Source organism: Numida meleagris, unplaced genomic scaffold (assembly GCF_002078875.1).
Source record: "Numida meleagris isolate 19003 breed g44 Domestic line unplaced genomic scaffold, NumMel1.0 unplaced_Scaffold165, whole genome shotgun sequence".
NCBI classification, from domain to species: domain Eukaryota; kingdom Metazoa; phylum Chordata; class Aves; order Galliformes; family Numididae; genus Numida; species Numida meleagris.
In genome coordinates this window covers 851694-923782 of record NW_018363448.1, presented here as the reverse complement: position 1 = coordinate 923782, position 72089 = coordinate 851694, and the positions used below count along the sequence as shown (strand labels likewise).

The 72089-nt window shown below is 38.6% G+C and overlaps 2 long non-coding RNA genes across 2 annotated transcripts; both read right to left on the bottom strand.

The window, feature by feature from the left end:
- Positions 1 to 24627: 24627 nt before the first annotated feature.
- LOC110390662 lies at positions 24628 to 35223 on the bottom strand. Its single transcript, XR_002433818.1, has 3 exons — positions 35100 to 35223; positions 27269 to 27472; positions 24628 to 26035 (listed from the first exon to the last, which is right to left on the bottom strand). It is a non-coding gene; the product is annotated as an uncharacterized LOC110390662 (long non-coding RNA).
- Positions 35224 to 43677: 8454 nt separating this feature from the next.
- LOC110390664 lies at positions 43678 to 66879 on the bottom strand. Its single transcript, XR_002433824.1, has 3 exons — positions 66655 to 66879; positions 65446 to 65613; positions 43678 to 43984 (listed from the first exon to the last, which is right to left on the bottom strand). It is a non-coding gene; the product is annotated as an uncharacterized LOC110390664 (long non-coding RNA).
- Between the last annotated feature and the right edge of the window lie 5210 nt (positions 66880 to 72089).

The following is a 72089-nucleotide window of genomic DNA, read 5'->3' as shown; positions in this document are numbered from 1 at the left end:
CTGCCATGCTACTTGCTGGGGCACAAACACAGGTGTTATCAACACTGTTTTTTGCTGCCAACATAAAACAGAGCTCTATATGAACTGCTAAGAGGAAATCAGCTCCATACCAATCACAGTACAGATTTCTAAAAATATGCACAGAAATCACTGGAGTGACCCTAACTGTCTGGCAAACTTACTATATGGCTGTTCTGGTTTCAGCTATGCTAGAGTTAATTTTCTTATTTAGGATGAGAATAATGTTAACGTTTTAGTTATTGCAGAGCAGTGCTTACATAGAGTTCAGTATGTTTCAGCTTCTCACACTGACTGCTCTGCCAGTGAGGAGCTGGGAGGAAGTAGAACCAGGAGCACTGACCCAGACTGGCCAAAGGGATATCCCTTATCATATGGTGTCACACTGAACAGTAGAACTGGGGGAGTTGGCTGGGGGGACTGCAGTTGCTTAGGGGTTGATTGAACATTTGTTGTCTGATGGTGAGAGATTACACTGTGCATCACTTGTCTTATTTATTATTTTTCTTGTAGTGTTTTCTGTTGAATTGGTGTTGGGTTGGTGTTTTTCTTCATTTTCTTTCCTTCCCCACCCCCACCCCCCCTTCTTATTAAACTGTCCTCATCTCAATCCACAAGTTTTGCATCTTTCAGTTTTTTCCCCTCTCCCTGAGCAGGGCAGGAGTGAGCGAGCAAATGGCTATGTTGTGGTTATCCGCCTGCTTAAACCACAATCGTGGCTTATGCTCACTGGACTTTCAACATAAAGAACTTTCTAAAAAAGGGATTTATCTCAAAAATTTGGACATTATCTTCTTGCTTCAGCCAGGAAATTCAGAGATACCATAGTAATATGGAATCTGATTTTTAAGCTAAGTTTCAGGCCTACACTTTTCTTAACAAAACTACTTTACTCTAAACAAATAAACTACATTACTCTGAATAAAATAAGGTAGATTTATTTTACCCAGATGCAAAAGCAGCAGTGTCTCTGTAACCTCTTCCCTTTCAGTCTTCAGGGCACATAACTCATTTTAAAAAGTTAGTATGCCACAGCAGCTGCAGGAAAAGCAGAGAATTCTCCAATGCAATGCACTGGCTTTATTGTAGGAAAGGAAAACTAAATTAAAACTCCTTTGTAGTAAATCTACTTGAGTCATAAAGATAATACCTTTTTAATATAGTGGAATTTTTGAGTCTTTTGCCTAATTTTTACTCAGCGTGCCCTGTTCCATTTGTTACTGTCCTAGAATTGTCCATGAGGAGCAATATTCCAGGAGCAAAGTTAAGGAGAATCTCAGTGTTTGATTTCATCTTGAGGGAGGAAGGGGTAAAATACGGTTTAAAACAAACAATAAAAGATGGATGTGGGTTAATGGGGCAAGGAAACCTAGATGTTGCTGATTGGTTGATGGAACTGAACTGGAGACTACATCCTAAAGAAAAACCAGCTGAAGCTGGGTCACTCTCCTGAACCATGCCAAGGTCAAGAGTACACAGTGAGAAAGAGATATGGCCTTCATCCCCACGGTCCCCAAAGATGACCACCAGGAGGCACTACACATGCTCAAGGGGTGTGACTCTGAGGTGGAGCATATTATAATAATTTCTTGGAATTAATTGCAATAGTCCCTCCCTCCCTCAGGAATGCTATGAATATGAATGACTTTGATCGTCAAATATGGAAGTTTTCTGCCTTTTCATGTGCAAGATAGGCAGGGGCTACCCCCCTCACACCCGGCGTACGTGTGCAGTGCCATAATAAACATACCTGCCTTATACCCTTTGCCAGTTGTAAAGTTTGTTTCCGCAAGTCAATCTGAGCCAAGATTGTACTTAGTTTTTCCTCCCTAGGCTTATTTTTAAAAATATTGCATTGAATATGATTTTCTGACTGTTTTTTGCATCTTTTCTCCCTAGATTCCATTCTTAATGAGACTTAGGCTTGAAAACAGGTGGTCAGGTCATACTTCCAATTTTCAAATTCAAACTCTCTGTTTCTGACAGCTATGATTTAATTCCTTTTCTCTCAGGAAATTCTTTTCCACTTCCATTCATCCATTTCTGTCTGAAAAACAGCCAGAGGGATCCCAGTTGTCCTCACTCTTGGCATTCCACTGTTAAAAATTGATTCTGTTTCTTAAGACCAGTTATACTGAAAATGGAAGCAGAGGAGGTAGAGAAGGATGGTTCCAGGAATAATCCATGTCTCTAACATATAAGTAAAACTGTGAGGCTACATGCTGTCTGTAGATGATAGTCAGATTCCTAGGAGATCATAGAATCATAGAATGGTTTGGGTTGGAAGGGACCTTTAAGATCACATACTTCCAACTCCCCTGCTATAGGCAGGGACACCTCCCACTAGACCGGATTGGTCAAAGCCTCATCCAGCCTGACTTTGAATGCTTCCAGGGAGGAGGCATCCACAACCTCACTGAGCAACCTTTTCCAGTGTCTCACCAACCTCACAGTTAAGAATTTCTTCCTAATAGCTAGTCTAAATCTACCTTTTTTCCGGTTTAAAACCATTTCCCCTTGCTACATGCCCTTGTAAAGAGTCCCTCCCCAGCTTTCCTGTAGATCGTTAGATATTCCAAAATGCACACGTAAAGGCTTGACTTTGGTTCTCTAAGCATCCACTTCAAAATAAAAGAGCGTTTGGAAGAAATAGGTGCCAATCCCACCAGGGTTGTGTCAACATTTCATCTTTTAAACAATGAGAGTGAAAAAGAAATAATCCGTTCACTTCACCACACTGTCTGAGTTTACTTTTTTGAAGAAGTATGGAGAGCAAACATACTATCTATACAAGGATTAAAAAATCTTTGCACACTGACAATTTTGCCATTGTGTCTGTAACAAAAATCTTACCAATTAGTAGAGGTAATTCACTATGTCATTACAGAAAGCAATTGAACTTTGGGTGTCCCACTGCTTTTCCATACTCTAATGTATTTCAGTATCTACTGTAAAATCTTATCTTTTTATTTCCTAGGTCTGTAATGCTGATTTTGAGGATGACAGCAGCAGCCATGACTTCTAAGGTCAGAGCAAAGAGGAATGGGATAGAAGGAAATGATTTTTTCACATGCTCTCTAGGCAATCTGCCATACTTGGGACCAGCAGCTAGATACAAGGTAAAGGAAAAGGAAGGTAGAACTGGAAGATGTGGTGCAGGGAAAAAGCAGAACCAGGCTGATGGGCACATAGAGCAAAGGAAGACACTGAGCAGTAGGATGATTAAGGTGTTTTTACCAATCAAAAGAAATTACAACTTCTTTTTTCTCAATGAATACCTTTACTACATAATTCATGTTACAATCTAGAATGTTGATTTCTGGTTCCAGAAACAATTCACTACCTCCAAGTCCTTCCAAGATGAAGGTAAAGATCTTTGATGTCTACTGTGAGTAAGTCAGAGCTCCTCTCTTATAAACTCTGTACACTGGCCTGATTAAAACTTCTGTGATTTGATAACTAAAGCTTAGTTAAAAAGTAAGCTTCCTCTGAAGTTAGCTAAGATTGCCTTCTATTTTCTTCCCTTTTCTTCCACTCCAAAATAAAATTTGAAAAATACCTGTTTGTTAAAAAGTAAAACAAAAGATCTTTTAATAATTAGGAAAGGAACACTGAAGGAACCCAATTTCTTGGTGCTGTGTAAACTATTTCCTTTATCACCCCACAGCATTCAGACTTGTCTTGACATCTTGAAATTCACATCTATTAAAGAAAATATGAAAATAGCCAGTTTCTAAGATATTTCAGAACTCATGACCTTAATGAAAAGTCCATTCCCACTGCCATTTCACCAACAACACTGCAAATTAGGAATGAATTTTATGAATACATTTCTACTTAATGTTAGTAGTCAGTAGTCTACTAAACAAACTGCTAGAGGAGTAGAGTAGCTTGGTCTCATTCCTACCTTCCTTTCTACGTTATTCTGATTTTGCCAAGAAAACCCTCATTTTTATTTTATTAGTTTTCTCGTGCTACTAAACTCATTAGGTGGCCGTTGAAACAGCATGTTGCCAAATAAAAAATTTTCAGGTCTCAAACTGTTTTTAAAAGTACATCAGGCAGTAGCACACAAGCATGCTGAGGAAGAACTACCATCTTTGCAAATGGGCTTTTTCTGTAACCATGACTTGTGAGATGATAAGGCTAAGCAGGAGAGTTGGAAGTTCATATCAGATGTCCAGACTGATACAAAACCATAGTTCTTAAAAAGCTTTGTCATCTGGCTCTCAATATATTGGCAGTATGGCTCCCCTTGCAAAAAGCTGTGTGACTGAAAGCTCAAACTGCACATCAGATGCTGTTGGTAGCTCAGTGAGAGAAAACACACAGCTCCACAGGCAGATGGGTTCAGATAGCTCCACAGAACATCTGGAGGAATCTCCCAGGAGTAGTCCAGTCTTCCACAGTTGCAAACCACTGGTAACCAATTGCTAGAAAGTCCCTCTATCTCCATCTTATAGGGGCTTACATTGACATTTATTTAGCCAAATGACTCAGTAATTTCTATTGTCCCTCCAGGTACATTCTGAAGAAAATAGATTGACTCTATGCACCTACTTGCTTCCACATGAAATGTCATAGTATTAGTACACATATGCCCCCTTTCTTTCATTTTCTCATGATTATCTAGCTCTAGGTATAGAATAAGAGGTACAGATTCCATTTAGGTGCCAGTGGCATTTTAGCAGCCTCTGGAAAGATGGAGTGTTTCATCCCAATGAAACATAATTTTCTATGACAAAATCCAAACATTAATTTGTATTTTTGGTATGGCCAGATCCAAATGTCTGAAAAATCAGAAATCTGTCTTCATAGAGTCATTGAACATAGTTATGAATCACAGAATTTTATATATGTATATAAGTATGTATGTATGTATGCATATATGTATGTATGTATGTATCTACATATGTCAGCATTCTAGGACCCGTTTTAACATCTTTATCAGTGACACTGACAGTGGGATTGAGTGCACCCTCAGAATGTCTACAGAAAACAGCAAGCTAGGTGGTGTGGTCAACATACTGCAAGGAAGGAATGCCAACCAGAGGGACCTGAACAAGCTGGAGAAGCAAGTCCATGCAAATCTCATAAATCATAGAATCATAGAATCACAGAACTGTAGAATCATAGAATGGCTGGGATTGGAAGGGACCCCAAGGATCATCAATTCCAACCCTCCTGCCATAGATCTGGTACTAGACCAGGTTGCCCAGGGCTCCATCCAATCTGGTGTGGAGCACCTCCAGGGACGGGGCATCCACAGCTTCTCTGGGCAGCCTGTACCAGCACCTCACCACTCACTCTGTGAAGAACTTCCACCTGACATCCAATCTAAACCTTCCCCCTTGAGCTTAAAACCATTCCCCCTTGTCCTAACACTATCTACCCTTGTAAAAAGTTGATTCCCTCCTGTTTATAATCCCCTTTTAAATACTGGAAGGCTGCAATGAGGTCTCCTTGCAGCCTTCTCTTCTCCCAGCTGAACAAGCCCAGTTCCCTCAGCCTGTCTTTGTAGGGGTGGTGCTCCAGACATCTGATCATCTTCGTGGCCCTCCTCTGGACCCTCTCAAACAGCTCCACATCTTTCCTGTATTGGGCCCCAGACCTGGATGCAGTACTCCAGATGAGGCCTCATGAAGGCAAAGTAGAAAGGGACAATCACCTCCCTGTCCCTTCTGTCCACCCCTCTTCTGATGGAGCCCAGAATACCATTGGCCATCTGAGCTCCAAGAGTACACTGCTGGCTCATATTCAGTTTTTCATCCACCAGGACCCCCACGTCCTTCTCTGCAGGACTACTCTCAAGGATTTCTTCTCCCAGTCCGTGTATGTATCTGGGATTACTCTGACCCAAGTGCAGAACCTTGCACTTTGCTATGCTGAACCTCATTAGGTTCACATGGGCCCACCTTTTGAGTTTGTTGAGGCCCCTCTGGATGGTTTCACTTCCTTCTAATGTGTCAACCGCACCACTCAGCTTGTTGTCTTCGGCAAACTTGCTGAGGGTGCACTCAAGCCCATCACTGATGTCATTGATGAAAACTTTGAAGAGCACCTGTCCCAAGACAGCTCCCTGTGGGACACTGCTCGTCACCAGCCTCCACCTGGACATAGTGCCATTCAACACAACCCTCTGTCTACAGCCTTCCAACCAATACCTTATCAACCAAATAGTCTACCCGTCAAATCCATCTCTCTCCAATTTAGAGATAAGGATGTGGTGGTGGCCCATGTCAAAGGCCTTGTACAAGTCCGGATAGATTACATTGGTCACCTTCCCTTTGTCCACCAGTGTCGTCACTCCATTGTAGAAGGCCACCAGATTAGTCAGACATGACCTTCCTTTGATAACGCCATGCTGGCTGTCTTGGATCACCTGTTCATCCCTCATTTGCCTTAACATGTCTTCTAGAAGGATCTGTTCCATGATCCTCCCAGGCACAGAGGTAAGGCTCACCAGCCTCTAGTTCCCCGGGTCCTTTTTCCTCCCTTTCTTGTAAATGAGTGTGATATTTCCTTTGTTCCAGTCCCCGGGGACTTCTCCCAGCAGCCATGACGTTTCGGATATGATGCAGAGCAGCTCAACAACCACTTCAGCCAGCTCCTTTAGGACCCTCAGATGCACATCATCCAGCCCCATAGACTTGTATACATTCAGTCTCATGAGGAGGACTCAGACTTGCTCTGCCCTTACAGCGGGGGGAGATTTACTCTCCCAGTTCCCACCTAGAGGCCCAGGGATGTGAGCTTCAGGGACATGAGAAATACAAGAATCCTGGCTGCCAGTGAAGACCAAGGCAAAAAAACTCATTTAGTACCTCAGCCTTCTCCATATTTGTTGTAGCCAGTTCTCCTTTCTCATTTACCAAAGGAGGTACACTCTTTATGGCCTGCCTCTTCTGGCCAGTGTACCTACAGAATCCCTTCTTGTTATTTTTTAACATCTCTCACCAAGTTCAGTTCCATCTGTGCCTTGGCTTTTTTAATCCCCTCTGTACAAATCCAGACAGCATGTCTGTTCTCTCCCCAAGTGGCACGCCCTTGTTTCCACAACTGGTACAATCTCTTCTTTTCCCTCAGACTGACCTGCAGGTCCTTCCCAAGCCATGTTGGTTTCCTGCCTCCCCTGCTCGCTTTCTTATTCTGAGGGACAGAGAGCTCTTGTGCTCTCAGAAAGGCATCCCTGAAGAGGAGCCGGCTTTCTTCCACTTCTTTGTCTCTAAGGACAGCTTCCCAGGAGATCTCATCCAACAATTCCTTAAACAGCCTGAAGCTTACACTCCCAAAGTTCAGGGTCCTGACCCAACTCTTTGCCAGGCCCACGTTCCTCGAGATCACAAACTCAGTCAGGGCATAGTCACTGCAGCCTATGTTGCCTCCAGTCTTAATGCCTTTAACGATCTTCTCTGCATTGGTGAGCGCCAGATCCAACAGCACTTCACCTCTGGTTGGTTTATCCAATACTTGAACCAGAAAGTTATCATCCACGCATTCCAGGAGGTTCCTGGATCTCTTGTGGCTTGCTGTGTGGTTTTCCCAGCAGATATCCAGGTGAAGTTCAACAAATGCAAAGTTCTGCACCTGGACTGGAGCAATCCCAAGCATGAATTCAGGCTGGATGATAAAGGGATTGAGAGAAGCCCTGAGAAGAAGGACTTGGGGATTCTGGTGGACAAAGAATTAAACATGATCCCAGAGACATGCACTTGCATTTCAGAAAGCCAACTATATCCTGTACTGCATAAAAAGAGGTATAACCTTCAGGTCAAGGGAGGTGATATTCCCCCTCTGATCTGCCCTCATGAGATCTCATCTGGAGCACTGCACTCAGCTCTGAGGCCCCAGCACAAGAAAGACATGGACCTGTTAGAGCAGATCTGTAAGACATCCATAAAGTTGATTGTGAGCCAACATAATAAAATAGAAGACATTAGTTTTGGAGCAGCCCTTGTAGATTTGTTGTACTGCTAGTTGTTTTTTTTGTTTGTTTGTTTTTTTCCCTCCCTCTTAATCTTGTAATTAAAAACTATTCAGCTATTTTGGAAAGAAGGAAGAAAATAAGAGAAAAGAGAGGAAATACTGTATGTATTCTTAAAAGAGGGAAAAACAATAGCAGATGCAAGGTAGATGCAAACACTACAGATGTTTCTGTTTGCTTTGTTGTTTGCTGATTTTTACAAGGGAGTGATTTGCAAAGAAAGAAAACTCCAAAACAGAAGCACATTTCATACACTTCCTTGTAAAATTCACAGCTCCTCACCAGATATGACAAGACTCTATGAGGCCTGCCACCAACCAGGATACCTAAGACTTTTGAGCACTGCTGTTATTTACTTGGAATCTCATAGATTCAGTTTGTGATTTCCATCACTTCACAGTGCCCCAGAGGCAGACGGTGGTGGTATGACAGTAGAGGTTGAACCATCATGCCAATGTTCTGTTACATTTTGTTGCTGTGCAACAGATGGCAGCAGAGGGGCCATCTGACAAAATGGTGTCTGACATGGAAGTGTGTATGAAACAAAGGTGTGTTGTAGAATTCCTCCATGCAGTAAAAATTCTACCCATTGGCATTCATTGACACTTAATGTTTATAGAGACCAAACAGTGGATGTGAGCACCATGAGGCGATGGGTGCTGGATTTTAGCAGTGGCAACAACAACAGTAAGTCACCTCCTCAGATATGGATTTTTAGGAGCACAGCATGCAGGCTTTTGTTCATTGCTGGTGAATATGTATAGCTAATGGTGGTGACCATGTTGAAAAATAGTGTTTTGTAGCTAAGAATTTGTTCTGTTGAATAGTGTCATTGTTCTCTTTGTAACTGTTGTAGTTTTCATGGAAATAAATAGGAGACTTTATTTTCACTGCAACCTATATATAACACTGTTGACATCAGAAATGTTATGTATATAAATTGGGACCATCACTAGAAAAATGACTTAACCTTGAACTGATTCTTATTTCCTTCCTCAAAGAAAACATCTCTGTTTCCCTGAGGCTTCCTATTAGGTTAGACTACTAAATTATAAATAATCAGCAAACATTTTAATGCATAGAATATATGAGGCTACTGAACCAACTGAATAGTGATTTATAGCATTGAGTAACAATATTAAGCAATTTTAAAAGGGATGCGATTTAAACCATAAGAATCAAGAGGCTATGATAGAAATAAGAATTATCTCATATCATTTTATTTTATATTTCAGAAATGAAAGCAAAAGAGGATAAAGTAGTCAGTGCGTTAAAATTCTGTGCTGTACCTGCTATATAATTGAGACTTCTGGGTTTTAAAAAATGAGGCTGAAATGTTTGGGACCTAAACCCTGCAGGCAACATCAAGAAAAATAATTAGGCAGAATATAAATGTAAACTACTATAGAAATTAAGAGTCCGTATAATGCTTGTTTTTCTTATTCACATTGACAGAAAAATTTTATTTAACCATCACTTTTGTTAAGAAGATTCATCAAAGCTCTGTTGAGATCATAGAAGCAGACATTTTTAATGTAGGGAATTGGTCTAAAATGTAAGTGAAATGTATCTTTGACCTTGCTGAGTTATTACATTTAAAGTCGCACTGTGGATGCTGTACATGTTTCAGGTAGTATGCAGTTCTTTTCTTTTTTCCTAGAGAAATCATCTGCCTTTCTGAAAAATATGGTAAATAAAGATGAATAAGAGAATAAAGACTTCTTTCTAGAATACAATTTTCAAAAGCACAGTTTCTTTTTTTCCAGTAGTTTTCTATATACATGTTCAGCATTTTCTATAGAAAATAAAAAACTTTAGCAAGCTCTTGAAATACTGAACTAAAAGGAAGCTTGTCTATGTGGTCAATACTCTGATTTCTATTGTTTTCATTTTAGCACCTTCCATGTTACGGTCACATTAATATGGCTCCAAAAGGCTTGTGTTTCTTAAAGTATGACAAGGCACACATTAATCTCCTTGCCTCATTAACTACAGTAGTTAGACACTATGTAATCAATTATGTAGATAATATTTTCTTTTGATGACGAATATTAAATATAGTCTATAGAGTGTCTACTTCTTGTCATTCAACACTGACTGCAGCAATAATCTCTTTATTTATTTCATATGCATACTGGACCAGTTTGCAAGGATAGTGGAAAGTGCATAACGAACCCGGAATCCTTGAGTGCCTACAAATGAGGAATATTCTTTGTATGTTATGGTACTTGAGATATCAGTCAATCCTTCAAAGAAACAGAGATACAAGTCCCATATAGAATCTTAACAATATTTGCTGCCAAAGATGAGCACAGGTTTTGGTTACAAGCAGGCTAAATACTTCAAGCTGTTGTTTTGATCTTTAATTGAAAAGCTGAGCCTCCAGCAGTCAAAATATATGCTGAAATACTAAAGACACTGGGGCTTTGGCAACTTCAGGATCCTGGCAGTGGTTACTCTGGCCATTACTTTTTTTTTTTTCAGAAAGTCTGCTTTGATTTATTTCCAGAATGAAGAGCATTCACAATGATATGAGTTTTGTTTCTAGCTAGCAGGCCTCTGATGGCTTTATAAATAACAAATTTTAAAGAAATTGAACCTGTCTGACAAGGATAGCCAGCGTGACTCTGGTAGGTGGTAGAAAATATTCTTCTAATCACCTCCAGGAGAGAAAAAGATCCATTACACCTCTCCCACTCTAGAACTATAACACTGCAACTTTTAAATCATACCTGCTCTTCTCTGTGCTTTTACAGAAAAGTATGTGAATACCATGACTTTTCCTCTGGTAACATCCAAGCAGAGCATCTTGGCTGGCTGAAGACAGCTCTACAGGATGCTGAGAGGAAGAGAGAGAATATGGGGGGATTAACTGCCCTCCCAAGAAGCAACCAATCTAATGAATAATTATGACAGACTCTACTGGCTGGAACATAAATGCTTAGAAATACCCAACAGAAAATCAACACTCTCTTACTCCCAAGAGCAGTAATATCTAATTCCCAGGCTTGAGGTCATGCCAGCTCAGAGTTCAGCTTCATAAATTTATCTAAAATGCACATTTTTTTACACCTTTGTTCAGTTCCTCAGAATGAGTTGTACCTCTCAAAAATAAATTTAACTAACATATGGGGGGGTTCATGTATTACTGTGTGTCAGCACAAATGAGCACTGAATCAAGCAAATGCAAGGCAGCTGAAGTCTACCTTGGCCCTAATCTTCCATGGGAAGAATGTCACCTAAATGAGGTCTCTCCTACACTTTGCACTATTCATGGGTACATTGTAGTTCTGATTCATAAGCATGAATTTGTTTTCCCCCATTACATTCCCAGTGCTCTTTTAATTTCACTATGAAATGTGCTGAGGATAGACAGAGTCTAGCAGTAGATGCAAACAGAACTCCTCGCTTTTCAAACACCAAGGAATTCAACCACGACACAAGGCTGCAGGAAACAGGGCTTCTTTTGTTTCGCTCTGCACAGAACTACTTTTTTTCTTAAACAACATCTTGCTGTAAACTGTTTTATTATTCTTTTGTGAACAATGTCTCATAAACTAGTTTGTTCTCTCTTAATGTTTATGGTACATCCATGAGAAACTCTGAATGTTGTTTCATTCATTTGATGTTCAGTTAGCCTATAAAGCCACAACCATAAATGGTTAGATAGTTACTCCCTGATAAAACACAGTCTATGTTGTTCAGTTTTATCTGGGTGCATATGCTACATGACATTATCTAGCCTAGAGAAGTTCTACGTCAAATGAAAAATTTGAATTCATCCTGAATTCATTTGGCGTGCCTAAATTAAGAGTTTGCTTCTTATGAATACTCTCTTACAGTTTCTTAAAGTTTATTGAGAACATTCCTAGCAGCAAGTTGTGTTCACAGTGATATTCATGTGAAAGAAACAAAAATGGGCAACACCACTCCCAACATAAATCATTTTATCTGCATAAATATTACTTATTTCAGATCCAGATTACCACTCTTTTATTCTGATCTGAATGCCTGTGTTCCCTGCTACTGTACAACATTGAATGATTACAAAGTTCTTACCCTAGAGAGGTTTCAGTTCAGAGATTTTTGTCAGTCTGTTTTGTTGCTTTTAGACCATTCAGACTCAGACTTCACAGTCACACAATTATAACACAACAAGGAATCAGTCCAAGTCTGAAATAACGATCTTTGACTATACTGCATACTATGGGCATTGTTCTTTCTTATGGAAGTTCTTATCTTCATTGGACATAGGCTGGAATAACAATAGCAGAAAAAAGTGTTGTTTTTTTTCTGAGCTACTCTGGCTTAGAGGTCTTTCTCTCAAATAATTATTCTATTTCTGGGATGTAGTGTATTTCATTTCAGAATGATGTCCATTTTAAGATATTATGGTGTCATACAATAATTTATGTCACAGTAACTGACTATATTTCTTCTGTAAATGAGATTGCTTTGTCTATGTCAAAACATAGGCTTAAGACTTTAAAACACACATTTTTTCCTCTTCCTGTAAATAATCTATAATTGTAGATTATCACTGAAAATATTCCTTGAAAAGCTGTATTCTGTATTGAAGCATTGAGAGTTTGGGGAGCAAGGAGGTAGAAGACCCAAATAAGGGTCAGATTCTGAAGACTCTATAGACTCATACTCTAACCCCAAATGTTTTGGTAGAAAAAGCCTGTGAGAAATGGCTAAAAACACTAAATTCTAGAGACTTAGTGACCTTTCCTCAAATAAAACACACGGAAGTGGTAGACTACAATACTGTGTGCTACCTTCCCAAGAAAGATCAAAATGAAAATAGTGTGAGCATCGCTTTACTGTTTGTTTCCTGGATGCATTTCAGGGTTTTTCACCATTATTTATTATTTCTCAATTTTGCCTAATTCTACAAGCAACACAAGTTAATTTCAGTGCAAGCATAGACAAAAGTAAGATATATAAGATATATTCAATATTTATGCCAGAGTACAGTCAAAAATATGCTTTGTTCTTACCAACATTTTTACTTATAAAGCAGGTTGCTGTCAACTGTATTCATTTAGAATCGAACAGTGAGTAACAGATGGAACTTCTCTGTTATAGACAAGGCTTGTACTAGTATTTTTCTCACACTCTTAATTTCCCATATTCCAATTTGATTTCAAACCTTGAGGCCTTTTTAACAAGAGTTTACCATAAAGCCATAAAACCTGCAGTGTGTAAATAATGCAACTTCTAATACAAAGCCCGAAGTAAGTCCATTTCTGAGATTTACCATATTCTTTACAAATCCATCAGAACTCTCTCAGGAGTTTGTTGAAATGCTTGAAAAGATTGATAGACTCTTGAAGACAAGACTGATCCTGCTCTTATTAAGACATAGATCAATTTTGTTATTTTGCAGGCAAGAATGTCACAACTGACAATTTTACCATGGCCATCAGAAGGAATAAGTTATCTTGGCACTCACCAGGAGGGGCTCAGAACTGCTTATGTGGCAAAAAATGCAAATAGTCATAGTAAGTGTCCTTAGACAGAGAGGTGTGTGTGACCTAGAGTGTAATAACCTCAGATCAAACTACAGAATACATCGGAAAGTACAGTCTCAATTGCTGCTCAGAACTCTTTAGAAAGCAGTGAAAAACAAAAACTGAGACCTACTAAATCTAAAATCAGTAGGTGCTCTGTCCTTTGTCTGAAGTCAAAAGTATCAGGAATGAGACCTGAATCCCAAGCTTGCGCTTTCTATTTCTGGACCCTCCACTCTAAAGAAAAGGAAGAAAACAAAGTACTGAAGAAGTACCTTAAATGCTTTTATCTTAAATCTCTTTATTTCACATAGTAGTTATGTTATAATTCTGAATAAACCAAAAAAAAAATTGGGATAAAGAGTGACATGCCAGCATTTGAAACGAAACATTATGCAACAGGGAGAAAAAGGAAAAGAAAATAATGAGATCTTCAGGCAGTTGCATTAGGCAAATTGTTGGACTAAGCTGGGAATTTGGTGGCTTTTTTTGTTCTTGTGTCACTATCCCACTATTACTTAAATATAAAATAGTTTTTTTTTTTCATATTGAAGAAAGAAGGATTTTGATTGTCAGGCTTTTCATGTCAGTACTCAGAACTTGGAAAAATTGTTTTCCTTCTCATTCTGCCAGCCTAGTTAAGAAGACAAATTAGGTTATGAATACTGTATATTTGTTGAGAAAATATATAAAGAATATTAAATGAAGCTACCACTAATTGAGTATTTTGCCTCAGCACATAGAGCTCAGTTTGTCCAGATGCAGGATTATTAGAAGACGGGATGTTAGACTGAGCACAGCTGCTAAAATGCAATCAAGCTACACAATCAAATTACTGTATCAACTCTACTAGTGAAAAATGTTTTGCGATCAAATCACACAGCCCAATGTGAGCAAAACTGTCAATCTTACGCACTGCAGGCATTATAGGTAACATAGTATTTTAACAGTACATCAGGGTTATTAAGGTTAATTATCTGCAAGTACAGCAGTACTATTGGCACAACAATCTGCTTCCATGACAACCTGAAATACATTTGATCTTCCTATGTTTTGAAAACATGAGTAATTTAGTTTTTCTCATGCCCAGACCTAGTGGTGTAAAAGATTTTACAGATTTTAATTTAAAAAAAAACTGTGAATACCTGTTGAATTTCCATCAGAAATCTTGCATTTGGACTACCATGGCTCTAAAAGCTTTCTCAAATGGTGAAATTATTACTGTTTATAATTGTAAGAAATTTTGTTGATTTCCTGTTATTCTGCAGAACTAGTAATTAACTCTATTCCACTTGAGGGAGAAATAACAGTGTCTTTCAGCTTTGACCTGGCATTTAGCAGAAGTACAAAACCGAACCAGATGCAGCAATTGACAATGAAAGAGGGCAAATCATCTTTGGTCATCATGTCTGGAAAGATCAAATCAATACAGGTCATATCAAAATATCCCAGTTTCAAAACAAAGTGGGAAAAAATAATGAAAGGAGTAAATGTAAGTGCTAAGTAGAAAGTGGTATTCCTGTCCTGGAAATACGCGTGAGATTTCCTAAGTATTCCCAAGAGGGACAAAACCAGTTTTTTTTTTTCTTTACATGTAAGAGCACAAAAACATAGGTATCAAGGGGATAAAGTAATCTACCAGAAAGTAGATTTCAGATGAAATACTGATTCCACTCTAAAAGCTTCTGCATGGCAGATGTCTTGGTCATCATAATCTCAGATATCCTGAATGGAGAGGATCTTTCTCAGTCTGCTTGTTTGAGGATAACAAGTTAATTCCCCATCAGAGAACAAACCTAGAGTTAGTCTGACCATGTGTCATCTGTCTAAACAAAGACGTACTATGCTATAGCATGAGGTTAGTCTTGCCTAAAAATTTTACCATTAATCTGAGAAATCTTCTCTTCCTAAACTTTGTATGAAAAGGTTCATTTTTTGACAAATCAACAGCATACAGAACACTTAAAATTATTATCAATTTGGGGAAGAGGAGAAAAATGATAAATGCTCCTTTGATTTCAGACTATAGTGTACTTGAATGACAGAAAAAGTAAAATTTATTTATCCTAGTCCCGAGTATTGCCTCACCTACTCTCCCCTTCTTACCTAGGTTAGAGAAACTGACCAAGCAAATTAGTTTAGTACACTTATTCCTTAATGTTTTCTGATTAAGTTTGTCTGCATTGCAGGGTGACTCTGGCAGATAGAAAGCTTCACCTAGGCTTCAGCTGAATTTGGAGGTTTTCAAGTGTCTTCAAACATTTGGATCATGAAATGCTACGAAGCCACTGCTGTACACAGATAAATACAAAAGGCAAGCATCTGACTCATGTAAGACTAAATGAGGAGTCCTAACATCAAGACAGTTAGCTCTGACCGTCAGGATGACAAAAACATTTTTCTATTTTCTTCATGTTTTTTTTTGTTTGTTTTGTTTTGATTTGATTTGATTTTTTGTATCTCCATATTCTGCTTCCTTCTTAAATTTATTTTTAAGTTGTATCTCCTGCACTTTTGTTCCCTCTATCTCTTCTTTGGATTCAACATTTTCCGTAAGTCATCTTTTTTTTGTTTGTCACTATGTAAACTCCATTCATCTCTGGTTGTTACTCTCCAAATCCAGTTTACCTGCTTCTTTTCTCACTGAAAGTTTACAATATTCGAAATAATTTTACTTTGATCCTATCGAAGGGATGATTATGTCCATCTTCAGGTATAAAGAACCACATATGCAACTGGCTGAAGTGCTAAATTGCTGTAACTCATACGTCTCTAATAACGCATTGTCTTTTTTCTGTAGTTGGTTGTAATACAGTGTAAAAAACAAAAGTGTTGTTATTTCTATTATTTTCCCCTATTGTTTTCACTCTATATGACTTCTTTATTGAATCAAAATTGAATTTGTGTGAGTAGGCCTATTCCAAGGGGCAAAATACCCTTTTCCCTTCAGTTAGACTTATTTGAAGGAAATGTACCTGTCTTACCTCAAGGGAAACAGAATAGTGAAAGTCATAGCTTGATGGTGGGGTAGACATATCCATTAGTTTTTCCTTGGGAAACAGCCACAGCTGTGCTTATGAGTACTGCCATAGGCACATCAGTGGTAGATGACTATCGGACAAGAGACGTCCTGTGTGGAACAGATTCTTCAATCTGATTTACTTTAGTTTCAAAATGATAAATAAAACTTTGTTTGAAATGACACCAGATGTGACAATTCAATATAAAAAATAAATCAACTCAGTAGTTATATTAATGGACAAAACATCACTGTCATTGTTTTTCCCACATCAGTATGGAGAACAGAAGAGATATGCCAAATCACCTCAGACTTATATAAATGCCTGTTACATAGAATCACAAGCTGGATGTCTAAACATTAGCTTGGAATAAAAGATTTCTAAACTGGAGCAATAATTTGGGCAGGGTCCAGGCACTGGTGTTTCAGCTTAAAAGCATCTTCCATGGGAAAAGAATGGACTCTGCTGTTTGCCAGCAAGGCTGTATGGGAACTGCTTCCACGTTCCACCTGGAGAAGGAGTCCACCCTTAGCTGTGTTGTCAGCAGTTCAGCCCTGAATTCAAGCAGCCTACCCTCTGGCAGGGTAGAACTTGGAACTTTACATCTTTCTGTCCTGGACAGAAGCAGCAGAGTTCCTCTTGTAGCAGAACTGTTGGACAAGGAATGATTCTGAAAAATTAGTTGTTCTTTTGGCATTTGATTTAAGTTCATACTGGAAGACACTGAAAATCTTTTTATTTATTTTATATTATTATACATTTTTTATTTTATTACTTGGTGATACCTAAGCAAATATAGAAATTAGTATATCTGAGAGGAGCACTCTGTAGCCTGCTAGAGAGAATTACTTCACACCAGTCACAGGAGAGCTCAGTTGGTTCCCTACTCACTTTTAATTTGGAGAATCTTGATTGACATTGAAAAGCTGGCATTAAGTCCTTGCCTGAAAATAAGACCTGAATTTGGACTTGTGTCTCCTAAATACGGGCTGGTTTTGCTCACTGACTTATTTTGGATATAAATTCTATTACATAGTCTGTGAAAATCTTCAACAAAGCTGACATGACTTCAATACATGGCTATTCATCAATAGAAAAGACATTTTGTAATCAAGTTCCTTGCTCCCTCTTTTCAGGTGTCTCTGAGAGGAGATTTTGGAAGCCTGTCTCTTTCCAAGAGCAGCAATTTGTCATTTTCTTTGTAGTCATGAGATAAAAGTAACATGTTATGTGATGGCTACAGTATGATGCCCCATATGATGCAGTCACTTGCTGGCAAACTCTGATTCATTCCAGCAAAATAAAACATAGTTCCTTCTGCTGAGTTTGCATTTCCACTCAACCTAAAACAAATACTGCAGGGGCATTTCACACGATGGCAGTTCTTCTGCTGCATAGGTCTGAATTCATGTCCTTAGATAGTGTGTCCTGGTTCCAGGAGCTAGAAATGGAAGAAAAACAGCTATTCTTGAGCAAGAATCTTCCAGATTTGTTTATTACACAATAGACTCTTGAAGGCAGTATGCATCCTTTCATTCAGCTTTTCTGAGTTATTCTTTGAATAATTTTTTCAATATTATATAGCAATAATGGCTAAGACAGTACTTCTCTCCCACTCCTCTGGGGGAGTACTCTGTTAGAGCTGCAGGTTTCCTTTCCTCCAACAGCATGCTCCAAATTCATTTGTATCTTGCTTGGAATCAATAAAGTCTGTCTGCCCCATGACTCAGCAGTAAGCACTGAGCCTGTACAATTTTGTGAGCAGCTGGGTGGAGGCTGGCATTCCACAAGCCCTCTCTATGCGTAGGGTCCCAGAAAATGCCTTGTTCTTGGAGCTTCAGTTAATTCTCAACACTATCTGGAATTGGTTATTGCTGCTTTTCATTTATTGTGTGCTTCTGGGTTGAGAAATTGCCAAAAAAACACACGTGGCAATCCTCCTAGCTCTTTTCTCATGAGATTTTTCTTCGCTGATTTCATGCAATTCCCCACCCAGCTTTTCCATGCCCAAGTGTTCCTGATAATTTGGACAAGTACTGACAGTTCTGAACACTTACCCACAATCTCAAGCCAGTATTTTTCATATTTATCTATTATTATAAAGGATTTATTTAGGTTTATAGAGCTAAGTGAATAATACAGTTATCTTTCAGCTATTCATTTCAGTCCGTGTGTTTCAGTTCACTCGTATACTTTTACTGAACATTAGAGCTTTCTTAGAAGAATACTTGTAGAAAATGCTTTCTTCTTACTATAATTTGTATTTTGAACTACCTTCCAAAAATCTTCAGATGCATAGACAAAATCAATATGACTTCTTAATTTTTGATACAAAGGTGCAGTTTGTAGTGTGCACTGCTGCTAATTAGATATGTAAGGATACATGCATTTCATATAGTACTCAACTTCAGTAGTAGGTTATTGAGTGCACTCACAGATGTTTTGAATTACAACAGAGATGAAGATTTTGTAAACTGTCCTCAGGCATCTTGAAATATGGAAATAGAGAAATGGATTGTTTAATGAGTTTATTGCAATTTGCATAGTAAGCTCAAATATATATATTTACTTCTGTGGCCAAAGAGTAATATTTCCTATCTTCTTAAGAAAATGAGGATCCATAGCTTTCTTTTCTGAAAAACAGCACCTGAATTTGCAAATATTGAAGCATTCAGTGATGTTTAGGCTCTTGTATCACAATTGTATGGGTGTTTTTCTCGGTGATAATATCAGTTTAAGATATTCCTTCCCTCTGAAAGTAGTCACTAATATCCACTCCCTGACTGCTCTCACAGTTGTTCTAGCACAGTTACTAGTGGAGTTTCTTCATTAATCCTTTATAGTCAACTCTTTTTACCATGATGGATTATTTTCTATCTGCAGCTTTTCCCTGATTTGATTCCTCTGTGCCTTTATGACATTTCAGTAGCGGGAAGTCTGAGGGAAGCAGAGCTGATCAGGAGTCTGGATCTGCTGCTGTGAAGTTTGATGTAGCCATGCTTTAAAACAACAGAACTAGGCACTGGTCATTCCTAGACAGTGAACAGTGAAATAGTGGGTACAATTTTAACATTCATCTATTTAAAATCATTGCGGAACTTGTATTCTAGATTTGGATATCACATACAACAAGAAAGAGGACAGTGAAAAGTCATGTTGCATGATGTCAGCTTTTTGTAGAAGGACATAACTTAAATATAAGTGCTTTGGATCTGATCAGACACTGAGTGCTTCTGACCCACAGTAAGTCCAACTCATGTTTGCTGCAAATGGCTCGTGGTACTCAGTCCTGCACCTGGAGTCAAAATGTTAAATGACTAAGCTGTTAAATGACAGGCAAGGATCAGTTAAGAATTGTCAACAAGAGCATACTTTTACACTCAGTAGTTCTCAGTCAAGTCTATGTCAAAATTCCTTTTGGCTCTGATATTAAGGGAATAAAATTAGTATTTCTTATTGTTTTCTTTTTGCTGTGTTATATTTTTATTTCTTAACAGATTTCTTTCCTTCATTGACCTTGAGACAGAGCTCATCCAGTATTTCCTCATGTGACCCAGCCTTAAGAGTCTTAAACTATCTACTCAGCACAATAGTGTCTCCATCATGGCTCTGAAGGACAAGTGTAACACTTCAAGCTCACCTTGTAGAGGAAGGGGATAGGTGGGAGTAATTCCTTTGGGGAGAGGATGTGAAGGCATTCATCTGGTGGATTGCTAGTCTGTGAATTTTAATTACTGAACTTCTGTAATACTCGTTTATTAAAGGTCACAGAATCCCACAGACTTTCATAGCAGTATTTTATAACCATGTGACCAAAGCATGAAGTGATGCCAGGCCTCAGGGAGAAGCAAGGACAGACTTTTCTGTAAGGGAAGGTGACCTAGGAGCCAACAATCATGATAAGTCATTGATACCACTGTTTAGGGAGCTGCAGTACCACACTAATGTGGTCCAGCTTTGATAATCACAGGCAGAAAACAGTCCTCATCAACAAGGACATAGTGATGGGGCAGGTCTGGGATCGCATCAGAAAGTCAAGTCAGTGGGCTGGGTTCGAGGCCAGAATCAGGGAGGTATTAGACTGGACACAGGCATACCAACAACATAACTCAGATTAACACAAAGGGAAATGGTATGAGCATAAAAGCAGCCCCCAAACAATGGAGAATTGGGTCCCAGCGAGGCTCCAAGAGACCAGGCACTCTTTCTCCAAAACTGTTCTTTCATAACAGGGTGAACAAGTTGATTACATGGCTTTAACTTATATCATACATATATCAGACAGCTGGCTGTCAACCCAGGCAGTGAAATTCTTGGAACAGGGAGATGCACTCAAGGTTCTGACACAAAGTTTTTAAGTATCTGCAACTATCTTTTATCAAACCAAATGATGGCACAAAGAGAAAATATGCACAGGCTTTCAGGTTAATCAGCTCTTCTGCTGTCACCTCACCTCACTTCACCTTGACTCAAGTCTTCCTACTTGCATGATTAAGAACAGTAAAGCAAAATACTGTTTCCCACAGTCATAGAAGTGAGAGCTAGCAGATACTGAACATATAAACCCCATGTTGTTGTTATATTGCTTCTTGCAATCATTGAAACATTTCAGATCCTTAAAGGTGAATGAGGATAAAATTATTATAAGATTATTATGAATGATGAGTGAGAACAGTAATAAGATAATATGAAGTCTCACAATATTTTGTGTTGGAGTCTATGTTTAGATTAAGTACCAAGAGGTTGATAATCCTGTAGAGGTTCTTTCATCAGAAAAGAATAAAGGAAATCATTCATCTCTCCTTTTTTTTCAATACAAGGGCATAATCAGTGGGGAACCTTCCAGTTGCCCAGCTGAAAGATATAACATTGCTGTTTGTGACAGCTGGAAAAACGTAAAAATCTTCACAGTCCTTGGCGTATTTTCCATGTGGATCTTGGCACCCAAAGCAATGCCATTTCACCGAGAAAACTGCCCTCTATTTTGGTGTGGTAACCATGCACACTAGCCAGTGATAATTTTGGAATAGATCTTTAGTTCTTCCTCTTTTAAAATAAAAACATTAATAATAAAAAGCATAATCTTTTAAAAAGAGAGAGGCTTTTGTTTTTTTTTAATAAAAAATAAAGGATATGTACTTATTCACAGTGCAAATTTTTTGAGAAGCATGAAGTTCTAGTTGTTGGACTGGAAAAAACTACTGTTTAAGAAATGTAAAAACACAATTTTATTTGAAGTTTGAAACATAGTGACTCCCTGAGCCAGGACACACAGATTTTAGCTTTACCTTCTAGGGTTTGGCATCTCATGTATCCTGGCAATTAGTTTGGCCTGTACAGTAAAATTCTGGGCCTAAGCTTGATTAAAAGAACATTTATGAATAACATCCTCAGAAGATCTAAGACCATGGCCAGGACCAGGCCACAGCAGCAATGAAGTAGGTATGCTCTATGGCTAAGCTTTTTCATAAAACAGAAGAACCAGGCAGCACATAACTCTCTAAATTGACAGCAGTCATCACTCTTCTTTCACAGTTTGCTAAGTCCAATTGGAAATTCCTGAAATTTTCATTTCGCTTTTTTCTAAGTTCTTCTGTCAATTTCATTGGAAAACACCAGGCACGGTGGTATATTTATGAATATAATGCTATTGACATGACAGATGAATCATGGTTTTGCACAAGGAGGGAAAGACAATTTTTTTTCTTTCTCTTAAAACAAAATGGAAATTAAAAAGTCTGTTACCCAAGGAGGGCAGATCCTCCAGATCTTAGTCCCACTGATATGACTGAATAGAAGAAGAGACCACCAGCCTGGTAAGTATCTGGATCTTTTCCAATTCTGATAGTCATTTGCTACAAATGCTTTTTTTCAGTTACAATTATTCTCTTTAATCCTTCACAGATATGTGCTGGGATCAGGCTGGCTACTGAGTTGATTCTTTGACAGCAGGCAATTTGAATTGACATTGAGGGTGCTGGGGTTGTTTAGCCAGGAGTAGAGAAGGATCCAGAGAAATCTCTCTGAGACCTTCCAGTACTTTGAGTTTTTAAACAGGAGGGAAATGGACTTTTTACACAGTCTGACAGTGATAGGAAAGTGGGGAATGGTTTTACATTAAAAGAGGGGAGATTTAGGTTAGATATTTGGCACAAATTTATCACTCATTGAGTGATCAGGCACTGGAACAGGCTGCCTGGAGAAGTCATGGATGTCTCATCCCTGGAGGCATTCAAAGCCAGATTTGATGGGGCCCTGGGCAGCCTGATCTAGTGGTTGGCAACCTTGTCCATGGCAGGGGGGTTGGAACTAGATGCTCTTTAAAGTCCCTTCCAACCCATTCCATGACCCTATGATTCTATGAGGTGTGAGATCAAAGTACATCAGTTGTTGCTATCTAAAAAAAGGTATGTTTTAAAGCAATTATGTTGTTTTAAATGAAATGGAATATTTGATCTTACTCATAAGACCAATTATATATATTGTTTCACACACAAGTTGTATTTACCAAGATTTCCTTTGAACTTGCATTGATTATGACTCTTCATCAACATAAAACTTGCTGATAAACCTAGTGTTCAAATCACAACAAAACTGTATTATAAAAAATCATAGAATTACACAGAATTTACCAGTTTTCAGGGAAGGTTGTTAATGTTCATTTATTACTTATTTTGAAAAAGTTTAATTGAAAAGTGTTTTAACACATAAATATCATTTTCAATGGAAAAAGTGTTTTGAAGTAGTACAAAATTCAGTTAAAATGGGAGTATCATGAGAAATAAGGAATTTGCCTTGCTTATTTAATGCAGTCTTTGATGAGTATGAAGAGTTTCAGTCTCTTAATACAGTGCACTGTCTTTCTGAGTGTCAGACACTTGTAGTCTCTGTTTTAGGTGAAGTAGGCAAGAATACTACTTTCCATCATTATCCGTTCTATTTTTTGCATATGAATATATTAATATGTATTTAATTTTCATCAAGCAAACGTAGATTAAAAAAATTAATTCAGAAAAATCAATTAGAAAAAACTATCCTTGATCCCCAAGCATAATACTGAAAGAATTCCTGAATGTCAACTGTTCCTCAGCCAAGACTGGAATTTAGGAGTCTAGCTCATGACTATTAGCATTTGATATCAGCAATATCAGGGAGTGGTATGACAGTTCCTAACACATTTTCACATTTGTTTGCTCACAAGCCACTCCCTAACCTTGTTTTTTGTTTGAAGATTTATAGCAATTATAAAGCACTGACATTCCCAAATCTCCATTTTGAAATGGGTCTGCAATAAATCATAACTCACCATTACCTAAACTTTGAGAGGCATGTATAGACTAAAATTTGCATCCTCAAAGTGAAATGTTGTACTTGTATGATTCGAGGAAAAGACTGTTCCATAAAATTGTCATTTTTATGTCATTGTTCAGGTTTGTTTGCTTTCTTGGATTAAAGGCATACAAAAATTTGGTAAATCAGATCCAGTTCACCTCAGGTTGTTGTTGACAGTATGCATAACATATTTTGTCATAACTGTCCTTTCTGAGAAGCATGTACTCTTGCTATGTCTACATGGACACAACTTTTAGTATTCATCTTGAGATGCATCTTAGCACTAGGATAACTGCCACAAATTTGTAATACTGCATATGAAACTCATTCAGATTCCTGATGATGCTCTAGCATTAACAATCCAGTTCCCCTCATGGCAGTCTTCATAGTAAACTCATCTTGAGTGTTGGTTTTTTTGTTGTTGTTGTTTGTTTGCCTGTTTAAGTAGGAGAAAGATAAAAGATATAAAAACACCGTAGTAAGGGACTTAAAATAACTGCCCCTGAGCAAATAATAACTTGCATCAGCTTTACAGATAATAAATAGTATTGGCATGACCTCTGACACTTAAAATGTTTTGTTCCCTGCCTGTAGAAGGCAGCTGTGCCTCATTCCAGGTTCTGAAGAGTGATAACTTGTAAACACTCTCCAGTTGGGGCAGGATGATGTTGATAGCAAGGGTGGTTTGCTGTTTTCCGGAATTTGAATTTCCCACCTTGGAAATACAAAACCTGTGTGAGAAAGAGAGATTGGAAGCTACTTTGTCCAAATGCTTTAATTTCCATAGAATATAGAATGACTCAGCTACAGAAGAAAAAAGAGTGATCTCCTTTTCTTTCCCAGCCTGGGACTAGATTTTTCCCTTTCTTTCATTTCTGTGAGTGAAAAGATTTTGAGTTGACTCTCTGGCTACAGCTATGCATCCAGCAAATGTACAGTTCCACCTTCTATTCCAGGATTGATCCTCTCCTTCAAAAATCGAAAAGAAGCAGAACAGGTCTGGAAGACTTTAAAGTGAAAGTTTGATTCAAGAATTCTGACACAATATGTCAGAAAATTGTTGAAATAGCTTCTTTTACAGAGTTTGGTTCCCATTGCCATCCTTCACATTAACATAGACTGATTGGATATTTCTGCTTACAGGTAATGATTTTGCATGTTTCATTTGTGTGTTGCAAACATAATACCAGAATCATTCAGATTGGAAGGGACTCAGATCACATAATCCAACCTTCTCAAAGTAATAATCAATACTGAATTCAGATGAGGTTGCTTAGGACTTTGTCTAATTGGATCCTGAAATCCTCCAAGAACAGATATTCCACAGCCTTCATGGGTAACAGTACCAGAGATTAATTGTTAATTTATTAATTTGTAATTGATTTAATTGATTTAAATTGATCAATTGATTTAATTTGATCAATTATTTTTTTCTCATTATGTCCAACTGACACCTTACTTCTTTCCATTTATGATCATAGTTGCTCATTTTTCATCCATGCACCCCTGTAAAGGCTTAGTAATATCCTCTGAATAGCTTGCAGATATCAAAAGATATTAGGTCTCCCCATCACCACACCCAGATTCTTTTCTCCAGATGAAATACACCATGTTTTCTCAGCCTCTCCTCATAGCCCTCATGGGTCTCATCTCTGTGACTGTATCAGTGGCCTTCAAATAGACTTCTTCAAGTTTATAACAATCTTCCTGGTTTGGGAGGGGGAGGGTGGGAGTTCAGGGATGGTGTAGGGAAACACAGGACAAATATGGGTGCAGTATTTCAGATGTGGCCAAGCAAGTGCTCAGTAAGGGGGAATAATCACTTCCCTCTATTAAATGGCTACACTCTTGTTGGTTTCAGTCATCATATCTTCTTTTTTGATGGAGTGTAATCCTGATTCCTGTTCAGCCTTCTGTCCACCAGTACCACATGACTTTCAGGTTCTTTTCAGCAAAACTTCTACCTGTGTAGTCAATTCTGAGGCTTTATAATTACAAGGGGTTAGTCCATACTGGATACAGGACTTCGCAATTGTTCTTCTTGAATTCCGTAAGGTCTCTGTCGGCACATTCCTTCAGCTTCTCTAGGTCCCTCTGCAAGAGGACAATATCAGCTGTCATCCAGCAGCTTGATGAGGCTGCGTTTCCTCTTCTCCTCTAGGTCACTGATAAATGGTGAAATAATAGAATACTAGTACCTTATTTTATGGAAAAAAAAATGAGAAATTACACATTGAACAGAACTTTTAAGGGAATTAGACACCTTTAGACATGCATGCATGCCAATTGTAAGACATGGAGAACAAATTGAGATATATGTACAGACATTTCCTTTATGAGACTAAATGTCCTTCATATAAAATTATTTGCCCTGCAGGCATTCTTGTTAAGAATCCTGGGAGACTGAGTGGAATGTTATATATGAAGAGATGCTTATCTCTAAATTATTGCATAAAGTATGTCAACTCTCTTCAAAGCATTGAGCTTTATCAATCAAGTTTTCTTCAGTGGTAAAAGTTTGGCCCTTTTTTATGTCTCTTCTGTTTTAAACAATATCAAAATTTCTCTGGAACTGTGAAAGATTGGAAAAAAGAATCAGGAAATGGCAAGTCTCCTCAAGTCTAAAAGCAAGATAAACATTTTATGGTGAAATTCAGTATTAAAATGTGAAGATTGTCTACTGTAAAACTCTCCAGAAAAGGCAGTTCTTCATGATTTAAGTTAATCGTATTAATGCTATCTTAAATAGTGTCATGGCACACCTGTACCATGAAGGTCTATTAAAGCAACAACAATAACAACAACAGCTCTCATTGGCTGGTATCAATGAGGAAGAGCAGCTGCAGAGAGCATTTTGTGTGGATAAGCTTTCTGCCTAGAACTCCTCTGGTGATACTTGTAGAGTCACTGCAATTTGAGGAAAGCTCAGAATTCTTCAGTGATTAAAAAAAGGAAAGAATTCTTCATGATCTGTTTCTCTTTTTTTTTACTTTGGACTAAAATTTGGATTTTTGTTTGTTTGTTTCCCTGCTCATGGTAGGGGGTTGGAATCTTTTGCAGTGCTTTCCATTTTTTTCCAATATTTTCCAATTCTTTCTTCTCTAGTTTGCATACAAGGATTACTGAAGAGCGCAGCTCCTAGTGGCAGTGTTAAAAATAGAAGTTGAGGCTACTGGAAGGGGAAAACATACTCAAAAAACAGTGGTAGGGAGTGGAGCTGGAAGCGTGGTTAAGCAAATTTTACCTAAATTACGGATTCTCATTTTCCGGAAGTTATGAATAGAGCAGCCAAAAAAATGTCAGGATCAAATCTCTATTGAATATATTTATATTGAAAACTCTCCCTAAATCCTAATAATCTCTGAGTTTTCAGTGAAGAACAAATTTATAATACATACCTTGTCCCAGTTCACTTTGCTTGAACATTTTTGAAGGCCAAAGATTTAAAGAGAAGGTATCCACCAACACATTCCTATCTTGTGTCTTGGTTCTTCAGATGCTATTTTATACAATTTCAGCACTTGGTTTGTTGCTGTTGCAGGGGCCTCAGGCAGCGGTAGCTGTTCAGTCTCTCCTATTCCCCACTTGTTCAGTCTGATCTCCTGGAAACAGAAATATTTCAGCTCAAGTGTCTGGGCTTAGTTTAAGGGAATTTGGGTGATGCCTAATAAACAACAGCACATAGGATGATTTAATGTTCTCTTCTGGGTCTTGAATTTTCTAAATGTGTGAAAATCCACTGCTTATCCACCTCTCCTACCTGAAAATATTACCCTTAACCTTTATTAATAAATAATCGTAACAGGGTTGCTACTCATATACATAGCTTTTAACTTCCCCAAATGTAACTATTTTCTCTTTTCAGAGCATCTGTGATATCATATACTCTTCTTTTCATCTCTTGTTGCTTGTTACTATCTAAACTGAAGAAATCCTTTCTCTTTTACAGATTTTCTAAACCTGGAAATTAGCTTATATCTTTGATGTAGCAGAACTGACTGTAGATAAGATCACACTTGGCATGTGTCTATACCATTTTCTTCACTATTTATTCCATGTGTCCTAAGGTTGACCATTTCTGTTGTCTAACAGCTAAACAATACCCTCTCTTGCATCGATGGGGAAAAATAAAGAGTATTTTACATGTACTCATTTTTTTAAAAAAGAGGAAAGCAGATGGAATATTTGAACAGCCCTAGCCATTATGCTGCGGTGTTAGAAATTTGGTTTGTCTTTCACACAGTGCACCCATAGCTTTAGTCTCCCAAACCATCAGCCTGTAGGCTCATGCCAACCCATAAAGAATGTGAAGCATTGCTTTTCAAATTGTTTGTTTCTTTTTCTACAAAGAAACTTTTATTTCCCATCTTCAAGCAGCTTTTGTAGCTGTTCCCATTCTTACAGCAAGTTGCTTCCTCTCCAGAAAATGACAGTATAGAAAAAATACATTCCAATAGTGCTAATGTGCTTTTGAGGCTTAAAAGCTAACTTTCAGTAGAATTAAGTGTCTTTTAAATAGTAGTAGCTAGGGAGGGGATAAGGAGTCAAAATCAGCTTAGATAGGCTATAAGATTTTTCATGATGATTTGAAGTGTATATTTGAGTCTAGATCATTTGGAACACTAAATCATAAAACTGTACACTGTGCAAAAAGGTTTATAGGGAGTGGAATCAGGAACGAATTACCTGGGAGGATTACAAAGAAGCTGTCCAAGCAGCCAGGGATCAGATTAAGAAAGCTGAAATCCAGATAGAATTAAATCTAGCCAGGGACATAAAGGGGAACAAGAAGAAATTCTGCAGGTATATTAGTGATAAAAAGAAGGTCAGGGAAGATGGGGGCCCTCTCTGGAAGGAAACTGGAGACATGGTCATGAGGGATATGGAAAAAGCTGAGGTTCGTAATGACTTCTTTGCCTTAGTCTTAACTGGCAAGGGCTCTAGCCACACTGCCCAAGTTGTAAAAAGCAATGGTAAGAACTTGGAGAAGGTAGATCTACCTGCTATAAGGAAGATCAGATTCAGTACCATCTAAAGAACCTTAAAGTGCACAAGTCTATGGGATTCAAAGAGATCCATCCACGGGTTCTGAGAAAACTGGCAGATGAAGTTGCCATGGCAGCTATCCATCATATTTTAAAGGGAATGGCAGTCTGGTGAAGTTCCCATTGACAGAAAAAGGGGAAACATAACCTCCATTTTCAAGAAAGGAAAAAAAAAGAAGATCCAGGGAACTACAGGCCTGTCAGTCTCACCTCTGTGCCTGGCAAGATCATGGAGCAGATCCTCCTGAACACCTACAAAGGCACATCAATAATAAAGACAAGGTGATTGGTGGTAACCAACATGACTTCACCTAGGGTAAGTCATGCCTGACAAACTTGGTGGTCTTTTATAATGGAGTTACAGCATCAGTGGATAAAGGAACAGCAACTGATGTCATCTACCTAGACTGTACAAAGCATTTGACACTGTCCCATATGACATCCTGGTCACCAAATTGAAGAAAAATGGATTTGATGGATGGGCCATTCTCTGGATAAGGAATTGACTGGATGGTCACATTCAGAGAGTTGTGGTCAGCTGATGGAGACCAGTGACAAGTGGTGTTCCTCAGGGATTGGTGTTGGGACTGGTGTTATTTAACATCTTTGAAGGCATCGTGGACAGTGGGATTAAGTGCATCCTCAGCAAGTTTGCAGATCATACCAAGCTGAGTGGTGCAGGTGACACCCTAGAGGGAAGGGATGCTATCCAGAGGGACCTGGACAGGATTGAGAGGTGGGGCCATGCCAACCTCGTGAAGGTCAGCAAGGCCAAGTGCAAGGTCCTGCACCTGGGTCCAGGCAATCTCAAGCACAGATAAAGGTTGGATGGAGAATGGCCTGAGAGCAGCCCTCAGGAGAAGGTTTTGAGAGTGCTGGTTGATGAAAGATTCAGCATGAGCTGGCAATGGGCAGCCCAGAAGGCCAACCGTATCCTGGGTTGCATCAAGAGAAGTGTGACCAGCAAGTTGAGGGAGGTAATTCTGGCCCTCTACTCTGCCCTCGTGAGACCCCACCTACATCCAGTTCTGGAGTCCCGAATACAAGAAGGACATGGAGCTGTTGGACCAGGTCCAGAGGAGGGCCACAAAGATGATCAGAGGGCTAGTGCACCTCCTGTATGATGGCAGGGTGAGAGAATTGGGGCTCTTCAGCCTGGAGAAGAGAAGGCTCCGAGGAGACCTTATAGTGGCCTTCCAGTACCTGAAGGGGGCCTACAGGAAAACTGGGGAGGGACTTTTTAGAAGGGCAGGTAGCAACAGGATGAGGGAAATGGCTTTAAACTGGAAGAGGGTAGATTTAGACTAGATATTCTTCACTGTGAAGAAATTCTTCACTGTGAGGGTGGTGAGACACTGGAACAGATTGCCCAACGAGGCTGTGAATGCCCCCTCCTTGAAAGCATTCAAAGCCAGGCTGGATGGGACTTTGAGCAACCTGGTCTAGAGGGAGGTGTGCCTGCCTATAGCAGGGGGTTTGAACTAGATGATCTTAAAGGTCCCTTCTAACTCAAACGGTCCTGTGATTCTATGATTCTATGATTCTATGAATCCTTAGGAAATCAGGCATCCAGAGCTGTTCTGCTCACTTTATTTTTTTCTGTTGTTTTGGGATAGTTGGTGTAATCGAAGCTCTTTCTGTGAGAGCAAGTGTAAGCAGAGTTAAAAGTGTGGCATTTGCTGTCTTAAACCTTATAGTATAGAAAAGCAGAGACAAGACTGGTGCCTGTGCCACTGAGGGTCCTGGGCAGAAGGAAGTGATGCCCTGCAAGCATGTAAGGTAGATGCTAAGCTGTCTGGGGGAGGGAGAGTTGATATGCTTGCTAGCCTCATGTTTGGTTTGTGAGGCTTAACATTTCGGCTGTTCATATGGGGCCCACCAAAAAGTAGTTTGTACGTTGCTCTATATACTGGCTCTTGTCTTTTCCTCAGGGGTGAAGTAAGGACAGGCTTTCAGTCAGACCTTGCCATGTTTCTCAGCTTTTGTGAATTTTAGTCAGCCCCCCTTAATTTAGTGGAGGGCTTTTTCAGTGTGGTTTGAATACTTAAGGAATCTACTCTAATGTACCATTGTAATTTCAGTTAGTTTGCCTGTCAGCCTCATTATATAAACCCCCTTGCTTTTGCCAGGAAAGTCCATTAGGCAGTGTGTAAGATTTACTCCCCCCATTGCATTTGTAGCTGTAGGGAAGGCAGGGAAAAAAAGCTATTGTGTAAAGGAATAACTGAATCTCAGTCAAATGTAGTGATGCATGTCACACTGGAAGCAATAGGGCCCCTGGTCTAAAGCACATGAAAATATTTGGATCCACTGCCAAACCCCTTCTGTGTCCATTGTTCATGCAGAAGCCTGCAGTGGCGGCCTCTGCATCTAAGGCTACAGTCTCTGTGGGGCAGATAGTCTAGGATATTTTTGAATATACATCATTTAATACCAGCAATTTTTCTAACTCTGTGAAGAACATCAGTCAGCTCTTGAACTGGAGGTCACTCCTCTCTCTGTTAGTTACTGTTAGTTGCTGTTACTTGTCAATGTGATTATGCATATGCTCATATTTGACACAAATGGGATCATTACAGTGCAGTAAACTGCTCATGGGCCTGGTAGTGTAAATATCTTTGGAGGCAGAATTTATCTTTGTAATACTGAGGCTCCCAAGAGCACTCTCAAGAGAAGAGTGCAGCTTTAGCAGTTCCCTTGGATTTCTGCAGATATACAAAGGTTGAACATCTAACTCAGAAACAAATCACTTCCTACCTCTTTATCCCATCCTGTAGTGACACACAGAACACCATTTTTCCAATTTATAGGAAGATGCACTTACAAGGATCCCCTTTCTTTACAAAATGAAACAATTGCTTTTCTGTTCTATTGTTATTTTTCTCTGTGGGAACTGCAAGGGAAAGAGCTCTGCCAAATATATCTTGCTTCTTTGTCTTTTTAATATATGCTGTCTTGAATTAGAGAGAGGTATCTTATGCCTAAAAATGATTAAAAACCATATAAGTTAAGTCTTTTTGAGCTGAGTGCATGTTATAAAAGCCACTATGAGTCACAGGCAATTTTAAAGTCTCATTTATGTGTGGTCCTTGTTTGGAGAGTATTAGGCATAAAGTTGTCAGACTGGAGCGCTAATGGTCACACTCAGTAGGTGTGATTTATGGGATTTGTTGCCTTCTGAGAGTGAAGTCATGCAGTGTATCAGAGTTGCCCTGAAAATGAAGCAATTAAATTTTGTCATCTTTCTTCCAAAAGTGTCCTGAATGGGTGCTAGTGCAAGCATGGAGGAATGAAGAGAGAGAGGTGGGAGAGAGAGCTGATTAGATTCCATATGTTGATCAATGCTTATAACACTTTTTCTGAAGTCTTTAATTGAATTTCATTTGCTGAAGCCTAGTGCCATGACAGGAGGCAAATAGCACATCTTTTACTTGCCAGTTCTATTTATATATCTGTGAAGTAGATCGTTGTAATGTGTACAGATGGGCAATAACTACAAAATTATTGCATAATTTTTCAAAATTTTATGATTGCTTTTCCTACTTCCTCTTAGAATAATCGTTCCACTGTACAGCCTGCAGACCATTCACTATATCTTTGGTATATTTTACCGCTTCAGCAGATTTTAATTTATTGGAGACACACTAGAAGTGGTAGGTAAACAAACTACAGAACAAATCAGATTTATAAGACAAGGAAGACTTGAACCAGTATTAAGTTGCTTTGGAGATCACTTGGTAAATGCAAGTATATATGATTTTTCATCTCTGACTTGGCAGAAAAGTGCAGTGAGTGTGTGTGGGGAGGAAGTTAACTGAAAACCACCCACCACCAGCTTTACAGAATATAGAACAGGTCTGTGATAGGATGTCTAGTGGGATAAAAAGTGTTTTTGTACAATTTGCAGGTTTAAACCTGACTCAGGGAAAGTTTCAGACATTCTGTGAGAAATCCAATCCTCTTTCAAAGGAGAGAAGCATTCTTGGTGTTGCCACCCACTAGCTGGAGTAGTCCTGACCTGTGTCTGTCATTCCGTATTGTCCCGCCTACCCATTCTGCTTCCATTTCTGAAATGATGATGGATTACATTTCTTTTTTTTCCTTAGTTGTGATTATTAGTAAATTAATATGTGAGAGTATGTACAATCCATCACTCGTTTAAGTCCATTGAAGTGTTAGAGTTGACAAAATATGTACTGGATATGATCCTTAAAAAACTGGCCTTAAATTTACTAATGGCAAAGAGAAGCTGGAATTTCAACCCAGTTTCTTTCTATGCATTATCTGGTACATTGTCAAAGATGATCTTCTTCCCCTGAAGGCAGAGCTAAGTGCTTTTGAGCCACATTCAGGTTTCTTAGTCTGACTTCTGAAAACTCTCAAGTCTGCAATACTAAGAACCACTAATAAAGAACAGTTTAAATGCCAGTTTTAGCTAACTGATGAAACTTTTTCTGGGACTGGCTTAGGATTCCTTAAATGACCCTCAAAACTTTGACCTAAATATCCAGAAATATATTCCATTTTGGGAGCCCTATCTCTCAGAGACCCTTAATTTTCAAAAGGTTCCAAGTAACTAAAGATTTCGAGTTACGAAACTTCTTCATGTTGTATAATTAAATACATATAAATACCACAGTCTCATCAGGTAAAACATCCTTTCATTTATGAAATATTTAAAACACACAACACCTATGAAAGGTAAAACTGTAGAAGTATGCTTTAGAGTTAAATTCCCATTCATCTTTGTTTGATCTTTATAAACAAAAATACCGGAATTAATAACTTCTATATCCACATCTGGCAACAATGGGTTTTTGTCAATGTTGTTTAATTTTTATTCAAATCTGGGATGTGAAAGATCATTTCTCATTGTTTGTTCCGTAATTTTGTGATATTTCATGTGTTATATAATATTATAACATTTGAGTATAAGAATATTACATTTTTATATACATTGAATATATATATCTTCAAAATATTTGAATATAAGATTTGATCTCTGACACTCACTTTGAATAAAGGACATATGCTATATTTTATTCATGTTTCCTCGAAGCATAAGGGCTCTGCCTTTGCTAGATGAATTGTCTCATCAAACTGGAAGTACATACTTAGTCCTGCCTCGCTTCTTAACGCTGTTGTGGACAGACTTAAATAAAACATTTTCTAAGAAAGGTTTGTTTTTATTTTTTTTCACTGTAATCAGTTTCAGAAGAAGTTGGCAGTTTCATTCAGGGGCCTCTTGTACCCTGACTGAAATCTCTCAGGCTTTAGCCTGAATCTTCTGTAGAACAGAAGAAGATAAATTTGTCTAACCTACACCCTTACTGCGAACACCAAAAATCGTGAGTTTTCCTTTCACATACAGACAACTGTCTCCTTCATAAGAGGTCAACATCATTTTAGATTACCAGTCTGTTCAAAAAACTTTACACTTGCTTTTTCCTCTTTTTGTATTTTTTTAGTACTTCAGCATAATCTGTTCTTTCACCATATGGAACTACTTCTACCTTCTTGTTCCCTGTACACACTTTTCCACTCAACATGATGACATGTGACCACTCAACTCATAAACAGGAGTTAGAGAAACAGAGGTTAAGCCACGGGCACCAAAAGTGGTTTTGAGAATGCAGATGTGGAAAAAGTGGAATAACCCACAAGCATGTGGTTTATTACCATCTGCCTCATGGTCTGAATGTATAATAAGCACATTCACCCAGAGTTTACAATAGAAGGGATACAATGTTTTTTTTTCCTGGTAAAATACTCTGCATCTTGGCTTGAAAAGCATGTTTGCTTCCCTTCCCATGGTGAGATTACAGGTGTTGCACGCTGCTATTATGGTCAGTCTTTTCAGTAAAGATTCCACACAGGCCAGGATACTAAACACACAACTTGGCTTGGTCATGAATTGCCTGTATTCCAACCCACTTTCATCTTCTTCCTCCTGCAGCGCCATCTAGTGGCTCATTGCCTCTGTACATCTGCCATGTATCCTATCCGTTCACACATGTGAATGACAAATGTGTAACTAGATGTATACACCGACATAGAAATGTGTATAAAAAATGCACAGCTTCACCTGCATGCATATATAGTATGGGGAAGAATTTGAAAGGCATTTGGAATCACTCGGGCATTGCTTATGTGCCTGAGAGTTTCTACACACAAGGACAATCACCTTTCCCTCTGGTGGCAGAGAGCTGAGGTAGCCCAGCCCCCGAGACGCAGGAACAGGTCGCCTACTAGGTGTCTGGGCATCGTCCCTGCCACCAGCTGAGCCTGCTAACAAGCCATCTACAACACTGCCTCACAGGCTTGCCGCACAAAGGAGCTGACCTCACAAAGCTCATGCCAAGTAGGTCAGGAGTGGCTGTCAAGTGCAACTGATAAGAATGATTATATGTATTTTAAAAGCAGTGAAAGGTAGTGTCTTCTAAAATGGTATAAGCTGTGCTAGCAGAGGAAAAGCCAGACTGCTGAAAAAGGAATTTGGCCCCTGATTTTTGCACTTTTACTTGTCTTTTCTGCAAATGTCTATCCCCAAAATAACCATACAAATTTGAACACTTTGTCAATTGCCTTTCCAGCTAGCCCTTCTTCCATCCTTTGGCTCTCTCCTGACCAGTGTCAGATACATGAGCCCTATGGCAGTTTCACCTTCCTCTCTTCAGGTGAGCCTGTTCTCAGGGGTTCTAAACTCTTAGTCTTTCTTAACTTTCATTAATTTAGAATTTCCATTGATAATAGCCTAAGGTGATTAAACAAAGGAAGAAGATCAGCTAATAGGGTAGGAGAATGTAGAGACTGGCATGGTACCTAATAGGAGATACAGTGTCTCTGGCAGGGCTGAAGAATGGATAATGAAACATTAATCTTATGAGGAGCTGGTGAAACATCCTCAGTACCTATGTCCCACTTTTTGGAAATGATTCTCAGCACCTCCTTCCAACGGGTCACCTTTCAGCTTTAGATAACTCCTCCACCAGCTGTGCTTCTAGCTAGCATACATGGTATGGGAGGCTTAGCTCCTGGCACACAGTGAAATGTTCAGCCAAGACACTTTAACAGATGCTTACTAGAAAGGAGAGGCTAACTCAATACAGGAGGACAAAAGCTGTGTGAGGTACCTTAAACAGGTAAGGCAACTTCAGAGAAATGGTAAACCAAAAAAAATTTACCAGAAGTGCAGAGCTGACAATAATGTCAGACTTATTTATGAAATCTCTCACCAGGGGTGTTAGCAACAGACCTGAACCACTGTTATAATTAATCACAGAGGCTACTATCAGTCAAGAGGTTCTCCAGAGAGTGTGGGACACAGGACACAATGCTAGGTTTATGGCACAGCCCAGGTAATCACTTCTCCTGCCAGTCCCTCTTATGTCAAGTGGGTGACCCTCTACATGGTTTCTAGACCTGCCATTCAAATTCTCACATCCTCTCATCACGCTCCTCAAAATAACTACATCTTTTCACAGTACAAAGGAACAAGAGCTAGTGAGATGAGTCTTGGAGGTTTGGGTCTCTGGTCTGCTGCTGTCAGACTTAATGCAGGACATTTCACCTTCTGTGTCATAATCTCTCACCTGCAAAAAACAGTTAATAATATTTAACTACCTCATGGTACTAAATTGCAGTTTAATTAATGGTTTGCAGAGCACTTTGAAGTGCTCACTTGAAATAGGCAAACGATAATTAACATCATAAATTTATTTAGCGAGCTTTCCTTACCAGGCACAATCTGCCTAAAATTCCCCTTACAATAACTGTTTGCACTGCTCTAGGAAAAACAAAGTGGTTCAGCCAGTATGTTTTCTGTGGGAAGGCTTTTTACTGCATGAATCAGAGAGCTCAAACTTGACTAGATGACCTGACAAGACAAGGGGCAGACAGGCTCCTGAATGGGAGGGAGAGATGAACCAGATACACAAGTGTTCATGCTTCCACGGAAGCATGTGTACTGTGCCACTCAGACTGAACAACACAATGACAAGGCTGATCTTCACTTCTGAGCTTGTCCAAAGCCAATTCCCGTTCCTCTGGTGCTCATGTATGGTCCTCATGCTCAAGTATGGGTGAATGTGGACAACACCAAGATAATTTGTCCAGGAAAAGTCACAGATCCAGCCAGTTGTTTTAGCAAGTTGCAGTCTGTTTATGGAATGGTTGTGACACAAGTGATGCAAGGTGAAATACAGCCCCCTACAGCAAATGAAGAAGTACACAAGAAAACATAGCCTATCTGAGAGACTTTGTGGGATCCTGATTACTAGATGTACCTGCAAAGCTGCAGAGAAGGCTAAGCATTAAGAGTGGCTTAAATGATGAAAAAATAAAATCCAGAAAAAAGCTGTGTACTTTTGGATAGGATTGAAAAAAATAAGATTAGGTCAAAACTTTGAGTTTTCCATGGGGAAATCATAGTCACTTACTCCAGAAAGGATTGACTGATGTTTTCGAAATGCCCTGCTCTTGCTCTGTCTTTTTTCACTTCCTTACCCCCAAGGTGATTGGAGGTCCCTAAAACCTTTCCCTGATGTTATAAGTGAGAAGGGGGTGTTTCAAATAAAACTGTGAAATTTGATTCTTAAACCAAGCAGGCTTTGCCTAGTTAATCTGTATAATGTAAAACATTGAAGATTGCTCTTATAGCATATTGTGAAATCCTGCCTCCTAATGGGGAGAAAGGCAAAAGATAAACTATAACCTTGTTTCAGTGCTATTCTGGGTTCAGGAGCTCAACTGCATTGGTCAGGCCTTGGAGAACAGAAAATAGGAAAATACACCTAGTAAGCCTCCTGTGCTGATAATATTACATAACTTTTGAAGAGGTTATGTCATTAGAAGTTGGACTTGATCAACTTTGTGGGCCCCTTCCAACTCAGGATATTTTGTGATTCTATAATTGAAGAAAATCACATATTGAAATGTCTTCATAAAGGTTTTTGGATAAACTAGAGCTATTTAATGATAGTGATAGATTTTGTTTGCTTATGTCAGCATTTCTAACCTGAAACTTTTATAAAATGTGAAACAGAACCCTCAAAATAAGAAAATAAGTTTTAAAATCGTGGCATTTCTAGAATAAATAAGTAAATAAAAATCAAGTTTTTATTTTACCTCCCAATGACCTTCTGAAGTATTAGATCTCCTTTTCAAGCCTTCTTCTGTAATCAGTCAGGTTGGAAAGCTGTTTGTTTTTCTTTCAGAGAAAGCAGAGATTATAGTATAACCACATGTTTTTTGTCAGCTGAAATTGCGAGAACATTAAATGAAGAAAGACTCAAAACAATACCAACAGAGCTGTCAAAACCATAGAGTCTGCCTGTTGCGTCCTGCAATAAAGCTCTTACATCCCCCTTTGATCCAGCATCCCAGCCCTGGGTGAGAGCTCACAGGGGCAGGGTCATATGGGTGAGAAGATGCAGGAATGTGGAGTGGGAGGAAGGTCCGTTCCTTGGCCCACCACCCCGGCTGCTGACTTCTTCAGAAAGTTCAGGTGCCCACCTTCCCTCACAGCAGTTCCAGGAGCAGCTTTAACAAGAGCTAAGATGCTGGCTGCATAATGATCTGAATAGTAATCTGAATGAGACTGGAACAGTTTTCAGGTTGTCACTGAATTCAAAAAAATTCAAGCAGTATGATCAAACTTGTCCCTTTCTTTGGCTGAAGTCAACCACAATGCAGAAATGCCCTCCAATGTTGTTAATGAAAAAGAAAGCCTGAGTGCTCAAGCAAGGCTTTTGATAGTTGCAGGTGTATTTTTCTTGGGAAGCTAAATTTCTAGAGAAACAAAAGTTTTGGTTAGTTTAATTTGGCAAGACAAAAATGCCATCCTAGGGGAAGACTTTATTTAGAAACTTTATTTTTCCTGTTAACATAGATATTTTGTTGAAAAAAGTTAAAAGGTTCAAAAGTTCATAGGAGACTTTATTGTATTAAAAGAAAAATAGTGCTATAGTTTTAAATAATTTTCTGTGATACCAACTTGCCTAATGAAAGAATTTACAGATTCAGTGCAAAAGGAAAAGGGAGTTACTGTCTGTTAACAGAAATCCTTGCTTTGATAGCATGAGCTATGCAATGTGGAATTCCACCAATGATTTTTATTTCTTAGTGGGATGAGGTCTAATTAGTTTTGTTGCTGAAGTTTCCTTACTATAATGGAGAAATACTCTTCACTATTGGGAAGATTCTTCTTCAGACAAAGCCAGGAATATTCAGCAAGCCACAGATCAGCTATTAGGTGACAGCTAGCTCTTCAAACTAGGAAATGGAAATAGTATGCAGTCTTCGTACATGCCCAGCAGGCAATGAATCTAGGTGGTTTTGGTGTGCCAGATACAGAGGTCACTATGAAATGAAATATTAATCTTTTTCCTACACAGCTGGAGTTCACAAAATAAAACTGCTGTGTGCAGCATCTTTTGATATCATACTAAAAATAGGATTCCACTACCATACACAATATATCTCATTCTGAGTACTTCAGCTTTAGGAAAACTACAGCAAAGGTTTTGGTAATTGAGAGAATATAGAAAGGGGAAAAATGGAGTTTTCTAATATCTTAGAAAAGCAAAGAAGATGCAAAGGAAGCATCTTCTAACAACATGGAACTGACTTAACAAGAGAGTTTATAAGAAAGAAACAAGAATATAACACAGGATAATTGGCAAAGACCCTCAAATAAGGCCCACTACTTGGATGGAGTCAGTGAATATTGCACTATTTGTTGTGTATGTCTGCTGGAACAAGCGGGAACACCACAGTGGTTTCATCTACCATATTCGAGCTTACTTCCTCTGGCCTCCAAATGATCAGATCCAGGAGCAGGTTCACAGTGCATTGAATAGCAAGAAAATTTGTTAAAACATCCAAAACCAAAAGTGAGTAGAAATGTATCAAGGACTTCAAAGGGCAGTTTTGGAGATCGTGGTATAAGTACTTCTCGTGGAACACATCTATGCATCCTTCTCTGATCACACATAGCAAATGCATGTGTGCAAGGGAAACAGCTTGCTTGTGACTTGTATGGGTCCCAGAGCCCAAAACTCATGAAGGGAGCCTCAACCATCAGAGGGCAGCTGGGAGACATTACTGTGGGTGGCTTCTTAGTTTGTATTTCCTCAGAGAATCCTCAGACACTTCAAGCAGCTACAGCCAGATTAGAGAACCCCATTGCAATTCCTGCTGTATAGCAGGTGAAACAATAAAAAAGTATTAAGTAAGGAACATTTATCTGTACTGAGAGCTTTTTAATAAATTACAAATAAATATATCTGCTTCAGTCCTTTGAATTCTACCCGCTTGTGTTTAGCTATGTGTTTTTAGTGGCAACACAGTCTCTGTGAGTTCTAGACCCAATAAAATCATGAGCTATTTTTATAAAAATAAAAATAATCTGAGCTGGGATTTAAAGTAAGGTGTGGTGGAACTGCAAGGGTGAAAAGTTTGACTGTGTATCAATAGGCAGTGGGGAGCTGTTGGCAATTTCTTTACTTTCCCTTCAGCAAACACAGAGAACATGATGCTGCATTTCTGCAGCTTTCTGTTTCAGATCTAGTTAATGCATTTCCCAGCAAGAAATCAAAAGCTGTCATATGCTGCCTCTTGTCTTCTGACCAAACTTTTTCTTTCAGGCACTTTGGCTAAAGCGGACAGAATGGCACAGAATTTTACCTTTGAAATTGAAGTACTACCCAAGTATTAGGTTTGACACCTTATGTGAGAGGGTCTGGGAAGATATTTCCAAAGTACCTTCTGGGCTGCCTGAAGCACAAGCTGGAGGAGACATGTACTGTCAGGAAGGCAAGAAAAAGGCAAAAAGGCATGGGAGATGGAAAGAAAGGTTTTACAGAAATGGAAAAAGGTGAAAGCTTTGGATATGCAGTAGATAAGAGAGGATAGGTAATAGAGGATAGAAAAAATCTGGACAATTTGTCCATCCAGAAGAAGAATCACAATCTGAAGACTAAACAAAAAAACAATCTCAAAGTGTAGATAATAACTTTTATTGTGTGTTTTCACTGAACTCTGGATGGATGGAGGAATGAATGCTGTAAGAACTGTAGTAAAGAAAATGGGTTTAGCAAAATGGACTGCTTTGCTTATGGTGATTTATGAGCAAGTTTAATGCTCAAGACTCCTGTTCTGTCTCCTTAAATATTGCATTAGTGCAAAAAACTTTCTGCAAATAAGTATATTCAGTAAAAGCATTAATTTTGATATTTTACTTCCTTGCAGCCTATCTTCTCTCTCCTCTTCCTTACCCTTTGTCACATTTGTGAGGAAGAGGACTCATACCTCCTCAGGCAAAAGTACAAAACAGGAAGAGTGATTGATAGATGATACTTTATGAGCAAAAAATATATTTAAATGTTAATTTCCTTGTTATTATCATGGGGAAGAATCTAATTATTGTGAAACATTTCTAATAAGTGCAGAGTTTTTCTGTTGGACATCGTGCATCAATGAAATCCAATGCTGTTGATTAAAATACTTTGGTTATTTTGATGAACTGGGCATCATTACAGCTTTAGGAAAAAAAATGTGATAGTGGTTCCAGACAGTTATTTGTCCTGAATTCCCTGTAGCAGATTCTTTTTCTCTAGTCAGGAAACTCTAACAACTCTAGGTGAATGGGCCAAAGGAAAGCAGTGTTTTGTATACTTCCCTAATATTCATGTGGCTTGGGCCAGTCTAGAGGCTTGGAAGTCTTGCCTGGGGACTCTGAAACTTGCATTTTCAAAGTACTCAATAGATGTTTTGGATAGATGACAACCACCTCTTTTCCCTAAAGTCCTTCATTCTACGTTTTCCATTAATATTTATTTTTTTCCAGTCATCACATCTCAAAGAAGGGCTGGGGATTTTCATTCAATGCTAAAGCTGTCAATCAAAATGAGTGTGGTTTTTTTTTTTTTAGATTCTTTCTGAAATCCATCCTCCTATCTACATATACATGATTAAAATTGATGACAAAGCCCATGGCATTCAAAGTTTAGTTCTGAACATTCTGTCTGATATTAATATCTGCTCTCACAGTAGTCAGGTATATATTTTTTTGTCTTACTTCCGGCTTTCTTTATGTCTTTTATATCTAAATGAAATCTTCATCTCCCTTTTTCATCCTCATATGGCATAAGGGTGCTAACACACTAGGATCTGCAGAGAAACAGCAAACAGCAATAGCCAGATGCTGCTTTGGAAGGGAAGGTTCAGGACTAGTAGGGCAGCTTAAAATAAACAGGAAGTCTTGGATACTATTATTAAATATAACTGAATTCTGTTCCAGCTCTCTCTTTTATGAGTGTAGTGCACTTTTACCAGGGTTCTCTTCTCGCTCCCTCTGTCCAGCAAGAAAAATTTCTTTCTTTTGAATTTAGATTTATAGAAAATATATTTTGGAACTGTTTTTTCATGTTTTAAGCCTATTTCTTCGGGCTTTTTCCAGTTGTTTTATTTTTTTTTCTCTGTGTGTGTGTTTTGTTTATTTTTACTACTTTTGATTTCAAGCAGCCATGATGGCCTGTAAAGAACTGCTCTCAGTTTTGCTTAAGATTATCATGAGAACACAGAATGCTGAAGATTGAGACCATAAGTTAATCTTCTATGAATCTGGGACTGCAGAAGGGCTGCGGTGTTTGGCTAAGTTTTTCTCCTTCTCTTTTATTAATCTGATTATTCAGTAGCGCACTACACTTTTCAGGTAACTGTCTCCTCCACTATCTCCTCTACCAAACCTATGTCCATTGTGCATTCTTTAAAGGTACTTTTGAAGTCAGAACAACAACAATAACAAAAAGCAAATAAAAAGTGTCAGCACACCAAAATCATTAGTCTGGTTCTGTCACAATGCTTCACTCATCTATACCTGCTAATGTTAGCTGGCACTGAGTAGCTGACGTGAACCATGTTTAGCATTCATCTGGGCACAAAAGTAAAGTCCATCTAGTAGATGTCTCCACCTTTGCTGAATACATTAATCCCTGAAAGGCCAAAAGGTAACATAAAAAATAGAACATTAAAAAATCTATTGGGGAAAATAGACGATTGTCTTAATTGTCTTAAGATCAACTCACAAAAGTTACATTTGTATTGTTGCATGGAGAACATTTCTAAAATTTATTCTAACAGAGATGTGTGTGAATACTTAAGCCACATGTGACATCTGTTGAAAATAAGGACTTATTTTGTCTGAACTGTCCATATTAGCAGATAGAGATCCTTCTTTGGACTAGATCTTAGTTCATAGCCTTGTGCTGCTATGGGATTAATTTCAGAATTTCTGTTTGTTTTTAATTGAAGAAATTATTGCAGCTGATATTTTATGGTCTTTGTGTTCTTCAAGCGGGCAAGCTACAGAAAAGAGATAGAAAAGTTAGAAAGGACTGAAAACAACAGTAATTTTAGATGACGTTAACTACAATTTTCTCCTTTCTGTTTTGAAGAAGGATAATCCTACTCCTGCAGAAGTTACTGGTAGTCTTGCTATGAACTGGAGTTTCTTGTGTTTATCATTGCCAGGCTGTGTCTTTGCTCTCTTGTTTGTGGACACGTTTGAGCTGTATCACTGTCTCCTGCTAGAAAACACTGTCGTGACAATGCACAGACAAGCCGTCAGACTTCATGTTCCCATCTCTTGCTGTGACTCTTCTTTCCTAGGATATTCTTTGGGCTGCTGGATCATCCTTCACCTGGCTTTATCCAGGAGGCAAAACGAATGCTTGCACACACAGAGATGAATAGATAGATACCTAGTTTAGCTGTTGATTCCTGCTGTTTTGTTCTGTTTGAGGGTACCTGCTTCCAGTGGTGAAACAGTAGAGCAGGAAGAAGTGGGGAGCTAGCAAGTGGATTAGTACAGCAGAAGAGGGGAGCAGTGTAGAGGTCTTGATTGGTAGAATTCAGATTAGCCAGGTTTCAGTGATGGTGAGTGACTCAAATAAGATGTTCCAGCCACTCACTCCAGTCTGTACTTTCCTGATTACCTCTGCAACTTCTTTCACTTTGTACTGTAGCTCTTTATCTTCTCTGTGATTCTCCTACATGTTGCGCACAAGTCTGCAAAGCAAGAAAGAGGCCCCAAAGGAAGCTGTCATTTGAGCATGTCAACAGTGAAAGAAGCAAGACTAAAAGGTAACACATCCAAAACACATCAATAAATCTAACTCAACAAGAAGTCTTTCTGCTCCCCTTCCACCCTTCCAAATATCCAGTGCAACTCTATGAATTAAAAAATGATCCTTGAAACCCTGAGAATGCAATTGTTTATTGGGAATACACATTCTCACGGCTAGTCTGAGTTCCTGTCTCTCAAAGCTACTGTTTTCTCAGCACTTCTACTGTCATGAACAACTAGCACAAGAAAAACTGCTCCCCTTCCCCACACAGAAAAGAAGGCAATTATTTCTGGGCTGATGAGGTGGTCAACAAAAGATGTTCCTATGTATTTACTGCATACGTAATTGTCCTGGTTTCAGAGTTGATTTTCTTTGTAGTATCTGGTGTGATGCTATGTTTTGGCCTTGAGAAAAAAACAATGGTGATATCACACCAGCGTTTCAGTTGATGCTGAGCAGTGCAGTACAGAGCCAAGGACTTTTCAGTTTCTCAGCTTCTCATACTGTCCTGCCAGCAAGGGGGCTGGGGGGACACAAGGAGCTGAGAAAGGATAGCTGACCTAAAAAAAACCCTATAAAACAAAGGGGAGCTGTCTGGGGGGCAGGAGCTGCTCAGAGACTATCTGGGAACTGGTCAGGGGTGGTGAGCAATTGCATTATGCATCACTTGCTTTGAAAATATATATACGTATTTCCATGGAAGCTACTACAAAGAGCACAATAACGCTATTTGCTAGAGCAAATTCTCAGCTATAAAACACTATCTTTCAGCATAGTCACCACCATTAGCTATGCATTTTTGCCAGCGATGAACAGCAGCCTGCATGCCACAGTCATGAAAATCTTCATGGCTGTCCAGAATATGACTTGTTTTTCACATTTCTGTCATCACTGCTGATATGACACCCCCCACCTCCTCATTGTGCTAACAAATGTTTAGTCTGCATAAACATTTAGAAAGTGTTGATGAATGTCAATGAGAGCAGCTTTTTTCACATGGAAGAATTCAATGATATACCTTTGCTTCATATACAATTCGATGTCAGAATCTATTTTGTCAGACTGCTACTCTGCTTCCATCTGTCATACAGCAACAAAATGTAATGGCATGTTGGTGGGAAGGTTCACCTTCTACTGCCATACCATCAGCATCCACCTTATGTTGGTCACAGACCAACATAATAAAATAGGAGGCAATATTTTCAGAGCAGCCCTCATGTACATATGTATATATTTATATGTAATTGCTATTATTACTATTATTATTCTCTTCCTTTTCTGCCTTAGTAAATTGTTTTTATTTCAACCTATGCATTCAACTTTCTTTCTGATTCTCTCCCACATCCTCCTGGGAGGCAAATGAGAGAATTACTGTGTAGTTCTTAGCTGCCTGCTGGATTATACTGCAGTAAACTTTAGATTGATTTCTTTTCTGTGATTCAAATGAAAAATTTCAAAGTAGTTTGTTATACATCCTTGCTGATCTCTTCATGTCTGACAAACCAGCTAAACATATGTCATCATTTGGCCTCCAAGGCAAACTCCAACACATTGTACTTTACTGCAAATATTAATGCCCAGGAACGTTATTAAGAGAATCAGTAAACCTGCCTGAGTGCTCATTCTTTTATTAAATTATATTTCAAGTACTAAACGTAATTTATAGAATCTTTTTTTGTCAAAGTGAGCAGTGTGTTCCCATTGTAACTGTAATTTTTCTAACTAGATTTCTCACATTTTTAAAGGAAGAGAGTTTGTTCTGAATATTCTGAGCTAGTATTCTGTAGTGTAGGTAGTCACACTGAGCTCAGTTCTCTACTGCTGATAAATAAATAGAAAGAAGTATTTGAAAATGTGATGGTTTCCTCTATATTTATGTCAATGTATCTGACAGTAAAAATTGACCTATACAGCAACAGATTACTGCTGCTGTTCATCATATAGACTGGACAAAGTGACTTTATCAGAAGTTATGCAACACAGAGCACTGCAGGATCCCTCAAAAGGCAAGGTGACATGTAAAAGCTAATGAGATCTAGAGTAGGGGTTTTTACCATTTTACTTACTTTTTCTAGCTCCCCAAAGAAAAATTATCAACAAAGCCAGCAAAGACAACTGAATGTTTCAGGGAGTAAGTATCCTTCTGAAAAAGTACATTCATCATCTTTTAGTCTTGTAGTCACCCCTAAGGAGACCCTTGCTTCTTGTTATATTCTTCTGGTTCCTGAGATACTGTGAACAAGATTTCCAGTAAGTAGTGGCTTCAAATTGAGATAAATCAGTTCTATTGAGAGCTCCTATTGAGATAAATCAGTTTCTCTTCCCAGCTGAACTCTCACTCCTGTGACTTCACCAGTTCACACAGTCACAGCCATCCTATAACATGCTTACAAATAGACTAGACAGGGAAGCAAGACTTCCACACTGGAGTAGAAGAAGCCTTTTCAGCTTTAGATCTTACCTGGAGTACTACTTTTAGACTGATCAAAAGTTACTGGCAGTCTGAAGACTGGTTTGTCTGGTTTCTGTGAAATTAATTAGCAACTTCCAATCAGTTCCACCTGAACAGATACAGTTTCTTTCTACCCACTCTCATGGATGGCCTTGATTGGAGAAATCAGAAGAATGATTGTTGTCTACGACAACGTACTAAGGCTTCCCTTCCGTCCGCACCTCCGCGTGCAGGGGCATACGGGACACATACACGGTATGTAGCGCCGAAATGCCAAATTAATGCTGCGCAACAAGGCTACTTATACCCGTACACGCGACCGCCCCCTGTACCCGTGACCCCTCCTGCTCCTCGCAGATGCTCGCAGGCACCACCTGCTGTGACTCCCCGATTCCTCCCTTGGTGCTCGCAGGCACCACCCATCCCATTTAACCCCGCAAATGATGAAACTTCTTATTTAAAACTACCTACTGGGATGTGTGTAATAAGGTCATAATCTGAGTATTAGGCTCAGCTGCGACAAAGCTGTCTTTGTCTTTACAGGACAAATTTACTAAAGAGATTGAAATGGTAAAAAGATTTATGTGGAGGATGATGAGAGGAGGGAGATACACTCAAGGTATCTAAGATGATCTCTTTGAAACGCAAGAACAAAAATTGGGCTTGCTAGAGAACTGGTCTGCCTAGATCACATCTATTCTGTAGACTGGTGGGGCCATTTATCACTCCTGATTTTGCATCTTTTGTCAATAGCATGTTAATAAAACATCAATTTTTAAAAAATAGACATCAAAAGAAACCAGATATTAATGAAAAACAAGGTTCTCTGTTATCCATAGCAGAGACAAGCAAGGTAAAGTACTTTACGGAAGTCTGGGTTTTAGTGGGAAGGATGGATTATATTTTGCTGCTTTAGATTGTTGGCTGCTCTGCTGCCCACAAATTACTTGTAGGTGGGGAGTGTCAGAGAGTCTGGAATGACAATGTGGTGTCTTACTTTGCTTTGTATTTAAGTCTAAATATGTAAAATAATTTATCTTCCATGGTATTTTTTCCCACTGAGAGAACAAATATTTAAAGTTACGAAATAGACTAAATAGTGTCATCTCAGACTGAAAAATCATGGTAGTTCATAATTTTTAAAACGAAACACAAAACACTCCTAAAAGCCTCAGTCAATTTCAGTCACATCTAGGAACAATGATAGCCAACAACAACAGATCACTCCTAGTGTGAGACCATTTTATGTCCTCTTTTGGGATGCATCAAAGATTGATGACCAAGTTGTGATCCTTTCCACCTCCCTTCTTGAGAGGGTAATATTCTTACCAGTAGCCATCTATCAGGGTTCTAAAAAATGTGAATCATATAATTATGTCTTAAATATTATAGCAGCTTCCTATGCTATTAAACAGTCTGACTCCTAAGCAACTGGTAGTGACCTTGACACCTTAAATACCTCATGACAGGCAGTTAGGCATTTGGTTCATGCTGAGCTCTCCATTGTCGGGTTTCTTCTCTTTGAAAACATCAGACCAGTGGCATTACCCCTGCCTTCAGCTTTCCTTACGGAGTGGGAATCCTTATTTTTTTAACAAGTAGACTATGTTTTTAATAGTAGTAGTACAGGAATACTTCTGTAAGAGCACTATTAATGGTAACAAGTAGTCCTGCATAATTTCAATATTACAGGAGATATAGAGTTTATGTTCTTATGATAATGAGAAAATGCGGAGCTCTCTTATTTACTTTCCAGTGTCATGGTGTACTTACAGCTTATTCAGTGACACATCCCATATATTCTGAAGGAAAATGAGATAGAACTTAGGATCAGAAACCTTTTACTGAACCACTGGGTTTTGTTCCATTCTTGTCTCAAACACATGCAAGTATCGACAGTTAGCAAGCCATCAAAGATTTAAAGATATAGCTTAAAGAATCACTGAAATATTTGTTTCAACAGCTTCAGAGTTTATTTGATGCTTTCATACTTTCTGGTACTGGAACTGGGTGGGAGTGTTTATTGGAATAAACTTTCTCAGGAGGGCAGAGTCAAACTTTCTATAGATACCCTGGAAAATACTCTAATTGTCTTCTTCAAAGTAGATTGGACTGAAGAACAAGGCAGTGGCAGAAGGCTGTAATCCAAACCATTCTAAATACCTCCTTTCTAAAGGAGGTATATTTCTTCAGCATTCTTTGAACTCTGTTGTGACCGAGTTAGTGACAAGTGTCTATCTACAAAATTAAAGAATTTCAGTTTAAATTTACTTTTTATTTGACAAAAATGTCACTTTCAAGAAAAAAGCATTTCTTCCACCTCAGCACAGGAAACCGACTAGAAGTAAGCATTACAGAATTAACTTACATTGATATTATACGAGCTTCTTCAGCTTTATTAGTAGTTAGCAACAGTACACGCATACTCCTGAAGTTGGTTGGTGAAAATCCATATCTACAGTGATTTTCATGTGGAGTTGTTTAATAGCAAAGTCCATTCCTGACAGATCTACTGGCTGAAACAAATATACTTGTTTCTGTCTCTTATTAGAAGACATAGAAGACAACAACAAACACTGTAATTCCACACAAGGTTAAACAGGCAGCTACTTCTTTTCCATTTCTGTATTCCAGTGCAATCACTAAATATGATGAAGTACTTGTGATATCTTGGCTACAAAACTTTTACTCATTAATGATACATGGAGCCATTCAAAGGTTTTTTGATATACTTTTTTATGATTATGTTTTGATGATTACCAAACACTAAAACATTTTCTTGAAGGAGATATACTTAATATGATTTTATAATTCTTGCCCCTATTATGTGTCCTCTTTTTGACTGTGGAGTGGTCATGCATGACCAGGCAGATTTGCTTCTTAAATACATCCTGCACTTGTAATGACATTGATTTTGTGTTATTTCAGTAACGTGGTAAGGTTTAAAAAGAGCAAGAGAATTGGAGAGAGGGTTATCCTCATCTTCAGTTCAACTGCTGAACAGAAGATCAAGTCCATACATGAGCATATATAAAATCCACGAAACTCAATAAATAGGCTATGTCCTTAAAGTATTATAGTCTACTGTAGCCAGAGAATAAACACAGCACAAGGCAGGAGATCAAGTTTCTGTTTGGGGCATATTATGGAAAACTATGGTACATTCTATTCTTTTCTGTAGTAGCTCACGCAGACAAGAGAAGTGAATGTCTTTAGAGAAACTTCCGGACAGTTTATTACTTGACTGATTAAGTAATTGTTTTTTCCTTATCTACTTCAATCTCTTCTTGTCTTCTACTCCACTCTGCAATTTTCGAAATGGCATCCTGAACCACCTTCTAAACAAAAGCCTACCTCTGATTAAAATGCAGCAAACATTGGCAAGATCACTGCAAAACCAAAAGTCCTGTAAAGTATTCCAGGCACTGTTGCCCAGTTCATCTTGTTTGCTTAGAAGGTGGTGCAAACCCTTGCAAGCTTTTCATCAGGTACAATCGGAAGGAAAATAATTTGCACAAAATCTGAGTAGGTACATATAGTCACCCAGTCATTTTCACACTAGACTGACTCAGCCTGGTCTGTAAAGTCTGTGTATAAGCATAAACAAGTTGCAGACTTATTAACAGTCTAGTCTAAAATCTTTATCTAAAGTAAATGTTGTTTTCTTCTTTCAAAATGGCTTCATCTTTTTCCTGTTCATTATGAAATATGAATTTCAGAGGAGATGAAGACATTTCAAGGTAAGCCTTTGATCTAAAGAGCAGCCCTAAAAGACATATAGTCCCCCAAACTTTGAGTAGAATTTGCAGAATTTGACATTTATTTTCTTGTTTATTTGTGAGTTGTTGTTGTTTGTTTTGTTTTGTTTTCTACTAAGTCAAACTTCCGAAGTCAGCTTTCTTTTCTGCTAATCTGCAGCTGCTTAACTGATTATCCATCATCTTTATTATAGTGTCATTTCTGTACATCATTCTCTTACACTAATTAGGAGCAGACCAAGTGGGAAATAAATTGCTCCACAGGGATGAGGTCTGTTTCTGAAAAATGATATGGTGAATCAGAGTGGAATTCAAAGCAAGATATTGTGCTTGTTTGCACATGTTGAACTAGAATCTTTTATCTGTAGAATAGGTTGTATCTCTTTGTTGCGGTAATTTATGGCCATAATCTAACAATGTTCTTTGAAAAGTATTTAAGCAGTGAAGTAGTCCTATCAGTTCCACCACTGTCATTAAGCTGCATAAAGCCAAGAACCCACCATAGTACAATGATGAACTGGGGCCTAACAGCTTGAAAATAAATGTTGGTCCATGAGCACAAGACTGATGAAGTCTAGTTTCTCATGAATATTCTTCATGCTCTGTATTCTCAAATTACCACATCCTCACTATCCTGATTTTTTTTTGCTCATATGTGACAGTAATCTCTTCTACCTAGCCCACTCCTCATGCTCCCATGACATTTTAAGACCTTTTCAACACCTACTAAATTCTGGTAGACAAAAATAACCAAATAAAAAAACAAACAACAACAACAACAAAAGCATAAACAGACAACCGATTTAAAAAATTGGTTTCTTTAGATTGTGGTTTACCATTGGGACTACCGCTGGCTATCTGGTGTTTTGGTAGGTTTTAGATAATATTAATAAGAAGTAATAGCTTAATTTACACAAACTAAAATGTAAGTTTTCTTTCTGTTCTGTCTTCAACTGTCCATTGCCACTAAATACAACAGTAATGTTTCCAGCAAGTCTCTGTTGTCTAAATCAAGCACAGTATGTATAAATTTCCAGAAGGAGTTGGAGTTTTCACATGTTTATCAAACTTGTGACTTCAGAAGCGTAGCACTGCATTTACAGGAAATTCTCAATCATATTAGTTAACAAAAGTATGTAATTATATAATAATTATATATTCCTGATTTATGTACTTATAAATACTCAAATACACACAAAAAAAATACATAATCAAATGTATTATGCAACAGTGCTAAAAGGCATGTTTCACTTTTGAATTAATTATATATGTTTTGTCACTCACTACTAATGACAAACTTTTGAAGTATTCTTGTCACACACCAAGATCTTAATTTTTCAGAAATTACTCAGTGTTATATGCTGGTCTTGGATTAATTTAAGTCCACCAGACATTTGTAATTTGGATCCAGTTCAGCAGTTTAGTCCTTAAAAGCTGGATGCATCAGATGTGATATCACTATGATGTTCTCACTTACTTGCAAGGCTATGTGTCTTAGTTTCAGCTGGGATTAATTGTTTTCTTCAGAATGTCTGGTATGATGCTATTTCTTTTGTTCTTGGAGAAAAACAATGTTGATAACACACCAATGTTTATAGTCGCCTGCTAATCAATGCTGTACAGAGCCAAGGCCATTCACAGCAAAGGGCCCAAGGGTCTTGGAGAGAACAGAATTAGGACCACTGACTTAAACTGGTATTTTATACCATATTTTATTTAGTAATTTACTCTAATTCTATTTAGTAATTTCTATTTTCGTATTTTATTTTCTCCCCCATCCCACTCGGAAGCAGGGGAGTGAGCAAAAGACTGTGGTGCTGAGCCACATGCTGGCTTAAACCACAACAGCATGACTTTTAAGTAATTTGCCTAGGATTATTGCAGATAACGAGGAAGATACTGAAAGGGAGAAAAAATGCAGTAATAAAAATATAATACTACTTTTTTGTTCATCTGAAGGCATAGATTTTTCCTTGGAAAGTAGGGATAAATGCAGGTAAGGTCATTTTGGGAACTTGGTTGAAAGCTGTAAGGGAAGATACAACTTTCCATTCAATTCCAGGAGCAAAGTAGGGAAACAGGGTGTGAAGGAAGAAAGACTGATACCACCCTTGTTGAGGGAAAGAGGTTCTTCTTTAATCCTGAAAAATACCATGCCCTGAAGAATCCTGAGTGGTATGACTTAGGCTTTCTTGCAGTGAAAAGAAAGGGATATGCTGTGAAACACAGTGGAAAAAAAAAAAAAGTCTTTTCCCTTCTCTTATTCACATATTTCTGTTTTTCCCTCAAAAAGTGATTCATTTCTAGACATTTCCAAAGCTATCTTATTCCTAACAAATACTAACTTTCAAACAGAACTATGTGATAGCATCTTTTCTACATTTAGTTCCAATATATTCTGTTCTTCAGAGCTACCTAAATATATTAATGAAGCTTAACTTTCGGAAGGAAGCTCAACAAAATTCCCAGGATAGTGGCAGCTCTATTTTATAGCTTTGTTGATATTTTTCTTTCTAGTACAATAGCACTCAGTCCAGATTTCATGAATCTATTACATCCTTTTCTGAGGACTGCGCCAGTTCAGCGCATCTCATTCTCCTGGTTAGTCTGTCATCTGTGGAGGATGTGTCTTTATTAGTAGTACGAATATTGTCTGACTAGCAACAGGACACTCTTGTTCAATTCTCCTTTCTATTCCGTTCTCTAATTCTCACCAAGTGTCTCTCCTGAATGGGAGAGAGTCCTTGTGCTGCAGTTGTCAAAAAGCCTGCAAATGCTGCTTGTGGTTTCTCTAATGTGGACATCAGCCCCATGTGGTTTGGCCTGAGACCTGTGCTGACAGTAAAGCTCAGCCATTTCCTTTCCTTTTAAAGCATACTTGTGCACGCATGTGTGCATGTGTGTCTGTGAAATATTGTACTTTTTCCTTTTATTGGTATTTTTTTCACCTGCTGCCAGATAAACAACATGGAATAAAATTCTGCTTTGTGCCAGACATAATTCTGAGTTTATTACCTTGCCATTCTTTTACACTTGATAGAACTTGACAGGCAAGCAGACAAGCACCTAAATTAACTTAGCTCCTAAGCAGCACTTAGACAAGCCAAAAATAACACAGAGATAAATTGGAGGAGTAGAAGATGGCAGTGGAGTAAAAAAGGCAGGTCGGGGAGAGCATGAGAGAAGGAAAAAAAAGTGAACTTTGGACTGGAGAAGTTTTTAAAAAATAGTAATTCAAAGCATAACAACATGACAGAAGGCTTCCAGAAAAACTTCATCTGTGCAAGGACATACACAGTGGGAAAAATTCTGATGCACATTCGTCTCTGGGACAACATGGATTTAAATGCAAGACAACTTAGTAAATGGAAATGAATGCAATGACCTCAACTCAGATCGCAAGACTGTAGAAGTTCACCAAGTTATGAAGTTACTGCTGAATTAGGCATGCTTGGCAGCATGAGTACTTGGGAGAGGCCCCAGGATTAGCAAGTTTGAGGATTTCATTTCATTTCAAAGGAGGGTGGTCTTTCAATTTCAAGGTCAGCAGCAGGACAACATAGTAGGTGTAGAGGTGAGAATGGAAGCACACAATTTGGCTGACTGTCATGGCCTCTGGATAACTAGAGATGTAACTTTCCATGTCTCACACTCCTTAAATCTTTCCTCACAGACCAAGTCACCAAAAAAATAAAAAATAAAAAAAAATAGATGGAGGAAAATCTTCCTAGGTGGAGGAAGGAGCATAATAGAAAGGTTATGACATTCTTCCTCATCAGCCGTCCTGTCTCAATAGACACTCAACACTGTCTCAACATTGTCTGTAATACAATGGTGTTTCTTTTGTTTTTATTTTTTGTTCAAAATTGAAACTGTAATAGATAACATGTCAAACTGGAAGTGTGGGCAGATGATTCACCGAGTACTGGTTTGGCTTGTAAAGAACAGTGAGTTTTGTCTGGAGCAAATGTGTACATATGTACACATACTTGGAACTACTGATCCATCACATTTATTTAGATTGATCTTTATGACTTCATCACATGCCCTGTCATGGTAAGAGAAAGTAAAATCAGTGAAGTGAGTCAAAATCAGTTGAGCAGAGATAGCTATTGGGTGCACGCATTTCCATTTAAAATAGAGAGAAAGAAAAGCTTGTCATGTGGATCAGAAGCAAAACATTCCCAAACTCACAGAGATTTGACAAACAAGTTCAGGCTCTGTGTGTGTGTTTGCATTTGCAGGAATTGTATAAAGTACTGAGACTTTAAACGTTTTCTCAAGAGAAGTAAATATTTAAAGTTATACTTAAATATCCTAAGTAATTATCCATGTTCCTCTAAAAAACTGCTCTATGGGGTATCTCATGACTGTATTTTTCTGATATATAGTAGCTCTACAGAGAGGTACCTCATGCTGATAATCTGCTTCTGAATCTGCCAGTGAGCTGAAAGTTGGAGCACCACTGCTACAGCAACAGCATGTCCAGCTACAAATGTCTGTGTTACCCTGAGTTTAAGCAGAGGACACACAGGTAGGCAAAAATACCTATGGTGAGGCTCATGAAAAAACTAAGTGGCCCAGATGCTATCAAACCTGCTTCATCTGTACTGGTGGCAAATCAGGCATTTTAACATACATAGAGGCAAAGATTTTATCGGTGGGATGTATAGTAGTTGATCTTTGTTACTTGCCTAATTGTGGAAGCATTTTTAAAAGATTTCATTGTGCTATATCAGTGTGTCGTGGCCCTTGAACTGTAAAAAGTGCATTAGTATAAGCACAGAACTTATAATAAATTAGATTGGAATATGTAAAATTTTCCTAAAGAATAATTTAATTTTGCATAAGCAGGAGTTGGACTTGATGATCCTTCTGGGTCCCTTCCAACTCAGGATATTTTATAATTCTGAAATTCTATGATAAATCGCATTTTATAGCTATTTTCACTTCCTTATTCTTCCTTCATTCCCTGTCACAGAAATATAAAAAGGAAAATCAATGACTAACTCTGCAAAGCTCTTTGCAAATTGGTTTAGTGTACTGAAGCCCCGGAGAGCCATCCTTGTTATAGTACACTACTGCTGGGATGTTGAAGGTAATCCATCTTATTTTCTTGCTTATCTACTGTCCCCCCATTCACATAGCACAGTTGTGTCTCAGAAATATGTTTCCAACTGGTATTACATGGTTATTTCCTATTTTAAGAATAAGGCTCACAGTATATCCCTTTCTAATCCCTGAATGTGACTTTGAATGTGTCGAACAAATGATTGTCCATCAAGAGAATTTGTCCCATTTTCTGCTAATAAAGTTCAAAGAATGCTTGGGCAGGACTCTGATAGTTTAATTGGTACAATGTAACTATGGTACTATTGGTACTATGTAGTGCAGATAGAATCATTTAGTGCTTGTAATGGAATTATTGAATATCTGAGTTTTGATTTAAAGAGCTCTAGATGTATAAATACAGAAGAATTTGGGGTATTTTCAATATCACTGAGTGAAAACTTTTGATAGTGCAGCAGATTTGGAGGGCTTTCCTTTACTTTTTGATAGCAAAATAGTTAATGCATTCAGGTAGGTATGAGAGAGGCATCAGAAAATTACCTGCACTTCAGACGATTAACTGCTTGTATCCTAGTTTAGAAAAAACAGTTGATAATTCTTTATATATAATACAGAATACTTTAATAATGTTGCCTCTTTATTTTCTGTGTGCAAACCATTTTATGGAAATAAAACTGTATGGTAGTGGTGTGTTCAATTCCTAAAATAAAACAAAAGAATATCTAGTTCTCCTTATCACCAGTACTCACCTGCCTCTTCTCAAGCTGTCAAATGCTTACATGAGCACAGAAAAATAAAGTCTCTTCCTAGTATTAATTTAAGGGCTGAATAGATTGAAAATGCAGCTTTAGGGCATAATTTCTGGCCAAGACAGCAGGTGAAGAAACCTCACTTATTCATTGTGATATTTCCTAATTCGTTATTTTTTTCTTTCTGAGAAAGATTTAAAGTAAACAACAACTCTTTTCAGTGACTACTGCTTAGTGAGACTGATGCAGCCATTATTTTGTCGTAATATTTTTGTCAGTAATTGCAAGACAGAAAAAAATACTTGTAAGGTGATGATTGACTGATATTGAGCTTTGCTAGCTTAAGAGCTGGGGAGGGAGCCAGCCATCCAGTTGCTCACAGAGAGTTTGGCCATGCAGACAGCCTAATCTTAAAGTGCTCTATCAAGATAAGCCACACCACATAGAACTTCAGTGATTGTTTATGTATATCCAAGTTTCTGCAACTGCTTGTTGGGAAACCTGAGATCCTTCTAGACATAGTTTTACTTATTGAATTGTAGGACTCAAAATGTTCTTGTCACAGTAGAAATAGGAAGACATTCTCCTTGCCCTCCTTATACCTGCCATCTGCATCTATTCATGCCTGGTGTAAAGTTCCTAGGAAGTGACTCAGTATGAAGGGAGGTTGAATGAGCCCTCACAAAGAAACCAATATGGACAGAAACAAGTGATAATGAATTTGATTTTTACTTTTACTGATTTCAGCTATTAAAATATTAAAGTGTTTTAAGAAGTGGGTTAAACTAAATTAAAATCAATTCAATCAGATACAGCATTCTAGACTAGTGTTTCTGCTGCCCACCTTGATAAAACTTTTGCCCCATGCTTTGCAGCCATTTGAGCTAGGTCATGAAAACTACCGACTCCTTAACTAGGACAGAGTACCATCTTCTTAGTCCTGGTTTCATCTCAAGTATTCTCAGATTCAGTATTCAGATTGCTGCAGTCCACTTTTAGGGAGAATTTCCCCCCATCATACATATCTGTAGGAGAATATCTAGTTTTCCTTCTTGCCAGTACTCACCTGCCTCTTCTCAAGCTGCCAAATACTTACATGAGCACAGAAAAATAAAGTCTCTACACAGTTTTAATTTAAATTGTTGCAGATATCTGACAACTAGAACAACCTGCCTAGCCAAAGCTATAGAATAGACAAGAAGAATATTATGAGGTAGCTAAAGCATTTGCTATTTTCTCTTCTGCTTTTTTCCAGCCACAGCTGGCTTAAATTTTGAGCTCAAGATGCAGTCAACTAGCATAGCAAGCAAATGATTCCCACAAGTTAGATGGAAAATAGCAGAATTTATCAGATACATGAGGATATTTCCATGAATTTACAAGAGCTTTCCTCCATATACTGACTTTTTCTCTATATGAATATAAACATGCAACAATTGCAGCTTGGGACACAAAAGGCTTTTCTCACATAAATCATGAGTCAGAGCTAGAGTGGATCATTCAGGAAACCTGGATATCACAGAGATTCGAAATTTTTCTTGACTGCTTTTATTACTTCTGAAGCCAAGTGTTTGTAGTTAGAGAAGTCTCGAACCTATGTAAAGTTTCATTTTGTAATTCCACTGACTGACTGTTTTTGCCTTTGATCCGACACATTGCATTGTTTGCAAAAGACTAAGTAGAAATCTCTTACTTTTCTGTAACATTGCCAAGTTGAGGGAAAAATGTGATGCAGATAAAGCACTGTTTAGGCAGGAAGAATGAAGCATAATATCTGTATGATTAAAATATATGAGTACATTTTCTCTTATGTGTGAAGATGCAAGAAAGATATCAAATCCAGAATAGTTACAGAAAGAATGAATTTATTATGTGTATGAATATGCTAAAATTTTAAACGTCTTGTGGTGAAAATAAGATATGCAAATAATCTTGACACTTTCTCACATCTTTTACCTTCATTTCCCTCCCCAGATTTTAATTACTTTTTTACTGTAGGGGAGGACATCTGTTTTCTCTTACTCACTTCCATTAGAGTGCCTGAGGAGCTGTGGTGTGCCACTGTCACTTCTGGCAGATGTGAGCTCCTTCATTCCCCACTGATCCTAGCCCAGGAAGACGCTGCAACACAAATCATATAGATGAGGAGAGTGTTTTGTGCTACACTCATTCTTTGCCATCCAGTTTGGCTACTGGTTGAGAAAAGATACTAGGCCGGATACACTAAACTACACTTTTGTACTCTCAGAGATTTTTAAGCTTTCCCAGAAACTCTGGGTTTATTTTGATATTGTATACCGTAAGAAGATACTCATCAGGATATGTTCATGAAATAGGAAATACATGCTTTCTGTTTGTCCCCTGGAACCCTTACTGGGTTATGTCATAACAGCTATAAAAGGGCCAAGAGCAGCATTTCTTCCTTCCTAGCTGAAAGGAGCCTGCAACACAGATAGAGGGATTACAGGGCTCTTGTGTGAGACTCAGACAAGTGGAAGAGCAATAATGTAAGGTACTTAATCCACGTCTCATGCATGTTTGAAAACATCTAAACCACAGAGCCTTTTTTGTGCAGGGTAAGAGATGGATGCTATCCAGTGTTTTTCCATAGCATGGACTGGCTGACAAATATGTCATGGGTAAAGGCTGGATGATGAAACAAGATGATGGATGATGCAGCAATTGCACAACTGCAGCAGAATAGTTTGACTGTGAGAAAGAAAAAGATCATCAGTTTCAATATAGCTCTCCATGATTATAATAAAGCTGTACAAAGAATCAGGCTACCTATTTAAACTGGCTTCATACATTACATATTCCAGTACTTCTGTCCAGAGCAGTCTGCAAATGTCCCTTTAGTGACAGGAATACTTTAACTCCTCACCAGTTCTCCCATCTGAATTGAATACTACTGCTCCACAGTGTAAGCCCTCTAAATAATATTTTCCCTTCTAGTTTTATACTTTCCAAGCTCTGCCAAGCCTTACCTTTCTGCTTCAGCCCCCTTCTTCGTCTATCTCAGAATACACACCCTCAGCCGCCCAGAGCACAGAGAAGATGCTGTCAAAGCTCAGCAATTACTGCTCCTTGCTCCTTCAGACTTTGACACATAGTAACATGTTCTGACCTAGCTGGGAGTGTCCCACTAATCCTAGATATTTTTTAGTCTTTAAATGGAACAAATGTAAGCAGCTGACACATCTCCAGACTACATTAAAATCTGGAGGAGAAAACTCAAAACAATAATAAAGTACGTTTGTTGGAGTTTATTGGATTTTATTAACTCCTTGTGCAAACAGTGTCAGATTCATAAAGAATTGCAGTGATGCATTTGATTCATGGATCTCTGAATAAGATTTTATAAATCCAGGTTAGGGACTTAAGCAGATATAAATAGATAGTGATTAGGATCATGGGAGATTTCTTGTGTTCTTTGCCTTGTCCTGTTAAAAACTTCCTGTACAACTGTAGTAATTTTACTTCAAGCCTAGTTTTTAATACCAATCAGTTTCATAAAATTCTAGAATCAGTTCCAAAAGGGCCCAACTTTCTATCTAACTTTCAAAGCTGGAAACTTCTGAAAGTTTCTATCCAAAATTTGGTCCAGTTCTCTTTTGAGGGGTTTCCCCCTTCTCTCAGCTACAGAATAGGAATATAAACTCTTTATTCTGAGTGATGACACAGAAAAATTGGCAAAGCATTAAGGTACTGTATAAATTGAAGTCATACAAATGCCTAGGAGTAGAGACAGATCACTGAGGCTTGAATCAAAAGAGAGTAGCTTCTTATAATTAGCTGATATGGAGTTAGAATTTTAGCAAGAGTGTTATGTGGCATGACAGGATGATCACAGAGTACTTTAACTCTATTTTCACATACATAAAGGTATGTCATTTTGTTATGTTCTTAAATTTTCTCATTTCTTCAGCTGTGGGAAGAATTCTTAGCACAGCGAAGCCACCACTGAATGTCAACAGTATTGTACTTAAATGGATGTTTTGCTAAGCAAGTGTATGGATTACACAGGGAATTGCTTTGGAAGATGCACTTGTGGAACCAGAAAGCGTTTCTCACCATAGCCATACTTTCTTTTATTTAGAAATCTTTATTTTGACCCATTCTCTGTTTGATCTCTTGTCTGTTTCTGAGACCATCCTCCCATCTGTTTAGAGATGGGAAGTTAGCTTTCTCTGTTTAAATATGAAACCATGTTCACCTCAGACCATTCGTGCTCCCTAACAAATGGTCCTTGTATGAATTATAGCATATTAAAATTCCAAGCTTACTAAGTTGCTTTGTTTGAGCCTGGCTGACTGGCTGCAGTTCCTCAGAACTGTTAATAGTATTGAGAAATCAATAGGGAGGAGATCTTTGAGCTTTCTCACCAGGAAAATCATTTCATAAATGGTATTCAGCTAAAATGTCCAAAGTAGATTCTAGATTTCAAGAAAATGCACTTATCAAAACCAGATAAAACACAGAAGGCAAGTGTTGAATTAGTTCTCCCCAGAAAAACTAAAAAGTATACCTTTACAGATGAGCTGTCTGCAAAGAAGCCTTCAGACAGATTTCTCTTTCTTGCAAATAAATAGAAGTGCTTTTGCTGTTTAGTGACTGCCTGTCTGATTTTCCCTTCGTCCTACATCTGTTTCACAACATCTATGTGCATTGTTTTCAACAATGCAAGTAGGAACTGTACCCCCCCAAAAAAAGAAAATAAAAATCAGAGTCAGTGTAATCTAAGGATCCATGAAACTACTTTATACAGAAATTTCTATCCGTTGTAACTACAGGCTCATGGGTATCCTGGAGGAAGTTTATAAGGTAAACACAATACTGATTAAGCAAAAGTGTCCTCAAACACTACAGCCTGAAATATAGCTCCGTTGTTAATTTACCTACTGTCACTGTAGGAACAGTAATTCTTACTCTGCAACACTACCGAATGCTCTGTGCAAGAGGGAAAGCAAGAATTCCTGCAAGCTTTTAAGATGTTCTAGAATTTTTTTTACTGTTTGTAGAGAGAAAAAGGTGAAGAAAGAGCATTTTAAATATAATTGAAATAGCTTCCCAAGGAAAAATAGCCTTTCAGTGATGTTCGAGACTGCAACTGCTTTTCTAATGTTATACTAATGTAACAGTACTGGAAAATATACCTCAGTGGGAAAAAGGAAAAAGTATGTTTCATCATGAAAGGCGTGGCAGAAGATTTTGTAAATTAAATCATAAATCAGTCAGTTTTAACTTAAATTAGTCTATCCAAAAATACTGTTATTAAAATCTAAGTTTAAAGAAAGTCATAAATCATTGCTTAATCACAGATTTTAGTACTTCAAAATAAAGCACCCTCCTAGTACTGCCCCCCATGCTGGCTTATGAGTGGAGTTAATAGGGAGCTTGCCAAATATTTTTGAAGTAAAAACCATAGATGTATTACTCATTAAGTAAAAAAAATATAAGAGGCTTTGACTATAAATTCTAGCATGGTCTATGTCAATGCTTAATCAGTTTATTTCATACTCACATAGTGGATAGCGTGTATGTTAGCCTGTGGTCCATTTCTGAACATATATAGTAGAACATACCACCTATCTGATAAACATAACTGCTAATTATTGAACAAATTCACTCCAGTGTTTTAATTAAAGCAAAATTTCTTATTTTCATTTGTGAGAGTATGTCAGGTTGCTCAGGGCTCTGTACACAGTATAGGAAATGTGTGGAACAAGTTAAGATGTTGCAGCAGTCAGAAAGTTCTGAGAAATGAAAGCTGATTTCCTTTCCAATTTGCAGCAATGTTGTGTATCACAGACACCAGCCCTGTGTATTCACTTCAATATAAAGCTTACAACCCACATTTCAGAGCAAATCATCTGCACCTGAGTTGGTCTATGGGAACTAACAATGCCTGTCTGCCAGACAACATAAAAAATTCTGTTTCTGAATTCAGCTGGTTCAGAGAGCAGAAAGTCATAGAAACACAGCAGAAAAGGTGATTCCACTGTGTGCCTTTCACTAGTAACAGAGATGAGAGCATTTGGGAGTTTTACTAATCCTCCATGTCAGCTTCTCACTCAAGGAAGGGAGTCAGCCTCAGTTATGCCTTCTGCTCGTCATCCAGAGCACTCAATTTTTAATTGTTTCTCATGATCAGCCAGTATGTAACCTGCTGCTCTGCAAATCCCTGCAGTTTAACCATGGCCATCTCCATCCATTATTCAGTATTCTTAGCACCCTAAAGCCCATACCTCTAGTGGGACAAGGGAAGTGCAAAAAATGGGAGGAACTATGGCTAAAATATGCATCATGGTGCCTATGTTGCTGAGATTTTTCTCAGCATATCATGAAGGACTTCTGCTGGCCTTCCTTGGGGAAACAGTGATTGATCACACTGAGTAAGCTGGCTTTTTCTCCTGTCTTTCTGAGACATGAATGCTGACATGGTCCCCAAAAGCATCCTTCTCTCCAAATCGGAAAGATATGGATTTGATGAGTGGATTGTTCAATGGATGAGGATGTAGTTGTAAGATCATACCCAGAGTGTGGTGGTCAGTGACTCAATGTCCAGATGGAGATCAGTGACAAGTGATGCCCCTCAGACGTCTGTACTAGGACTGATACTCTGTAATATCTTCATCAGTAACAGTGACAGTGGAATCAAGTACGCTCTCATAAAGTTTGAGGATGACACTAAGCAGTGTAATGTGGTCAACACACCTGAGGGACAAGATGCCATCCAGACGGGCTCGAGCAGTGGGCCCAGGAGAATCTCAAGAGTTCTCAAGGTTCAGCAAAGCCAAGTGCAAGGTCTTGCAACTGGATTGCAGAAACCCCCGCTATCAATACAAGCTGGGAGGTAAAAGGATAGAGCACAGTTCTGCTGAAAAGGACCTGGGCTTACTGGTTAATGGTAAGCTCAACATGAGCCAGCAATATGCCCTTGCAACTCAGAAAGCCAACCTTATCTTCATCTGCATCAAAAAGAATCATGGTCAGCAATTCAAGTGAGATGATCCTACCTCTCTGTTTTGTTTTGATAAGACCTCATCTGGACTACTGTGTCCACATGTGGAGTTCTCAGTACAGGAGAGACTTAGACTTGTTGGAGTGCATCCAGAGAAGGACTAAGAAGATGATCAGATGACTGGAGTACCTCCCCTTTGAGGACAAACTGAGAGAACTGGGACTGTTCAGCATGGAGAAGAGAAAGCTCCAGCGGCACCTGTTAGTGGCCTTTCAGTTTCTAAAGGAGGGCTATGAGAAAGAAGAGGACAGACTCGAGAAGGGTCTGTTGTGATAGGAAAATGGTTTCAAACTAAAAGGGGAGATTTAGACTGGGTATATGGAAAATATTTTTTTTACAATAAGGATAGTTAAGCACTGGAACAAGTTGCCTAGAGATGTGGTGGAAGCCCCATCCTTGGAGACATTCAAGGTCAGGCTGGACGGGGCTCTGAGCAACCTGATTTAGCTGTGGATGTCCCTGTTCATTGCAGAGGAGTTGGACTAGAGAAACTTTAAGAGTTCTTTCTAACTATAGAATAAGACTAGCCTTGCGGTTTCTTTATCAAACATTATGATTTACTCCATAAGTAGTAGTCCTCGTTATTGCAAATTTCTTATATCTAGCTATCCATTTTCCTTTGAGAAAGCTCATTAAATCATTAAAATCAGGACAAAATTAAACATTTATAAAATTAAGTCTTTTTACTTTAGGTTTGATATTGAGTGACATTTTGTGGTCTGATATTTGCTGAGGATCCAAAACTTATTTTCAGAGGAAAGTCCAATAAATCCCTTCTGACTTAAACTATTCATCTTCAAAGACCTTCATTGTTCTTACACACTCTGCATTCTCACTAGGCACAGAGCACTGTGGTCAGAACAAGCTCTGTACCTGTGGAGACAACTGCGAAGTTATAGTTTGATTTTGTTTTAATTCTCCTTTTAATATGTATAGTTTTCAGCACACAGGTTCCTCTTGTTTCAGATCTAGGGTTGGATTTTCTTTTAGTCATTAATTATTTTATTCAGTTTTTTCCATTTTTCTTATGCTTTTTCCTCTTTATGATACTGTTGCCTGCTTCAAAGGGAGTTGGATTTCTTTCACAGTATGTTTCAAAAGCTGGCTTTCTTTAATAGTATATTTTTAAATGTTTATCAGCTTTGACTTTTACACTTTATAGTGGTTGAAAAACATTATTTGCTGCTAATGAAAGGCACCAGACCATGACGCCACTGGAGACAGAAACCCTCCCTTTCTGCTTCCCTTAGAGTACCTATTATAATTGTACAGCACAAGGCAATTCTATAAAGTTTTCCATCTTCACAACTACCTCAAATACTTTGTAATTGTCTCTGTGCTAAGAAAAGGATAGTATCTTCTACTTTCATGGAAGGATTGTGTGAAGGTCTTCATTGATTAACAGTCATCCAAAGTCCATACATGCTCTTCAGAGAGGGTATCAGCAACACTCTTTTTCTCAGTGGAAAAGAAGGAACGTAAGTAGGGAAACAGAAGCAATATCCAAATAATTTGTCCAAGGCAGCAAAGAGGAAAACAGTGCCATAGCCATAAAATGCAAATCAAGAGGATTTGTTTTGTCTTTAGTGTTGTCATATGGATATACCAAGTAGAAATAAAGAACTTAATTCTTCTACTATAAAGTACTTTCTACCATCTGTCAACAGTTCTGCAGCTGGTATGCCAGACAAAATGAAAAAACAGTCTCTCATATGGTGTCAGTGTCATCATATATGAAGAACAGCCGGAGCAATCACAAGAGGAAACACAGAACAATGTCATTGTTCCACTTTACCATCACATTTCTTTCACAGAATTAAGGTTGCTTCTTCCTTTCTGAATCTGCACTAGTCATTTTAATCTCCTCTCCTCTCCTCATATCAGACTCTAAATCTCTACATTTTGATTTTGATTTGGCAGTATACTTCAATAGGAGAAATAGCTAGATGAATAGCTTGATCTTTGGGGATACTCAGGTTTGCCTCTTCCATCACAGAAAAGACATACAACTTCAGTGATTCACATAGTAGACACAGAAGACAGGACTAAATGCCCTTTCCATAGTAAATAGCTGTTCCCATTACTCCTTGTGTACTGTGGAAGAAAGCCCCTATTTTCTTTGCTTCAATAAATCCTGAAAGCCTTAACTATAGAGTTCTGAGAATTAAGCTCAGGGAACTCAAGGAGAAAACAGAACAGAGAGCCACAAACTGTGGAACACAGCATGTTTGTATTTGGAGACGTTATTATATCGGCTAACATCCATTGCATCAACTTTGTATGCCATCTCTCAGTAGAAAGACTCTTCCTTTCAGGTGGGTGAGACCACCCAGGTCAATAGGAAATTACCTTGGGATATATGGCCATCTCAGGTGTGCATGCTGAACAGGAGTTTCCCTACTGTTGCTGAAAATTAAATTCATCCTCATAAAAGGGTCTCGAGACAGCAGATCTGGACACCCAAGATGGAGAGACTCCTTTTCCAGGAGTTTCTTAGAACTCTGTTGTATATGCCACCTGTGAGAGTAAAGAGCAGCTGTTAATTTTTTTTTGCCCTCTACGTAAGCAATAAAAACTAGTTTACCTTGAAGCCTCTCTGACTCCCTAACATTGCCAGTGAATCCCATACAATCCTGCATTCTGCCTACTTGAAAGTCAGCGGTGGATTCAAGCATCACCAGGTATTCCAAGTCTGTGTGGTCACCCCATTCATAACTCATAAAAGAGTCAGCAAGAAACCCAAATCTCAGAGGACCATCTCATATTTACTTTGCTCTGTTTGTTTGTTTCTTCTGCCACAACACAAGCAGTAGAGTAGGCAGTCTCAGAGGATACCATTGCCCTTAAGACCAGGTTTTCTAGAAAGGACATTCAACTTCTAGGTTGCCATGAGCCATGTTTTGGAATTAGTTAAGCCCGGATTTTTCTCCCCTCCACTACACCTTCTTTCTTGACATGAAATCTAGTAGAAGAAAATTAAAAGCATCTAAGTTTATTTCTTTAATACATAAAAATAATAAAACTGTGCATAAATAAGAAAGGAAAAGTACTTCCTATAAATTTCTGAAAGCTTCTGAAAATAGTCTCAGGATGCAGCCAAAATTAATACTGTTATGTAGACAAAGTTTCCATGAAAGCATCTGTACCTGAGTGTCTGTACAAGTAAAATTGTGGAAATAACTACAGCCATTTTTCTGGCCAAAATTCTCCTGCATCTCAACAAATGAAGTCCCTTGTTTCTTACTGGGAAGATGGCAGCAACTTTTTTCCCTCTCAAAGCTGATTAGAAAAATGTAAAGTTTTTATTACTGTTGTTTTCTGTTCAGAGCAATAGCCAGCTGCCACCATTTGACTATTCAACGCACAGACTTACAAGCACCGATGGCTTTAGCGCACCTGTCATCCGGCAAGAATTTGCAGCCAAGTGGAGGAAGTGGTGGGATAGATCATTAACTCCAATGGCTCGGACTATGCATATTAGGGTCCAAAAATTGGTGCTAACTTCCCTTCTTTTGTAGTATAATGGATTTCTAATTGAGATAATGTGGGGCAACAAACCTGCTGGGAGGGATTATGCTGGGGTGAAGTAACATCACAACTTGTTGTAGCTTACTTCTAAAGGGTTTTTCTGTCAGTGTCCAAAGACAGATGAGATGCAGCATTAATTGACTAAAGGCACGAGAGGCTGTGGCACCTAGAATATTGAGAAAGATGGTGTGAGGTAGCACAGTACTGAATGTGCTGCTCTAGCAAGTGCTTTGTACTAAAAGAAGCCCTGGCAGAAATGTGTTCTGCATCCACTGTACCCTGAACATCCCCTCCATCTTCTGAACTACCAAATGACTTGAGATCAGATACCACCTGTGGCATACAGCTCTCTCATATGATGGCCTCTTCTTCGAGAGGTGCTAACGGTGTTCCTGCTTCTAGTCTTCTAGTAATCTATATATGAATATCCTGGCAGCTTAGCAAAGCTTAGCTTGTGACTCTGGGACAAAGATGGCTTCAGAGAAAAAAGGGTATAGAAGAAGGAGAAATTGTAGTTTGTAAAGGTTTGTTTGCAGTTCATTTGCAGTTCATTTCTGTGGAGAAATAGAGGTGGGTCATGAACTGCTGTGAGTTCTTGTTGGTGTCACTCTCGTTACTCTTGCTATGTACTGCTCTTTGAAAGACTTCTATTTTGATAACTTCTATTACCAGCAGAGTGATATTTTTCACATCATTTGTATTTAATTTTATAAATATGAGCAAATAAATAAATAAAATACATCCTCAGTCAAATAGAAGCTCTTTCTCCCAACTGCTTTCATTGAAAGTTAAGTAAACAGATGGGTTTCCTGGCATGTCTGAAGTGGATACATGTATCATATTTCAGGCAATTGCTCTCTATATCATCCAGGCAGGGTTCACATCTTTGATGTACAGAAGGCAGCACTTAAGCTAAATCTCTTGGTAGCCCTGACATCACACACAGTTGGCTTAAAATAGAGGCTGGTCTAACTGCTTCCTCTCATACTGTACTGGCTGGATTATACTTGGGAACCCCTCCTCAATTTTTCTATTTATTGTCCAGCACATCTGGCAACATTCATTCTCCAGGAGTAAGGAGCCCCAGCCATGGTGATCAAAGACAATTACTGTTCCTTCCCAGCTGAGTGATCAACATCTCTTTGTGCAATGCTATATTTCTCTTAACCACACAACAAGAAAATCATTCACATAGCACAACAATATCTTTTCAAATCTGAAGATTAGACCTCTGATAGTTTACCTTTAAAAGAGAATGAGGTGGGCTTCAGGGCTTAGACGCACTAAAGTAGCATGCCATGACATGGCATTGCAGGTTTTTGTCTGACATTGGAAAGGTGAACATGGACACTAGTGTTGTTTTCTCACTTGAAGAATTTCCCAGTATATACAACAGCTACCAGGCAGATATCTCACAAATATTTGAACATTTGAAACACGATACAATGGTCAGAAGATGAAGGACGTAATGGGGGGTCACAAAAGTGGACTCTACGTAGAGCATACTATTTAGAAAGAATTAACAAATAAAGATGATTTTTCTATCCTGAGATAGTTTCTGTTTCATTTTTTTTTGGCAACTTATTATTTCTTAGTACAGGAAAGTCAGCCATAAAGGTGGAATGTTTGGGCAATAGAAAGGAGTATTGCTTCTTTGCCTTGTTTTGGCTGCTGGAAAGAGAGAAAAGAGAAGACTGGTCTTCCCCCAAGAGTATTTGAAAAGACTCAAGCATGGAGGGTTGGCAGAGGAGACTGCCAGCAGCAACTCTGCTGTGAAGAAAATAGACTGCATAAACAGACACAGAATCAGGCCTCTGAGGCAATGGAAAGAGAGGGACTGTTCACAGGGACTCAGAGAAGTCTGTGAAGAGTTGCTGCATACCAAGAAATAGGTGCTGGCACATCAAAATGATGCTGTGCTGTGAGCAAGCCTGTGGGAAATGGTCACCTTGCACAATAATCAGGGAGAATTTCTGTCAAAATATCTTATTTTTATTCATTTCAACCTGAAGATCTTTTTTCCATGTATTGAAAGAAGATCCGTACTTATTTAGGTTCTCAGAAATTCCAGCTTGAATTTTTAAATTCCTTCAGGAGTTTTCTGGGGATTCTTTCTTTAAGGAAAATATACAGACAAGTATTCTTCAGATTTCTGAGTGATTCAGGGTTAGGGTTGTCATAACCAGTTTAATCCTAACTTTGGTCAAGTGTAAATCTAAAATAAAAGAATGTGGTATTTTTTACCAGAAGTCTGGAAAGAATAGCTAGCATCCAAAAAGTTTTTGAAGGGGAAGCATATAGCACTGTATATAATTCTATCTCAGTTTTCATTCCTGCTCCTTTTGTTGAAGCTCTGTCAGTCTGACTTGAAAATTTACTTTTATGTTATAATTGTTCAAACATAAGTCTCCAGTGTAGGCCTTTCCTGAAGGTGGTAAAAAAGTGCGTTGCAAATACATGATAGAAGCTGAAAAGTACTTTTATCAAGTTTTTTTGCTAATTTGCAAAATTTGAAAATGGTGTGATCAAAATATATGCTTAATATCTAGAAAAAAAAAAGAAAAGAATGAACAAAACTTTGTTGCCGTTAGCTGGAAAACAGACAAACAAACAAACAAGAAAAACAACATGATATTCCACACAATTTTGTGGCTTTAACAGTAAGATGTTAGACTCAGTATCTTGTCTTTGGTAGTGGACAATAGTATCTGCCTACAAAAACAGTAGAAGAAACAGGTGCATATTTTTCCAAGCATAATCTTTCCTTTGGTATGTTGTCCCATCCTTTGGCAAACATTTCCTGAATGGAGAATGATATTATACTAAATTCATGCCAGAGCTTTCTTCCTCAGACCTTCTTTGTCTACCTCATATCTGCCACAACGCCATTATACTTAAGAAAATGTTACCAAACATGACTGCCTGTTCAGCCCTTCAGATATTGAAGTAATTTAGTAGGAAATGGCAGTATCAGAAATGTGGTGTGAGAAAGCTGACATGCAAATTGGACCTTCAGAAATGCTCTTACCTTAGAGGTATGGCTGCAAACTAATTTCCTAATGCTTTGGTTTATAGTCTTAATCTTAGTTTGCAAATAGGAATCTGAAATGCATTAGCTTGGAAAGCCAATTAAAGGTAATTGTCTGCTGAGCAGAAATATTTATCTGGCAGGTAAACTTGTGACAAGTGTAAAAGATTTCTGGAATATAATAGATTTCAATTTTGTTTGTCTAGTTCCTTTGGAAGTGGGAACTGTGCTTTGAACAGAAGAACTGCAGCTATTGGGCAAGAATAATTCACTTAATGGTGATGAGTGTTTCTGCTTCAGAATATATGGCATTCTTCCGATGTGAAACTGAGAAAATCCTTTCAGGGGGAAAGAAGAGAAAAAGGCCAATTTCTTATTTAGTTTCCTCCTATTACCACACATGGCCTAAGTTTGCTCTGGGAGGGAAAATGGCACTTTCTGAGTAGCTAGCTTAAAAATAAATTGTCATCTCTTCTAGTGTTTGTTTTAAGAATTATTAAAAACATAATCCATCTTCCTTTTCCTCTACTATCTCTATTGAACCAGACTATCATCAATTACATAGAAATATCACAAGAAAGGATACTGAATCAGATTCCTGTTTTCAAACCCTTTCTATGCCTAATGCTGAAAAGGTGAGTATGGGTTGTTAAGAATATGTATTTTAATTGGCTTCCTGATGTTATACTTGAGACTAGGAGGAAGAAGAGAAATTGATTGATATGTCAGATAGACTTAAGCAGGGAAATACCGAGTTAATAAATGGACACCCACAGTTATGAGCAGAAAATAGAACCTCTTTCTCTGTTTCTCTGAATGTCAGTACTGGTGTGAGGTCCTGGACTAACAAGCCCAGAGACTTGGGTCTCCTGTTTAGCCTCAGAAACTTTATACTGTGGCTTAGATTTCTGTTTTTTGTTGTTTTTTTTTTTTTTTTTTTTTTTTAATACACTAGAAATGGTGCTGTACTTCAGTAAGATTGGGAGGAGAAAGCTGTACTGAGAAGATGAACTAGAAGGTGCAAAGCAGCAGGAACTGGAGGAGACAAGCGCTAACCCATAATGCCTCCTCACCAGTGGGCTGAGGAAGGGAGCAGCTAGAAGGTGAGCATCCAGTCTGTGTAGAGGTTGGACAACTAGGCAGCTGTGTTCAGGTTAAGGGAGGGTGGCATCAGGACAAGAAGGTTTGTTGCCCAAAGCAAGATGAGGGAGGCAGGTCAGGGGTCTCTGCAAGTTGTCATGGTTTCAAATGAGGCTAAAGGGGAGAGAAAAGTGGGGAAAACTCTGTTTCTCGCTGCCCCTCCTGGGTACTGCACTTTCTCAGCCTCTTTGAGAGAGAGGAGACATTACATGTGAGACAGGCTGGTCCTTGGAGCAGAGCTACAAATGATTAATTGTATCAAGAAAAAGAAACAGTGTGTCCTTGCTGAGCCTTGTAATAGGCTTCATATAAATTTGCGTGAAATATTATGTGGGATTACTGCAGCCAGCCAGCCAGGAGTTTGGCTGCAGGAGCCAAGATGAGGATGGGAGCCCAGCCAACAGGAGAAGCAGGAGATGAAGTGGATCATGTTTGCCAAGGCCAGGTGGAGAGCCAAACCATAGCTACAGTAGCATACTAATGAAGAATGGGAATTGCATTCAGCATTGGTTCTTCTTATCATGATCATTATTGCTCTGAATGCCACTGTCTACCCTACTTGTCTCCCCACCTCTGCCGCAGGCCTCAGCAAGTTGCCAGATAATAGCAGGCAAAACAGAGTGCAGGCGTTTAAATAAAATCTTGCTGGAGCCCAAGCTGGTGCAGATGAAACCACGCAGCCACTCACTGACGTGTACAGCCCCAACACTGCAACAGGTGCTCTCTTCCTACCCCGGGGATGTGGGGACAGGTAGGGACAGGATTGACACTACATGCTGCTTGCAAGGTATTTTTCTCACAGCTGCATGTTAAGGACAATCAGAGACAACTGGGATTTCAGGACGTAGTTTGTTGGACCCTTCTATTTCTTATCGCTCCCACACAATTGATGTTCATTTTGGTTCCCACTTTGGTTATTGGTGTAGGAGGGAGATACCGATCTCCAAAACAGATCCTGCCATTCAAAGCTGGAGGGGCTCTGCAGGCAGCTGGATTTCTGGCTCCCATCCCAGCACCTGCATAGTCCCTGGTTGTTTTAAGCAGAGAGGCCTCACCTGGAGCTTCACATCTATGGACCTATAAGGCACAATAAAACTTGAACTGCTATTTTGCTCTTGTTTCCTTTGTGAGATAGATTGCAGTCCCAGACCTTCCTAGAAAGTTGAGTCTGCATCCAGACCTGGCATCCCTTTTCTGTAATGGACTCAACTCACCTTCTTCCTCCAGAGACAGTCCAGTTCTTTAAACACTTTGTGCCTTGGGATCTTTTCTGCAATTTCTGATTCTGTGCAGAGCC